At 45.9% G+C, this 71678-nt stretch overlaps 1 protein-coding gene across 1 annotated transcript; it reads right to left on the minus strand.

Moving 5' to 3' along the window:
* Window positions 1-2531: 2531 nt before the first annotated feature.
* On the minus strand, window positions 2532-28679 carry Pax8 (paired box 8). The gene is made up of 12 exons (XM_035447077.1): window positions 28641-28679; window positions 26665-26707; window positions 26336-26561; window positions 24710-24907; window positions 23356-23444; window positions 22868-22993; window positions 22446-22621; window positions 18185-18305; window positions 17498-17704; window positions 10005-10106; window positions 4032-4118; window positions 2532-2608 (listed from the first exon to the last, which is right to left on the minus strand). Exons 1-12 carry the CDS (start codon window positions 28677-28679, stop codon window positions 2532-2534), a joined length of 1491 nt encoding a protein of 496 aa, XP_035302968.1.
* Between the last annotated feature and the right edge of the window lie 42999 nt (window positions 28680-71678).

The following is a 71678-nucleotide window of genomic DNA, read 5'->3' on the forward strand; positions in this document are numbered from 1 at the left end:
GTACACCCTTTCTTCTTCTTCGTGTCCTCTCATATGCTGCAACCAGACTTCTCCCACAACCACCCCAGCATTGAGACACTGTGAATAGTCCCTCTCACACAGTCTATAAATGAGTATGTTTTCTGACCCCAAAGGGGACTCTAGTTTGTCTTTGGATAGAATATCCAATATCTGAATAGGTCCTGGAGAGGACTTACTGATGTTGGGTCATACCACATCATCTCCCAACATCTGTTCCTGTGGTTACTAACTGAGCTCAGAAAAGGGAAGTTAAGTTTTGCATCAGACATTTGTCAGATCCCTCTATCATGAGAGTGATTGCTGGGGGTACATGGTATCTCGGAAGGAGTTTTGTTTATAAATTCAAGGATCACTGTGGGGGCTCATAGAACACCATGAATTTCCGAGTGATTCTCAGTTATGGGTGGCTGTAGGGTACTCATGAATCTGATGGTTCAGAGATATGAACAGCCTCCGTTGAGAGAGGCCAGATTCCTGCTGCCAAGCCTACAGACAGAGGAAATCCCTGTTATTGAAAACAGAGCCTCAGTCCAGACAGCCTGTGAGCAGTCAAGGACAGGGTTTTTTCATGGGAAGCGAATGACCAATTGAGCTGGCTTGTCCCACCCCTGCTCCCTGAATGTTCCTGGCACCCCCTTTGGAGTATACTAGAAGAGGTAACAATCTTAACTCTCTCCTTCTGTCCCCCAAACCAAGGAGCCCCTGGAAGGGATGATGAATCCTCCCTTCCACCAAACTCTATCCTGCTATCTTCCCAGGCACCCTGCCCTCATTCCATTTGGGTCCAGCACAGAGGGAGGGTTCATATAGATGCCACATAACTCCCCTCCCAAATGGGGGAACAAACGTGTGAAGAGCAAAACAAAATAGAGCCTTGGTAGCAACCCCTCTGCCATTCCTTCCTTGTACCCAGAACTGTTTGGTATTCCTGAAGAGGGCCCTGTAGTATTGGTTGTATTTAGTGGTAGTGCTGGGTTGAGGATAAGAATACCTAGTTGAATCCACGGCTTCCCCCTTTTGGCCACATCATCCCATGTCTTTCCAAGCTGAGTTTCTCATATGTAAAAGCAGGCTAATCTGAACTTGTCTTCCTCAGTGCCCCCAACACTGTGCCTGGCACAAAAGAGAAGTTTGTCTTCTTGCTTGCTTCCTTCAGCATCATGATGCTTGAAGCTGCTGTTTATGTGGGACCCAGGCTATACTTATTTCTGTATCTTCAACTCACCCCTGACACTCTGCATTTCAGTTAATACCAACAGCAACTGCTTATGGGGAGTGTATGACTGGCATGGCACTGTGTCACAGGCTTACTTTATGCTGGCATCTGCTTAGTAGATCAACTCAAAATTTGGAATAATAGATTTACCCAGAACTGGACGTCTACTAAGGCAAAGAGAGATGCCAAGCCAAGACATTTAAAATGTCCCTTCTAATCTACATCTTCAAAGTGAGTTTGCCAATCACTTGGTTCTGTGCTTAGAGGACATCCATCCCCAAGGTGCCCCAAAACCTGAGACCAAGAGCAATGGTTTATTGAGTCATGTGGTAATGGTGGGTTGTCTTTAAAAAAAGAAAAGAGTATCAAGGAGAAAAGCCCAACATAGTAGGGAAACAATTCACTCAGAGGCCAAAGTCTGGGGGATGGAAAGAGGGAAGCTTGACCCAAACAGAGCTTCATTTACGGTATTTACAGTGAGGTGGTGTTGGGGGGAAGGAGCTGAGGAGCCAGAGAGGGAATCTTGTTGCTGGCCTCAGGGTCTCTTCGGTGGCTGCGTGGGCTAGAACTGCGGAAAGCACACTTGAATTGGCAGGGCTATTGAGAAGAGGACATGGTAGTCCCAGACGTCATGTCTTGCTCTGTGTAGAGCCTCGATGCACTTCCCAGAGGACAGGTTCACTGTTGCCAAAGGGTGACCCACTGGTTGAGAGGCTAGGGGGTACTTGTAGGCTCACATCAACAGGAAAGGGAAGGTCAGCTGACATCCCCAGAAAGTTGCTGGTTGACTTGCCCAGCAGGTGGTAGAGGCTGAAGATGGTAACTCCTAGGATGGCTGTTAGGTAGAGCATTGGCCCTTGGCTATGACTAATGGGCTAGAAGGACTTGCTTAAAGTCCATAATTGCTGGAGTTGTGTTGATGTATTGATGTTGGTCCTTGTACACCCGCAGGCAGGTCTTATTCTAAGTTCTTTGTGAACCCTTTTTCTCTCGTTTGGTGGGTACCAGCCTGGGTACATCTCTCCTCTAGTTCCATCTCTTTTGAAATGGGATGCGTCTTGCTTCCTGGAACTCCTGTCCCCCACAAAAGGAATCTTGGAGGACAGTTTGGCTTTCTCCAAGGTCATCCTGACTTTCATGGTTCATTACATTGACCACACAGGGAGTGAGCCTCGATGCTGAAATTGTGGTTATTTTTCATGTAATAAATAAAGATTCCTTTGTGTGACTCTCTGGGGCCTGTCTCAGGCCAAGTCCTCCTGTTGCCAGGTTGTTCCCACTGTCCCCATGACAACTACAGATGGTCAAAGGCCGTAGCAGAGGTGGGCGGTGCACTTGGCCTTGTTGTAGAACTGTAATAATATGGGGAACCTGGACACATTAAAACAACAACATTATTGCTGGTCAGAGAGGAAGCTGTACCATGGTGTTCCTCCACAACTGCTGACCTTTAAGACAGCACACGTTAATCATTTATCCCTCCCCCCCTGCCCCGCCCATCTGACCATCAAAGATTAACTCCTCTCCAGCCTTTCCTCCTTCTCCATCCTCACCTTTTGAGTTTCTAGCCAGAAAAAATGATGGCTTCTTGCCCCCTACCCCTCATGACTGCTTTGACCTTCAACAGTCTTGCTTCAAGGAGTAGGCAATAGAGAATAGTTATATGTGGCACTTCAAAAACTGAGTACAGTGGGGGTCTCTGGGATGCTCTCTAACCTTGCCTAAAGAATGACAGGTCAGACCATCTTCTTCTGAACACCCAAAAGAATTGTCTCTTGGCTGGTCCAAGAGATTCTGGACTTGAGGGACTCCTACCCAGCTCACCTGGAAGGCCCTCTTGGTCCCACCTGCCTCATCGTCTTTGCCCTTTCTGACTAAACTGAACAAGAGGTAGCTTGGAGTTGAACACATCTATCAGACTTGGAGTTGAACACATCTGTAACAGAGTACAGTTAAGTCCCCTATGGGTCATTTTGGGACTCTAAGATATGACAATAAAAGAAAGGATTTTAGGGGATGGATGGTCCAGCCAGTTTTCCAAGGTGTCTATGAAACTAGACATCTTCAAGATCACTGTTTCTCTCTGACTCAGATTTGCCCAAACAACTGATAGGGCTACCACTTAAGAAGGCTTTCGAAGAATTCCATAAGTTCTTTGTGGACTTATTGTCCTCATAATCTTCCCCAAACAGTTCAGGGACCCAGAGCAAGACAGGGGTGAAAAAGCAGTCTCAAAGCTCATCGAAATTCACTTTCCAGATATCAACCCTGAATACTGTTCACTTCTCAGGCCAAATACAAGGAACTGGATAGAACAATGCTTTGGTGGTGACTCATAACTATTTCCAACCTATTTAGATGACTAATGAGCAAGGTGGCATCTTGGCCTCAACTCCTAAGAAGGAGTTGGCAGTGTACAGGGAACTCTTGAATAGTGCCCCCTGGCAGAACCATAAGCAGGTAGGCCAGAAACTCTAGGGCTTTGCTTGACTGTAACTTCCCTTGTCTACCCTTGCCCTTCAAGGCTTGATTCCTGGATTTTACACAAAACAAAATTTAACAGGCACGGCTGTGGAAAGAGAAATATGGAAACTGTAGAATGTGTGGCCTTTTGTTCTCTTCCCTAAACCCACCTGATACTGAGATCTGCTGCTGCTATCTTCTGTGACAAACAGCTACCATCTCTCTAGACATTCCCTCTAACCTGGGGCCTCCCAGCTCTTTGGTCTGGCTTCATTCCCCACCACAACCCTTCCCTGCCCCTCAGGGATTCTGGACAACCCCAGGAACTTACTCAGCAGGCTGGAGTTGGGGAAGCGCCAGGCCTCGCTGTAGGAGGAGTAGGGGGTGTGGCTGTAGGCATTGCCAGAATATTCACTTCCTGTTGGAGCACACAGGTAAGACCTTTGAGGTTCATGACACCAGCATGGGGACTAGTATGGGGAAGACAGGTCTGTAGGGCTGGGCAGACTGAGTCCATAAATGAATGACACTGGACAGAGCAGGTAAAACCAGGACAGGGACAGTAGAGCTCAGGATGTTCTCCAGTGTGGGTCATTTGGGGCAGTTCCTTGATACACGGAAGCCCTCTGAGAGCCCTGGGAGGCAGATCCCCATTTTCCAGATAAAGAAAGTGAGACTCTCTATGACTTGCAGAAACTCACACATGTTGAAAATTCGGTGCAGTGTGGAAACGGCCAAACTCTAGGAGCCAGATTCAAATTTTACTCTTTCAGCTACCAGGACTCTACAGAAGGGACTCTCCAGAGGGGGCTGGTGGTCAGAGAGGGAACCAATGCTCAGACAAAGTCATGCCCTTGCTTTAAGCAAACTTGGTATATGCATTTACACAAGGTGTGTGAGATTACCTCTTCCTGTCAGCTGATCCTTAGCTTTCCCAAAATAATTATGTTTGTCAAAGAACTTACTAAAGAATTCCCTTTCACAACAGCAACAAAGTGGAGCTGACTACCACACCTGCCACTGATGTGTAATTTAAAAGTTACATGGTATTTCTGTAACTCATGCCCTTCTCATCTCTCCTGACCATCCTATGAAGTTTTCTCCTGGACTACCAATTTATACAATGAGAAACCAGAGTGGAACCTGAGGAAGTAGTTTGTCTACTTGCACTGTTGACCAATGATGGACCATGAATTTGACCTTAGAACTCTTGATCATAGACTCCAGATAATTCCTTCAAGTATTTACTTCATTTACAAATCCAGCCAGATTCTAGCCAACTTAGTATTCAAAATATGTTTACACAGTCTTTTGGAATCTCATCTGTGATTGTGAGCTAGGTGCAGTCTGTGACTTCTTGTCTCCACCCCAGACCTTGGAATGAAGGTTTGAAACTCCTCAGCTCTGGAACTGGCTGGTCTGAAGTCAGGTCTCTACCTTCCACGTTTGGGCTTGGATATGTCACTTTCTCTCTCCCTGATCCTAGTGTCCTTGCCTACCATGAGGGGCCAACTCTTGTCCCTATCTCATGGGATTTGGGTGAAGATTAAACGAGATGGTCTAAGAATCATGTTCTTGGTAAAAGCAGTGTCAATAAATGTTGACTTCTTTCTATTTTCTCCTGAAACAGGGGCAAAAAAAAAAAAAAAAAAAAGGTTCATGGCTGGGTGCTCTTCCAGAAGATCCAAGTTCAATTCCCAGCATCCACATGGCAGTTCATAACTGCCTGTAACTCCAGTTTCAGGGTATCTGGCACCTTCACACAGACATACATGCAGGCAAAATACGAATGCACATGAAATAAATAAATTATTTTTAAATGTTCAGTGGATACGTGGATCAGTTGCACAGTCAATCTTAAAGGCTGGCTGGGGCCTTATTGAGGAGTTGTCATTTGTATGAGTAGAAGCCAGAAAAGAGCCTGAGGTAGGGGAAGGTTTCAGAACTCTTTTTGTGTCTAGTGTTTCCATACCAGGCAACAAGGACTTTCTTTGGGTTAAGGACAGACCCAAACACAGATCTGGAAGAAAATACATGTCCAAGAAAAAGGCAAGGGGGGGGGGAGCTGATGGAGAAGAAAACTACGAAATTAGCTAACCCAACCATTTACTTATGAATGAAGAAACTTCTATGCAGAAGGTCTCAAGGCTTTTCCCCAAGGTGACAATGCTAAATAAGAGCCTTAACTGAAGCCTGGCTGCCATGTTCCTCTGACAGTGCTTGATCCTTCAGCCTATAGTGGGACCTAAGCCTGTTTACCACTAGTGTATTCCAGTTTCCCTGGTTTCAGCATTCCCTTGGAGGAGGCCAATTCCATTCTGGCTGTCCAGCAAGGGCCCCCATCCTATGCCCTTACTCTGGCCTCCCAGTGCTGAACACTGCGATCTCTAAAGGTCAAGGAAAAGAGTTGAGAAACACGTTGTGTTTGTCCTCTCATTTTATCACTCATTCGTGCATTCACTCACTGGGCATTCATTCATTTAATATATACTCTGCATGCCTCTTTACCTCCGTCATTGGGAAGCTGGGATAGAGGCTGCATCTGCCTTCATAGTACCTTGGAGTGTGGCATTTCTGCTACTAGATCTGTCAACCTGCATACCGTCACAGATAATGAAATGCCACTGTGCCTAGGAAAGGCTAGTTCCCTTTGTTCTTATATAGCATGCCACTAGCCTCTTTCTCTGCCTCGGGGTCTCTGCCTTCATCCTCACATTCTACTCCAATCAGGCCAATGCTGATCCAGGCAAAGTGCCTTAAGTCAAAGCTGATAATTCTAATGACCATTTCAAAAGCAGCAACTCCCCCAGCCTCTTAGTCCCTCACTTCCTTTGGAATCTGCATTACTCAGTCACCCACATTGCTTTGCAACTTGCCTACCTTTTCTACTTACTCTCTTCCTGTCCCTTCTTTGTAAGGATTCCACATAATGTGGAAGAACCAACCCCAGCTTCATTTTAGAGCCTTCTGAGACATCAAGCTTTAGCTAATCATTTCAACTCTATTACGACCTCTGAACCCTTGATTTCCCCCGCACCGCTTCCTCTCCTGCTTTGTTACTTACCATCATCATCTATGACACTCCCCAAGCCCAGTGGAGAGACATCTATCCCACGTTTGTTGCCGCTATGTCTCATCTACTTGCTGTCGGGTTTTGTTCTATTTATCACCAAAACATACTGAGTGTCTCTCTTATCCTTTCCTAGCTAAATATCTGTTGTTCATCTCTTCCACAAACTAGAGCAATTATCCCCTAATTTGTCTTTGTGTCTACAATCTATTTCCTCAAGTATCTGAGCAGTGTTCTAAAACATGGCCCCGCTGCCACCCATTCCTCCCCACTCTGTGGTGCTTTCTCCAGATGCTCACGACCCTTTAATATGCTTTTGGTATACTGTCATGTTCAATTAGCTTTTCCTGCCTCGGGGCCTTTGCGCTTGGTCTTCTTTGGGGCTAGGGATGGTCAGCCTCAGTTTATTCCTTGGCTGACCACTTTGAAAGTCTTTTCAGAAAGGCCTTCCTCTCTATTCAATCTAAAGTGGTTATCTGCTCTCCCTGTGGCTCTTCGTTGCATCATCACATTTTATTGCCTTTACAAAGTTATCTCCATGTGATATTATGTTTATCCATTCATTGGCTTGCTCACTGCTTGTTCTTGTCCATTGTCACAGATAGAGGGGCATGTTTTGTGCATTTCTGCAGGCCCAGTAGATCTTCTCTAGTATTTATTAACTGAAAAAGTGCTATGTGGATAATAGAAGCATCAGTAATGAGAGAATGGATGCCAGGAGGGTGGCTGGGAAGGGAGTTAGGTAAAAGTATGGACACATGGAAGAAGGAAAACATTGGATGCATGGATGGAAAGGCTGATGGGTAGAAAGAGCAAGGATTGATATGTGTATAGATGGATGGATAAGAATAAGCAGATAGATGGGTGAAAAGAGAAAAACGAGGGATGGGAGAAAGCATGGATAGATGGCAGGATGAATCTAACTATCTAATCTGTTGGTTCTGTTTTACAACTGGTGTGAAAGCCATTAACTATTTGTAGGGTCAGGCTGTAGCTTGCATCTTTATTTATGGCATGATGGAATGCAGTGTGGGAAAATGGAAAGAGGCACAAATGTTAAATCAATAGGCATGTGTTTGAACAACACTTTGTATCACCCCTGAGCACATCATTTGGCTCTTGTAGACCTTGGTTTCCCTAGCTATGAAACTTGGATTTATTGTAAGGATAAAAGAGAAATAAGTTACACAAATAAATGACCATGTATGCAGAAATGTATAATAAATTACCACTTATTCCTTTGCAAAACTGATTGAAGAATGGAGCAGACATGCCTTATTTGAAGCCTTACATGTGCCTTAGATGTCTGCAGTAGATGCTTCATGCATTAAGAGACTTTAATGGAAAGAATCGTCAGTCAGTCTACTGAGAGACCAAAGGCAATGGTAAGAGATGGATCTGGTGTTATTTCTCTACAAAAGACATTCCTTCAGAAGTCATTTGCACAAGAGTGCTCTTAGGAACCAGGTGATTCATTTTAATGACATTGCATTTCCTGGAAACTAATGTGGACACAGCTTACTAGAAATCCATCCATTGCATACAGTGAGACCCTTCCCTTTCACAATTCACTTGCAATCTATGCGATGGGTGTGGTGAATGCACATGTACGTGTACGTGTATGTGTGTGACTCACACAAGCAGTGTACATGGATGCTTGTGCCTGAGAGTATTTCTTCACAACACCCACTCTAGGAGAGGTCTTCCTAGAAGCAGCTCTTCCTCAGTCTTCCAGCTACCTTCCACATCATACTCTGGTCCCAGGAACCCCTTGCCCTGGACCTGCCCCCAAGAATCATTCACAGTTAAGAGAGAAAGAGAGAAAGAGAGAGAGAGAGAGAGAGAGAGAGAGAGAGAGTCTTGCTTCATGTTACTTCCTTCTCCTCTAAGCAGGCAGCAGGGAAAGTGGATGGCTTGGAAAAAGGAGGTGCAGGGAGCAGACTGGAGCCTAGGATTTTGATTGAGAGTCCCCATTATCCACACTCTTAAAAAAATAACCGAATCTTTTCCTTTTTTATCTTGACCAATCTCATTTCACGCTCCACAAGAGGGAGGGAGGGAGGGAGAGAGGGAGTCCGGGGCCAGGAGGGAGAGAGGAGTCAGAATTCTGTATTTTCAACGCTGCATTAACCACATCGCCACGGTAACCGGCAGCAACAAGTGCCAGCTCAGCAGGTTCCCAGGGAGCAAAGCCTCCTCTCCTTGCTCCCTCCCCTCTCTCTGCCTAAGAGAACTCAACCCACCTGCCTGTGCACAGGGTGCCCAGAGTGGGTGGCTGGCTGGCAAAGATTAACCCCTGCCAGGAGGAAGCAGGTTTGGTGGAATATGGGTCCAAGTCTTTAGTGTCAGAGCCAGGAAGGTTGGTAGAGGGTTGGTATGGGGTGTCGGGGGAGGGGTGGAGAGTGTCACACATGGCCCTGAGTTCAGAGCCCTTGCCCAAAGCTTCAGGCCCTTATACCTCTATGGGCAGTGGAAATGGCTCCATTCTAACCATTCATCCATCCCTGGGGCTTTCCCACATGGCTCCTAAAAGACTGAAAGAGTATTGTCCAGACCCCGAAATCCTGGGTCATTGGATCATAACTGGCAGACGGACACCAAATGGACTGACTGTCAAGTAAAATTCCAGGACATTCCAAATGAGTGTGAAGGACTCTTAGCTCATACTCTAGTATCCTTAGAGTCAGTAGAATCTGAGCCCTACTCAGTGTTGAGTGAGTGTGGAATGCAAAGGAAGATGTAATTTCACTCATTTCATCATCATCATCATGTTCATTTTTCACCATTATCTTCACCATTGTTATCATCATCATTGTCATCATCATCATTCAAATTAAGATTTTATTGAAGAGGTAAATTGAGATCCATCTGATTTGATTTAAATCATGGGAGACCAGAGGTTAACTCATGTTTGTCTCACAGTGTTTGTTGTATGCTCTTCCATATTTAAAAGTGGACGAGGAGGAAGTAGGGGAGCGTGGACATAGGTCTGTCTATGTGGAGGCCTTGGGAGAAGACTGCTAAGCTGAAAGAAGTCAAGGAGCCAAGACGACACTGGGGATTTTCCCTAGGTGTTTATATGAAGGTAACCCTTAAGGTACCCCTTTGGCCTATCCTTCATTGTCCTTTGGGAAGCCTATGAGTGGAACACAGACTATCTCTGTCACCTATTGTCTCCCTATTTTTTCAACACTTCTCTTTTGCAATGTGTATGCCCAGTCCCTTAACCCTTACCTGCCACCATGCCTGCGATAGCAGAAGAGGCATAGCTGCCCTGTCCACTGGTGGGGATATGGGGTGGGTATCCAGGCAGCGTGGGCCCCACCATCTCTCGCCCTAGTAAAAGACACCAAAGAGTCATTAGTCAGTGTACAGGTGGCTCCTATGCTCACCATCCCACCCTGCTGAGGCTCAGTGTGTCTCTCCTTAGCCAATACTGCTGGAGCCGCACACATTTTCCAAACCTACTTTCGGTCTCCTATGAGCCCACATTCTTCTTTTCTCTAGAGGGTAGAGGCTCACCAAGCAAGGGGCTCTTGCAATTGCAGTACTACTTTGTTCCCCATTCCCTAGGAGCTTTACTTTCACAAAGATTACTTTATTCCTCCACAAAAATGTCAAGGCATTGGGTGCCAGGGTGGTGTCTCCTTAGTCCTTATCTTCCTGCCAGCATAGCAGTTGGCACCAGTGGACTAAATAGATAGATGAGAGGCCACTACTCAATGCATCATTTTCACCTGAATTTCAAAAGAATGACAAAACCAGGCCTTGTGACATAAAGGTAGATGGATGATCCATCACTGTCCTTTGGGAAATATGTGGCAGACATTGCTAATCAACCATAGAGGAAGCTCCTATTGGTTGGCCTGGACTTCCAGGTGGATACAATTAATCAGAACAGCAAGGGACATGAAACATATTGACTATTCCTGACATAAAAGGAAACATCACTGAGAGACTGTTGACTGTCCACATGATCCTAAGTGGCATTCTTATCAATTGTACTTAAAATGGCATCTTTGGGATGTTTCATCCCTGATCTAGCTCTGCTTATCTGTGATTTGTGTCAGGACTACATCCTAGAGACACCAGGGCCATCTCCCTGCATCTGTCTTTCCTTCACACTGGGAAATGAAAGCTTCCCTTCTGGGAGACCTCACCTGGCCTTTGATGTTCTCATCTATGCCTGCCCAACAACCAGAGCCCTTCCACTGCTCCCCTCCTCGTTATTCCTGTTCTGTGTGCCAGATCAGAATCTGAACATCCTGGTTTTCCCAGGTCTGTTCGTGTGATGACCACTGACTCAGAATGTCTAGTAACAATGGCCAGTCTACTCTTAAAATGCTCCAATGTGAGTAATGAATTATTTGGGCAAACTAGTTCTTGGTGATGCCTGTAGAATTCCATCTGAGTGATGTTGACATTATTGTTGTGCAGCTGTCCTACACATTAAAGGGTATTGGGCAGAATCCCTGGCCTCTACCCACCAGATTCCAGTACACCAGTGAGACAAAGTATCTCCAGACATTGCTGTATGTCCCCAGTGCGGAGGAAGCAAGGGATAAAATCACTCCTGGTAGAGAGACCATTCAGCCCAAATGCTTTCTACCACCTTCCTGAGGGGCTGCCTGGGAGCCCCTGTCAACCAGCTCACCAGACCTACCTTCTCCATGTCACAGATTGTCCCCTCTTCCCATATGTCCTCCCAGATCCTTCATACCTAAACTTCTTGAAAGGGTACCTGGTTAATGATGATAAATGGGAAGGTACATACCACGAAGCCCTGTGAATTGTCAGCCCCACAGTGACTAACTCTTTCTTATCCATGAGGACAATTCTTTCATCCATCGAGTACTTATTGAGAAAGTTTTAAGGGCTAGGCACTTGGGGACGAGAGAGAGAGAGAGAGAGAGAGAGAGAGAGAGAGAGAGAGAGAGAGAGAGAGAGAGAGCAGGCACCAAAGAGCAAAGCTTGGCACTAAGTTGAAATGGCTAAGATGGGCTTTAGGTTCAGCCCATCAAACAATACCTGTACTTACAAGATCTGCCCCTTTTCCAGAGAGAAGGGGCTAGGAATCAGAGGGCTAGAGGTACTCATCCTGTTTATATTGCCTCCTATTTGCCCTGAGACCAGCCACTCTGACCCTAAGTCTGTTTCCTCATATGCAAAATGGGGGTGGGGTGGACATGAGTGGCCTTATACAAACTAGTCCTACAACTCTGGCATTATCAGTATAATTCAACCTGTTGCCTCATGTTCTAGGTAGACACTGTTTAGTGCAATGGACACATTCTAGAAATGCCCATATCAGTGAAGTTCTTGCAGAAAAACATCCTGTCAAAAATAAGCTGTTAGTATTTGTTATTGAAAACGGCATTAAGATTTTTAGACGCCGGAACACATGTTTCAAACCAACCATCTTTACTGAGTATCTAGCTGTGACTGGCATTGAACTAAACAGGTGGTTTCTGTTCACCTTACATAAGGTCATCAGAAGAACAAAGGATGGGCTGGAAACACTAGGAAAGAAAGGGAAATGTGACAATGAGGAATAAACACAAGATTTACCCAAAATAAACTTTGAGTTTCAAGTGAAGGAGTCAACAATATGACACCATTGACACCATTACCAGGGGGCAATGATCGGGAAAGGGTGATGTGATGGAAGGGGAGCAGGGTGATGGGCATCTGGGTGACATATTGGAAAGAGATCTGGGCTGACTTAGACTTTGTACATTTGCTTTCTTCTTTCTTACCTACTAGATGGAAGGAGAAAGCAAGAAAGGGGGGAAGGAAGAGAGAGAGAAGAGGGAGGGAGAAGGAAGGAAGGCAGGAGGGAGGGAGGAGAGAGAGAGAGAGAGAGAGAGAGAGAGAGAGAGAGAGAGAGAGGTATTTTGAAACTGAGACTGAATACTAGATCCAGGCAAGACTATGAACAAATTACTTAATTTCTCCAGGCCAAAATCCTCCTATTTGCCATACAAGGATGTAATTCAGAGAAGAGCTTGTGACTTGGGTTCACTTTATTTCCTGGTTGGTGGGACCTCTTGGCACACTGTGGAGGATTTTGAGGCAGGGCCCATATCTTCCATGAATTAAGATTAGTTTTGGCTCTCTGGCCATCTATTTGCTAATGCTAGTCTGCTGTTGCCTGAGCCTTTCTGGTGCTGGCAGCCTGTAGTCCCAGGCCTCCTGTCCTCCTGGTCATTTGCAATCCATGAACAGCTTTTTCATCTAGGCTGTCTGGTGCAGAGTTCCTGGGCACATACCTCAGGCCACAGTTTAACCCACTGATCTCTATCAGTGATCTCTATCAGTGGGGCCCCACCCCATGAATTATTTTGCTCTTGCAAAATAATTCACTGGTCTCTGTCCCTCTATTCAGGGATTTTAATCTTCATTTCTCCTCAGTTACCTAATTTTCTCTCAGCAAGAAAGATTTCTGAATCAATGGCCCAAACAGATCACTGACAACTTCCCCTCATAAAACCTGGCCCTCCTGGAAAGACAATTTTTTTTCTAGAACACCACCCTACCCAAACTGTGCCTTCATAGACTGTCTTAACAGTTCCACAAAACTCTCTGCTTTAATTTCTTTTATTTAGAGAAGACGTATGTGTTCATGTATTTTATGTATATGGATGTTTCATCTGTATTTACATCCTCACACCAGAAACAGGAATAGTATCCCGTGGGTCTACAGTTATAGAAAGTTGTGAGCCACCATGTGGGTGTTGGGAATTGAACTCAGAGCCTCTGGAAGAGCAGCCAGTGCTCTTAACCGCTGAGCCATTTCTCCAGGCACTCTGCTTTAATTTCTTAAAGAACAAGATTTTGTAGTGTGGGAGTATAGCTCAGAGGCAGAGCACTTGTGTGACTTGAATTTAATGCCCAGTATTGGAAAAACAAAAAACAAAAAAAATGAAAATAAAGTCTTTCAGAGAGTCAAGAATCTTGAACCACGCCAGGTGTGGTGACACACGTCTTTAATCCCAACACTCACAGGCAAGCAAGATCTCTGTGAGTTCCAAGCCAGCCTGGTCTATAGTGAGTTCCAGGACTGCCAGAGTTACATAGTGAGACCCTGTCTCAAAACAAGAAACAAAACAACAACAGAGAATCTTGAACAATCTAAGAAACAAAACAACAGAAGCCACCAGCTGGAGATGGACACACCCTCTGGTCAGACATACCCTCCTCCCCATTCTGTTTTGAAGGCTCTTCATAATCAATATATCCTTACTGTCTTGCTCCACCTCTACATTCCAACAGACTTCCAATGGGGCCTCTTGTAAAAGTGTTGACATCAACACAGGTTGTCTGGCTACAAAGTGGGGTTCTCTAGGAAAATTCTGGCCCCCCAGAATTCTTGGTAAATATTCTAATTAGAGGTAGAGAGCAGGAACAGAAAGCCATTAGCTAGAGGAAGGAATCCAGAGGGTAGAGGTGATTTTAGACTATTTCATTTGACCCCTTTGATGTCTGCCCTCTGTGTAACCCCTTTTCAATGCCTTATCTTGTTCTCAGAGCAAGGAGAATTTATGGCAACCCAGAAATCTCCTTGGCAGGACTAAATATAATTTGTACAAAAGAATGGAGGAGGACACTGGGCTCCTTGATGATAAAAACCTAACTGCAGCTTTCCCATCAGCTGAGCCACAGTCAGCCTTAGAACAGCAAGGACAAGGATGTCCTTGATGTCATTGAGGTGGCCAGTGGGTTGGAATCCAACAAGCGGCTGGGTGGGTGGGTGAGGGTGGTGTTCTAAAGGCAGCGACTAACAGGAACTGTAGGTAAATCTCATTATTTCCCAAGTCCTAATCTTTCCGATTTCTTGGCCGACCAGAAAAAGGCTGAGGCTCAGAGAAAAGTCATCCTGGAGACAACACTCACAGAACCCTTGCTCAGGGAGAAAATGTTGAGTTTCAACAGGTAGCAGGGGTTTCTTAGGCAGGGTCACACAGAGGAGGGGACTAGGAAGATCCAAGCAGGACTGAGCAGGGCAGATTTCAGTACTCCTGACTCTCCCTCCCTTCCACCCTGCTTTCCTGCAGAATATCCTGGGAATGATTTGCTCTCTGCCTCCTCCTCCTCTTCCACCTCTTCCTCCTCCTCCACCTCCTCTCAGATTTAGCTCTTTCTCTGGTTGGTAGGTTATAGTTCCTCAGCTCTTAAATTCATTCCATTTCTAACATTCCTCCATCCTGCTATGTTCCCTCGACCCCATGAGGGCTCAGCCAAGAGATGGGTATTTAGGTACAGGCCTCAAGTGGGAAGTCTCTGCAGTCTGAATTCAGCTTAAACACTAGCACATCTGCCTTGTCCCTAAGCTAAAGATCTGGGCTCAGCTCTCTAAACTCCAAGTCTTTACTTGCTTCTTGCTCTTGGATCCCTAGATACCAGATCCCGAAAGCCTGGTCACTCTGTGTTCTTAGGGCCTTTGTCTCTATATCAGATTTTAACATTGTAGCCAGACATTCAGGAGTGATCAGATCCAGTCCTGGTTATAGGGGTCACCTGGTCGAGGGTTTGCTAAACTACATATTTGGTTACCTACTGCCTGGGTGACCACCTGGTATCTGTTGTCAGCTGCTTTAGCCCACGGACTGGATGACCTCTCAGTCCTGCAGCTGACTTGCAGAGTGGGCACATCCACTAAATTACAGACAATATAAGCGGGAAGTATTGGCCCCAATCATATATACTGAAAAGGAAACTTGCAACTTTCAAAGGCGATAGGATGGGAGAAAGTGTGGGGCTTCAGGGCGAGGGAGTTTGCCCTAGGCTGTTCTAACTATAAGCTAAAACACTGCCAATGTCGCAGGGCAGTGGTGGCACACAGCTTTAATCCCAGCACTCAGGAAGCAGAGGCAGGTGAATCTCTGAGTTTGAGACCAGCTTGGTCTACACAATGAGTTCAAGAACAGCCAGGGCTACACAGAGAAACCCTGCCTCAGAAAAAAAGAAAAGGAAGAAAGGAAAGAAAAGAAAAGAAAAAAGACATCATAGCCTATATCTGTGATGATCTGTCTAAACTTCTGGCTACTGCCTGTCTTCTCTCTCAGCAAAGGCTCTGCAGCTCATACAATAAAGGAAGAACAGCCCTGGATCACATGCCCTTCACCCTCAGCCTTATCCCTTACCTGCTTCCGGGCCTCTCACTCCCATGAGCCAGACAAGTGTGCCCTGCTATGCAGCCTCTGTGCACCCACAGCAGACACAGGCCATTTCTTTCTAACTCCCAATCTGAGTTCTTTGGCTGACATAATTTCACTCAGCTCACAGGTTTGTGCCTTTTAATCACTTTGCTCAAAACAAATGAGCCATCTCTGCTGACTTCACCCTCTTGAAATTTCAAACTCCAAGTCAACACTTTTTTCCTTTCTTTGGACTCTTAACCACTGCCTCTCCGCCCTCACACTGCCCATCTCCACCACCAGGGCACATGGATGCACAGCGAAGAGAAAAAATAGCAGTTGTCAGATAGACAGAAAATGCTGTCACTTATAAGAAAGCATGCCTGGGCTGAGGTCACAGGACCTTTAGATCCTCTGAGCCAATGGGAGCCAAAGTCACACTACTGTGGCATCTCAAGCCTGTGGACCTCTGGAGGCAGCACTCCTACTTCAGACAGAGCTACTCTGTTCTGGTTGGGGCACCTGGCTTTGGCAAAGGATTTCATTTTAAGTTGCCAGAGAGGTCTAGAATACTGGAAAACTGCTGGTCCAGATGGCCTAGACTGTCCAATTCTGGGCTGTCTCTGTACCAAGTCTCCCCATCTCCCTTACCTCTGCTTTAACCTCTCAAGGTGAAAGGGCCGGAGAGCAGGATATGGGGAAGCATACCCTCTGTCGTTTACTGTGCAGACTGTGTGGAGACAGTGCTCATCACATAGAAGATGCTCAGCTGGAAACTAGCTGGCTTCCTTTCTGGGTTCTAAGACCTCCCAGGGCCCCCGTTTTAATAGTCAATCAGGTATCTGAAGACTTTAAGGCATCTCTGCCTGTGCCCAAACCCAACTTTGATTCTTTCAGACATTGCTCAAGTCCTAACTGGTTGGGATAATGTCCTGTTTGGAAGATGCAGTTGGGATTAGACACATGGGCCACTAGCCCTTGCCATGTTTCCACCTGGAGACTGTAGTTGGGCTGTTTCCTTTTCAGTATATGTTGGTTTGCTCCAATGTCCCTAACCTACTTCAGGCTGTAAGCCAGAGCAAGGACCTCAACGCCCCCAGCTGGGAAGCTGTGCAGTCACCAAGGTTAAGGCAATGAGAGATACTCTGATGCCCTTTAATGGTGCTGCCGTGCCCAGGGTGGTGAACATGGCCACCAATGGTCACTCAACATTCCTTTTCAGGAAGTTGATCCAGAAATAGGCTCAAGATCCTTTTCCTGTCCACATTTTGTCTTTGTTTCTTTTTTAACCTATTAAAAAAAAAGGCTCACATTTTACAGCACCTAGGTCCTTTGTATGGGTCCCTATTTTCTCATTGGCTTTTGAAGAGATGTATCCCACTTGCTGGAACCCCCGAAATGGCTGTTTTTGATTCCTGACTTCTCCCACAGGAAGAGACCCATGTGCTAAATAAAATAGACACTAGGGTGGTGGTGGGCTAGATTTGAGCTAAAGATGGGAGTAGTGTAAGACCAGAGGACTTTGGGATGGCCTTGGTGACCTCCCTCCCACCCCACGACACTACAGAGCCCGGGACCTCCCTGTCGTACCTGAGAGGAGGGCCTGGCCCGTGAACTGCCCGTACACCGAGGCAGCATGGGGAAAGGCATTGAAGGGTGGGACCGAGGCACCTGCTGGGCCCCCAGAGCCGACTTGCTGCAGATCCAAAAAGGCGGAGCTAGATAAAGAGGAAGGGGTGGAGCTAGAACTGGAGAGCTCTGGGGTTTCCTGCTTTATGGCGAAGGGTGAATGAGGATCTGCCGGAGGGAGGGAGACAACAAGGAGAGAGGGGTGTGAGATGACGGGGCGGGAACATGCACAAACCAAGCCATGAGATGGGGTTAAGGGTATGGGGATAGGCAGGCCTGGCTGCTGTAGGAGGAGTCTAGGATGGGGAGCCGGGGTGTTCCTCAGATGAAATGAGATGGGGGAGCTGGAGGCTCTACCTCCCTGCTGTGCCTTCTGCCAGTGTAAATGGATGGGGAGACTGAAGTATGTGTGTGCTCAGCCTCTCCCTGCAAGAGGGAGTAAGGAGATTCAGGGGGCACCAAAGACTGAAGGCACCACCCCTTTGCTCCACTTTGAGGCCCAGTCAGCATAGCCCACTTCTCCTTTCCAGGCCAGCACTCCAAACACCTTCCTCCTGCCAGCCAGACACTTCTGCCTTCCCCTGCCCCAAGCCCATCCTGACCCTCACAGTAGGGTCCAGATGTCTCAGGAGCCTCTGGGCATCCTACCTGCCACCACCGGGTAGGTCTGGTGAGTCGAGAGGTTGCGTCCCAGGGGTGTATTGGAAGGTGTCAGGGTGGCCTTCCCATCATCCAGGGCACTGTTGAGTAAGGGCAGTGGGTACAGCCCCTGGAGAACAAAGAGAAGTCAGCAGAGGAGAGCAAGGCCCCTCCCTGAGCAAGCCTGTCTTCCTACTGACCCTACTGTCTGTCTCTGGACTGGGTAGCATGGGTGTCCCCAGGAAAAGCTCCTTGCTCATTGTGCCTTCCTTCTTGCTCACTTTTAGCTCAATGTGGCATGTTTGATGGGGCCATGTTCTCCCACTCAAAGACCTGGAAACCTCTGAGGACCTAGCTTAGGGTTCCCCCTTCCAAGCTTCAAACTTCAAGGCCTGTCAGTGGCATAGAAGCCCCAGTATGTGATGGGAAGTGGCCATCAGAGAATTGTGTCCTGACTGGGTGCTGCTCTCCTTCCTATTTCTTCATATGGTTTGGGCCTGTAACATAGGACATTGCCTAGGGCTGGAGCAGGGAGCAGGTGGGGCTGCTCAGAATTTTTCTCTCTAATAATTGATTCCGACTTAGATAGGAAATGCAAGTGCATAGCTGAGGAAACTCACCCCTTCTCCTGGGGGGGGAGTAAAGCAAGCATTTGGGCTCCGGTGATTATACTATCAGCTACTGCCCCTGACTGATAGCAACCATTACTTCTTACACTTGCTCACATTCGGTCTTTGCTGCTATCATTCTTATTGAGCAACCCAGTGATGCGAACCAATAAGACTTTGTCAGATTTACACTACATGTGCAAGTGCAAATATTTGGTTTCACCTTAAAAGATCCATAGGATTCATTTTGTTCTGAGAATTCCACCAAGTACTTGGGGTCATCTTCAGTAAAGGCTTATTTCAATTCCTACTTGTATTCCCTGGTATGAGTATGGTTATGGCCTAAGGCACCCGTTGAGTAAATAATTTGACAGGCTAAAGACAAGAGCATAGCCCACCCTCCCCTTGGCTCCCAGCTATTCCTCCCAGGGAAAGACAGCTCACATCCACTCCACAGGTCCGCATTTCACAAAAGCACTGTATGAGCTATTGTACGAACCAAGGAGCTTTCCATGGTTATATAACAGTCCTACTGAAGACAATTGTTTTCAGTGATTTCCATTGAGCTCAGTTCTCCAAGGAGTCACAGTGCTTTCTGGTTGCATGCAGGGCACTTTTGGAAGCTGCAGTCAATTCTGGAGGCCACCAGGGCACCATCAGCATGTAGCAGCAATTACTGACTAAATAGCACTCTCTGGTTCCCTTCTTCTGAGGGGGCCTACTTAGAGGCAGGGTGGAGTTGCTCAGAGCTAGCTGATTCTAATGAAACTGAACAAAATACCTAATTTCTAGAGAGTGTAAGAAAAGTTTGAAATGTCTTGTGAATGTGTTGATTTGACAGCAAAATACTTACTCAAAATCAAGTTTCTGTTCCAAATCCAGGCCAAAGAGAAAAGGAAAGCTATGTAGTTGGAGATTGGCTGGTGTTGCATTTAAACATGCCATGATGACTGGATTTTATTTTTCTGGGCTTGAACTTGAATTGGGGGCAGGAGAACATAATGATTCAGAACTGAAATGACTTAGTTTTGATTCTGCAGCAATCTGCAGGGAATTGTGGTCTGTTTGAATTCTCTGAGTCTTGATTTTTTTTCTCCCTGCCTTTGAGGATAGGGGTCCTAGAATCTGCTGCACAAGACTGACTAAACATTATTTGTGATTTTAAATAAAATGTTACTGGGCACAGAATACTCAGCAAGCACAGAATGTTCAGCAAAAAGTGATGAAAGACATATTTTTACTACTATATGAACAGGCAGTAACTGCTACATTCTTGGCCTATCTTTATAACATTCTCTATAATTCTATTGATTCACATGGGGTGTGGGCTTCAGATATAGAGGAAGAGCTACACAGGTTTCTAACAACACCTGGGGGTGACACTGCAATGAGAAATGAGGTCACTTTCGCCCTTGTTGGTTTTCCAGACAAGAAGTATATGTCTTTGTCCCATGCTAAGGCCTTTTTGTCTCCCAAAGACACAAAGCTTTATATGCCCAGAAAAAGGAGCAGGTTCCTTTGGGACAGTACAGACACAATAAGCAGAAGAGCAAGGTTCAGGCTGGGTGTTCTCCATAAACCAGCCTGATGAGTGAATGAATGCAGGAACAGCTGAGGGACACTGGGTTGGGCTTCACTTTACTCCTCTAGGCTGCAGAGTTAGAGAAGCTTAATGATTTTCAAATGCTCTTGTTTTATTAGTCTTTACATAAGAACACTCTGGCACACACCTTTAATCCCAGCACTCGGGAAGCAGAGGCAGGTGGATTTCTGTGAGTTTGAGGCTAGCCTGGTATACAAAGCCAGTTTCAGCCAAGGCTACACAGAAAAACCCTGTCTCAAAAACAAAAAACAAAAAACAAAACAAAACAACAACAAAAACAAAAACAAAAAAAAAACAAAGAACCAAACCAAGGGGCAGGAGAAGAACATCCGTGGAATTTCCATGTCAAAAATGAGTAAGGGTAGATCAATGCATGTGAATGAAACTAGGGTTGGCAGCCCTAAACTCTGCAATCATCTTCTTCCCTAAGTCTTCCCATGCTCCAGGCCCTGAGTAATCCTCATACAAATTGAAAAGCTAGGCTGAGTGTCCACCAAGTTTCCTGTAGTTCTAAGAGTCTCCCATCCTAAGATCTTCCATGCAAAGCCACCAGCATAGCATAAGGGCTCACTCTAACCAAGCAAGGTGCTTTGGAGGACTTATAGATGAATCCGGGAAATGGCTCTAGGACCTAGTGGATACAAAGGGTCTCCTTGGTAGGGCTACATTATTCTACAAGGGTAGCTAGTATATGCACATTGCACCACCCATAGAACGAGCTTCCTGCAGGCGCAACACTTGCCTCCTGGAGCCATGCTCTGATTATCAGATGTGCACCCAGGCCCTCTCCCTGGATCTGCTGATAGCCAACTTTGTCTACACCATTCACAGCTGTCATAGCCAAGGCTGATAAAAATCACTGACGCATATTGCCTACCCAGCTGTGGGGGTTGGCACAGGGCCAGCAGCCCAGCCATTCATTGGCAATGTTTCAACTGCTTGTTAGCATCATCATTGTCTCCCTCAGGTCTTAAAGGTGTACTTATGGCTTGTGATAGGCCATACCCCAAAGAGTTTCCTGAGCCATTTAACTAGATGGGATGAAGAGAGACAGACATTGGAACCATTGACATATTAAATGTATCTCAAATGGTTGTTAGCATTATGGGGTTTTTGTTGGCCTCGATGTGGGAATATTCATATCTCTGTCTGCTTTTTACAGAAGCCATTCCATTATAACCCATTTCTCCATTGCCTAAGATATGCAGGGGCAAGTTCCCTGTAGCTTGTACCTTATCATTCTTGGTTTCCCAATTGATTCATTGGTTCATTTGTTTGATATACCTTTGTTGAGAAGTCATTAAAATCCTGGGCTTGGGATGCTCCTCAAAGGTAGAGGAATTGCACAGTATGTGTGAAAGCCTGGGTTTGATCTCCATCACCACAAAAGTAATAATAATTAATAATAATAATGTTAGGCTCTAGAGATGGGGGCAGGGATGCCTCAAAAGGCTGTCCTGTTTTTAAGAAGTCTGTTGCCTTTAGGTTATTAGGATGAACTGTGAAGTCAATAGAAGCCATGTGTGAGACAAGAAGGCTGACAGGGTCCAGGGGGGTGAATCATAGGTGAGGGGCAGGGACAAATTCACAGAGAGGGTGATTGAGCTGAGTCATTGCAGCCAGCTGGTATTTTTCCGGGTAGAGCATGAGAAGAAAGGCATTCTACAAGGAGGGCACATGGTGTACCAGGGCAGAGAGGTGGGGATGAGGTCGGTGCACTTGAGCACATGAGTCACACAGAATCCTAGGCTATGGAGGTGGGGCTAGGTGTGGGATTGAGGTCATCGTAAGAAGGGTGTGAGCCTTAACTCCAATTGTGGGTTTGATTCTATTGTTGGAGAAAGCCACGTATGGCAAAAGGATGGCCCTGCATGCAAGAACTAGGTTCAGAGTTCAGATTTGGGTTGTGAGAAGAGGGCAGCAGCATCAAGACATCTTGTGATCAAGGCAGGTGCACAATTGGACGTTGCATCACGTGTGCGCCCTGAGCCCAGAGGAGCAATTTGGAGTTGCTTTGTTGGCTAGAGTTCATTCTTTGCTCTGCACCCCGCCTTCTTACCTGCTCGCCTTTGGTGTGGCTGGGGGAGGCATAGGCCTCCGAGTAGTGCTGCCGCTCAAACGGGCAGTCAAGCGGCTCCAGGTGGTGCTGGCTGAAGGCGTCTGTCCGAAGGTGCTTTCGGGGACCACTGCTGCTGCTCTGTGAGTCGATGCTCAGCCGACAGCTGTCCTGGTCACCTAGTGCCCCCAGGCAGGCAGGGAGAAAGCTTTCAGGGGACCCATCTTCCAAGCCATCTGACCAAGTGGCCAAAGCAGAGGAGCAGATAGGCTGAGGAGGTAGGGAAAGGGTCAGCAAGAGGAAGGACCCATGCTCATGTGAATAGGGGGTTTCAAAAGAACCCGACCCAGTCCTGGGCCAAAGGGAAACTTGAACAAAGTGGTCTCCTGTGCCTCGTGCCACCCACGGGTCCCCTGAGAACTCACTGTCATCCATTTTTCTCTTGTTGTCACTGCCAGGCTGAGCAATTCCCAGGAGCCCGTTGATAGAGTAGGTAGAGCCCAAGGAATCCGACTGGGGTGACTCTGGGGGTGTTACAGCTGAGCTGGGGACTGTAAAGGAATAAGAAGGTCAGAAATGGGAGACCTTAGTCTCACAGCCCCTATTGCCACCATGAGTTCAAAGCAGTAGGCCATGCTGTGGACAGAAGCCCTGGAGAGCTAGAGTCCTTCACTCCAAGGGCGTGCTGGTGGGAGGGATTCCTAGAATGGCATTTGTCTGAAGTGTCCATTTCCCCATGTTCCTGGGAGTCTCCCATCAGTGTGGAAGTAGACCCTGTCTTGGGGTAATAATTCAGTCCATAGACACACATATGAGCACTCATATGTTCTTGTGTGTCTGTATGCATCTGTGTCTACATGGGTGTGGGTCTACATTCAAAGTCAAGGGAACAGCCAAATCCCTGAGCACTCACTTAGTGTGTGTCCTGGGCTCAGAGACTTGGTGGCCACACAGCTGTCCATGGGAAGGTTGAATGGTTGCTGCACTTTGGTTCTGATGATTCTGTGAGCAAGCAGAAGGACTGTTAGAGAGAGGATGATGTAGGAGCTATGGCTGTCACCTTTATGACAACCCACTTAGATGTCTTACATGTGTCTCCAACTCAATGAGTAGACCATTGAGCTATGACCTCACCTCATTCATCTGTTTCTCCATGTCCTATACCAAGTCTAGACACATGGGTCTCTCAAGGCAGAAATACAGATGCAGCTCAACAGGCTTCTGTAGATTTGACCTTGATAGCCTCCCCAGAATTGATACAGTTTTGTATCTCACTGTTAACATCTAAACATGTGCCACCATCTGCTCTGTTCCTCTAGAGTCCTGAAGTGACCCCCCACACCCATAGTCTATCTAATTGTCTCTCTCCTTTTCAGCTAGAGTGAACTTTTTCAAGTACAAATAGGCTTCCTGATTAAAACACAGTAGTGGCTGCCCACTGCACAAGCATTCATGGCAGCAATCTGTTACAGTGACCACAAGCTTCTTGGGGACAGTTTCTTCTGGCATCTTATGCGCAGTGTACTTCAGGTTCTTCTTGTCTCTTGACTGATTTTCTTACATCTCCTGTCCAAGCTCTCGGTAGCCACAGGCTTTTGTACATAGTTGCAGAGTTCATCTGGTAATCCTTCCCACCTAGTAAATTCCTGCTCACTGCTTTTCTTAATTAGGGAAAGGCATTCACAATTTCCCTAAAACAAGTTGCCATAGGCTAGCCCACATGTCATTGGGCTCCTAGCCTCAGCAGGACAAGTAGCTGCATTTTTGCAATGTCTTTGTGGGTACTCTGTGTCTGTGCTCCCCATTAGATTGTAAACTCCAGAAGGAAAGGGATTTTCTGTGTTCTGGGAACTAACACAGAATAAATGAATGAACGTTGTGGGAATGAATGAGTGAGTAAATGAAGGGTGGAGACAGTGAACAAATGATTGGAAACGTGGACAAGTGACCAAGTACTCCAGTGGGGGCCAGAAAGTGATCTACTCAGGAAGTTTTTTTCACAGATTGAAAGAGTATAAAATGTTTAAGAAAGAAAACAAGATACAGGACAACGTAGTGTGTGGACAGAGGGAGGCTCTGTAGCAGGAACAAGAGAAGGCTAAGGAGGCGGGGTGGACATGACCTGGCCTGGGAGCCCCTGCCTGATTCTTCCAAGTAAAGCCTCTTCCCAAACCCCTACTCTACCCAGGCCAGGCTCTTCATGTTTCTTACAGGAATCTTCCAGAACTCTGGGGTCTAGGAGGGCTCCGGAAGCTGCTGTCTCTCACCTGTTGATGGAGCTGACACTGGGTACAGTGTCGTTGTCACAAACGCCTTCTGCCAGGAGCCGGTCCCGGATCTCCCAAGCAAACATGGTAGGGTTCTGCCGCTTGTAGTCCCCTATCTTCTCCACCACCTTGGGGGTGGCCACCTTGGGCTTGGAGCCCCCTATCACTCCAGGCCGGATGCTGCCAGTCTCGTAGTACCTACTCCAATAGAGAACCCCCCCCAAATTACCCGATAAGCAGGTGGGGCCTTTGAACAGGGATCTGGCCAGAGCCTCTGACCCCTCTGAGTCTCCTGAGGTGAAGTACAGGAGTGAGACATGCCCAACCTAACTCTGGATTTCTCTCCAGCAATCCACTCCTCTTGTTTGGGTAGATTCATGCTGCTCCCAAAGCAAGACTCCCTCTGCAAAGACTTCCTCCTGGGTTCTCTCTCTTCTCCCTTGTAAGAAAGTACACTAGGGACTCAGTGTACACAGTGGTTCTTTTCTCTCATCCACATTCTCTTGGCATGATTGACTCTACTCCTTTGCTCTCCTGGCTTCACTCAGGGAAGCCAGCTGGAGTCACTGACCCCTCTGCTGCCTTGCTGGGTCACTTTTACCTTGTCCAAGTCTGAGCCATCCCTCTCACCCTTTGCCCTCTGGTTTTCTACCAGGTTCCATGGTTCAAATTGAAGCTGCTTCTCCCAAGCTCTGAAGTCTAGCCTCACTTTGAATCCCTGGCCTGATTCAGTCCCTGAAGATGAGCCTCCTCCCCCTCCAGACCTATCCACCCCACAATTAGCTGGCTGACAGATTCATAGCTTGATCAAGATGCCCCCTGGCCTCCTTCGGTCTTCTGTGGTCTCTTCTGCCAAAGAATAAAATGGTCTTTAAAAACGCCATTGTCATGGCCACTCAGAGCTTGTCTCCTCTCTGGGATTCCACAATCATCTGACTAATGCTGTCTCCCTGGCCCTAAGAAAAGGCCTCTTTCCTCTAATAGCTTCAGGCAGAGAGCCAGGGCTCTCCCTGGCCCATCAGCCCAGCCCGTTTACTTCCATGAGGCAGAGTTTCCCTTGAATCTATATAGGGTCTATGTGCAGCCGGCTGGCGAGTAAGGTGGACAGGACATGCAACTTTGGAATTCCCAACTTCTCTACTTAAAGGACATTTCTGACAGAAGTGTCAAAAGCTTTGGTGTTCCTTGTCCTTCTGAACCCGTGCCCTGTGGTTCTCAGCCCTGACTGAAAGAATTAGAACCTGTGAGTGGGGTGGGGGCTACTGATGTACATCCATTTGAGTCCATTCCCTCCTTATTTATTGGGGGAATTTAGAGTTTCCTGGCACAGCCAGGGCTGTGAGCCACCACCCTGGGCCTTACAGACCAGTGCTCTCAGTCCTCCCTATTAATGAGTTTCATGCTTCCCGGCCATCTTACAAAAGCCACGGGGTTAGCTGAGAGGCTGACTCAGTAGGGCTGGGCTGTGAATTTCATGAAACACTCTCATTGCTTCTCTAACAGATACTCTGAAAGTTGTGGATTGAAAAACACAAGATTACACACTACGCGGGCCTGCAGCTGTGAGGTTGACCACAGAAAGTGAGGCTTACAAGGAAGGTGGTGTGTGGTGAATTTCGTGCTTACCTGCCAAGGATCTTGCTGACACAGCCATGGCTGACACGTAGCTGGCGAGAGATATCACAGGGCCTTACGCCCTGGTGGGCCAGGTCCACAATACGTTGACGGACAACTTCCGGCAGGGGCCTGCCGTTCACAAAAGCCCCTCCTAGCTGATTCAGCCCTCCATGGCCTAAAAAGACAGGATTGTCAGGGACAATTGTCAGAACCAGGTGGTAAGTGTTGGGTGAGACTTAGTCCTGAGTAGGAGTACTGTGTGTGACCGTGTCTAGGCACTCCATGGTAGTTCCTTCAGCTCTCTCTCTACGTGTGCCCCAGCTTTCTCAGAAACATACCTCCTGGGAAGGCTGGCACAATGGTATAAGCGCCTCCCCACATCTGTCACGTGAGGGTTCAAAAGGAGCACATCCCTATCAGGTGACCCTTTACATCTATTCCATCTCTTTCAGGAGCCCAGCCCTTTGTGCCAAGTATGGTCAATGACTGCCTTCCCCCATTTTCCCCCATTCGCAGACATGAAAGGAGTAGAGGATTCAGGCATTTCTTAAGTTGATACACTCAGCTCACTGAGTGACATGGAGGGAAATATCTCCCTTCCCCCTGAAGTTCCTTTTCTTTTCAATAAAACGAAGGCAAAAGATGAAATATGGTCTTTCCCTTTGTCTTGCTCCTCTTAAACTATAGAACCTTCTTTTCTTCCCCCCTTTTCTTTATCTTTCTTTCTTTCTTTCCTTTTTTGATTTTTCGAGACAGGATTTCTCTGTGTATCCCTGGCTGTACTGGAACTCACTCCGTGTACCAGGCTGGTCTCGAACTGACAGAGATCCACCTGCATCTGCCTCCGGAGTGCTGGGATTGAAGGTGTGCGCCAGCTTGCCCAGCTACTGAACCATATTTTACACAAACACGAAAGAGGCAAAGGAGAGGGTCTCTGGTTGAGGTAGGTCAGAAGGGACTAGTCTGTAGCTGTCTCACCTAAGCAACCCCAAGTTTTCTTCTCTCTGACAAATCAGAGAACTGAAACCAGAAAGCTGAGGACACTGTGTCAGGCCATCATGGGGGGCACTAGAGTACATGGCAAGCCAAGCCTTAGCTACTTCCCTGGACTTCTACCTTCTGGACTGATTCTATACTTCATTCTAGCCATACATATCTAGTCGGACCCGTATCTAGTACCACTGTGCCAGGCCTAGTGTATGACAGGTGCTTTAGCAGGTTTTGAAGCCCCAAGGTGAATCAAGCCATCTGCATACTTTGACCACCTCACAGGGTTTATTACAGTAGGAGCCTAGACCAGCTAATTAACATCCCTCATGATCTTCTCTGGATTCTCATGCTTAGAGAGGTAATTATTGAATCCGTAGACCCAACCCTGGTCAAAGAAGCATAGAAGGGTTCTTAGGAAAGTTCAAGCTGAGAAGAAAGGAGACCCAGTTTGAAAAGGTTTTGAGGTTAAGGGGTAGGTGTCTGTTAGATTTGCAATACTTCCAACTCTACAAACCACGGTGGGTTAATTTCATAACTGAGATGTCCAAATTCCAAAAAGAAGGCCATAAAGAGCATTTCAGTGGCTTAACTCAAATGACTCAGCTTATGTGAAGAGCAACCAGGATCCAAAGCTTAGAAATCCAATCATTGCTGCCTCTGTCTGGGCCTTGATTGATGGCTGGAGCTGACGATGACTCTGCAATCTTATGATGACAGTGTCATTGCTTAGGCTTGACTAGCATCCTTCCACACCAAGGACTGGATCTGGGATCTAGCTTAGGGTGGGGAGGTATAAGAACTCTAGAAGTTTATGTAGAGCAGAAAGGATTGAGCCCAAATGCCTGGGACCCCATGAAGCTTACTGCATGGCATCCAGTATTGTACAGGGGGTCATAAAGAGTCATCCAGTGAGAAGGGAAAGTTGATACCAGGCCAGTGTGACCAGTTAACAATATGTATGGGCAAGGGTGGGAAGGTGTACCTTTGCTGGGCACACTGTGCCCATAATCACCCACTGACTTAGCACATTCAGAACCACCTCCCAGTTTCTCCTCAGGGGCCCAAGATGTCTTCAACAGGACAGACAATTTCCCTTAAAACAAACAAACAAACAAGGTCAAAAGCCTCCGTCCTGGGCATTAAATCAGGAGGCAAAAACGCACTGGCTATGCACCAAGCATAAGGGACATGGCGGTCTATCTTCCAGGCACAGCTTCTGCCTGCCTGTTCTAGGTCACCTGTCCTAATGAATACTTTTCCATGAGTTGAATGGTGTCTTGGGAACTTTCAGTCCAGCCCAGGTGATGGACAATGTGGCTCTTACCTGCTCTTGAACTTGTTCCTCTGACCCCTCACTGGCCATGCTGCCCTTTGTGGAGAAATTTCCCCTTACCCCCTCATTGTCCGCCTTTTGACTCATTGGGGTCTAGACACTGAACACCAGGGCCCATCAGAAAGCTATCCAAATGTACAAGACTTTAGACAGGCCTACTTTGCCTCTGTTTTCCAGAATTTTTACTGCACGAGGCATAGATCTTTGTGCTAGAGTCTATCTGGAAGCCAGATTTCATATATATATGAATGAAATGGGGTATCATATAGGGGTGTCAGAAATTGAGCATTTTGCCTGAAAATAAAACAGAAAGGGCAATCTACTCATGTGAGTCTCCAATAGACATAGTACAAACTATGGTCCTAAATTATCCTAAGGACTGACACAGACTCCTTAGAAACCCAGATGCTTAGGACCGTACTGAAGCTTATTGCACAGCAGCCAGTCACATCTCTGGTCCCTGAACTGTGAGTTTGCTAGGGCAGTATTTTATTGCGGAAGAGCTTGAGTCGGATTGCTGCCTTGATTCTATGTGTTTTAGTCAAATTGTTTGAGTAGGTTTGGTTGTTTGTAAGCATAGGCATGAAACATGGCTTGGAAGCATTTCACATTGTATCTACTGGTGACAGTAGCAACTGCAATGGGAAGATGGGATGGCAGCGGAAAAGCATTTCTTTAGCTGAAAGTCTTGATATAAATACAAAGGTTTTCATTATAACATTAACATAATTGGGTGTTACCACTCTGGCTTGGCCCTAACACTTGGATAGTAGTTCTCAAACTGAAATATACACTAGAGTCACATGTAGGGTATATTAAATAAAAATCTATTGAGTACAGTATTTCATTTTTAAATCAGTTGGTCTAGGGTAGAACCAAGAATTTATGTGTCAGAGGTCCACAACTGTTCATTGTGAAGAGAATATGTTACTGCGGAGGGTTCAGCCCTATATGGGATATATAGATCACATCCTCCCCTCAAGGCTCAAAGATCTATGCAAAACAGGGGGTGGGGTGGAAGGATTTTAAGAGCCAGGGGTGGTGGAAGACTTCAAGTTAATGGTGTTATCTGGACACAACAGAGCAGGTACACGTACGAATTCCAGGGATTGTGACAGCATGCACTAGACCTGCACAAGTTCAGGCCAGACAAAAGCCCAGCATGGAGAAGGGGAAGAACAGGAACTCCTAACCCTGGCTGAGGACCTATTGGTATTTGATTGCTGATAGGAAACAGAGTCAGTTCTTCAATGGTGTGACATCCCAGGAATAGCTGATCAAATTAAACTGAACTCAATGGATTGGTGCACACAAATCACACACACACACACACACACACACACACACACACACACACACACACACACACGATGGGGGTTGGGTGGATAAGGAGTTGAGAGGTGATCTGGGAAGAGTTGGGGGAATTGAATGAATACAATCAAGATAAATTGTAGGAAATTCTCAAAGCATTAATGGAAGCTTTTAAAAAACTGTGTTTCTAAGATGCTTCCAGATTGTGTAAATGCTTAGCACACTGTAGGACCACTGGTTTAGGCTGGGCATTGGACAATGGCTGACAAAACAAGCAAACAAGATCATATTCTCTCTTCCTCCAATCTTTCTCCAAGAATTGTAATCATTATGTGTATTTAATGACTTTCATTTCAATTCAACACAGATTAACAAAATGCTAATGGTGATTCAAGTACAGGGCCCTGTGTGTGTAATTGAACAAGACATCAATGTTTAAACCATTTCAGGGGACACAACCAGATTAATTAGGAATCTCCGTGTTAAGGCAGAAGTCCCTCGGAGGAGCACACAGGCAGTCAGAGAGGAGTCAAAGGAATGACTAGAAAAAAACGAGACAAAACAAATAAAATGACCATAGAAAGAAAGAAAAGGCTCATTGCATAAAGTCCTGGTGCTTTCACCAAGTTGAATGCCATTTGCCGCCTCTATAGATCATGCATGAAAGAAAGATTGGGAAGGGCTGCATATGAAGGTGGCCTCTATGTGTTGAGGTTTTGAACTGAGTTCTGTAATGGAAGGGCCTTTGTATTTTCTGTGTCCGGTGTGGGGGAGTGGACCTCTCTAGGTGATTCACCACCAAATGCCCAGAGGTGGGTGCAGGCTTCCTTCCTGCCCTCACTGAGGGGCTGATGCCCATTGTACTAACCTCCTTCCCATGCTGCTTTGTACTTTATGGGCAGGTGGGCCTTAAGGCCGGAAACCAGTGGTTAAGTAGGAGCTCACTGGTTGGTCCAGAGGTAAGGCTGGGTGGGGAAAGTGTAAACCAGGAGGAGGTTTGAAGCTTCATAAGCAAAGGCCTTTTGTATGTCCAGAGGACTGTGGGTGGGGAGAGGTGGATGTGTAGGAGGAAGCCTGGCTGAATGTAAGAAAGTTCTTGAGTATGTAAGAAAGTTCAGATAGGAAAATGCAAGCTTCCTTGATCAGAGGAGTTAGCTTGGCTTACAGGGATTGGCAGGGCTGTAAAACTTTAGGTAAAGCTTACTATCTAGAAGCATCCTTTGAGGGAAAGTGACCATTTCAGGAGGTCCAAGGACACCTTTCAGTGATTTCTTCTCTACTTAGTAAGGACAGAAGAATGAATGAGAGATCTCACTAAAAACTCGAATTGCATGAAACGGTATCAAACACTTAAGAGGAGAGCACACCTCTCCTGCACCCACCCCCCACAGTCTGCACCATTACCCATCACATCACTGACTTCTAACCAACTTTATCTATTTCATCTCCTTATGAATCCTCAAGGGTAGAAGTCAAGTCTTTGTTTACATAGCACCTGACTCAAGTCCCTTTTGTGGGACCCTCAAATTGCATTCCACTGTACTTTTTTTTTCTTTTATTTCATCTTCTTGATTCCTTAAAACTCAGCCCCTAAATAACAATAGCTCAATGAGCTATGAAAAACTGATTTTACTGTCTGGGATTTTTTTTTTTTTTTTTGCTTTAACTCCAAAAAGAGTCAAGGTGGGCAGATGTTTGACATTTGGCAAGGCTGTATTAAGAGATGTAGAGGCTTTCTTGGGGTACCCTTCAAACCATGCTACTTCCCTTCCATGAAGAATAAGCCTTGCTGATTCGAGTGAGTCTCTGATGTTCTCAGTCTAGTGTTGCCCTTCCCCAGGACACTGGCTTTCAGGTCTACAATGGCAACAACACCCCCAGCTTCTCCCTCTTAGCTTTATACCTTTATGGAATAAAAATCCAAGGACTTTGTCTAAAGCTGTGCTTAAGGAAAGTGTTCTAGGACCATGGGATACCATTGTCCCAAGCGGGTAAAGCAGATCTCTTCAGTCCATAAGGTTATGCACACATTAGATCCTTGGGCTTAGAGAAAATGAGCTGTCATGCTGGGAAGCAGCATCAAGCATGCACTCTGCCCCCCTCACCCAGACCTTTAGTGTCTGTCCCTGTGCCTGCCCCTTGTCCCTCTCAGGGAAGCTAGAGAAGAGGGATAGAGGCTAGATAAGGTTACTGTTTACCTTTTTCATTCGTTCTCATAGACCTCTCACGTTTCAAATGGTCTTGACTCTATAATTTATTGTTCTACTTACAAACCACTCACTGACTACTAGGTTCATACTCTGTATCTACAAATAAAATGAAATCAATCTATTCTCTCTCTCTCTCTCTCTCTCTCTCTCTCTCTCTCTCTCTCTCTCTCTCTCTCTCTCTCTCTCTCTCTCCTCTACCTGAAAATTCTTTCCTTGGTTACAAAACTCTTTCTTCCTGTTCTTTTCAACCCAAATGCCTTAAGAAGTAATCCTACTTGCCTTTCCTGTCTCTCCCATTTCCTCCCTTTCCTTTTCAGGAATCAGCTGTCTCTCAAGCCTCACACTTGGCATATGCTCAAACACTTAGCAATGTGTAGGCAGAGGGTGCCAGACTCTGTCTCTTCAAGAGGCTTCCATAACTGTCTCCTGGTTCCTTTACATGAGCAGCCTAGGCCTTTCCCTTCTTCGTTTTCTGTTTCCATAATGACTCTCAAATGTGCTTGCTGTTCTCAGGCTACACAGCTTCACTGGGCAGCCCATTGTTACCATTTTACCTACTACTTATCTTTTCATAGCCTTGTGAAGACAAAGGAGTCGCCCCTCCCTCCCCCTTTACATTCCTAAAAGAAATCTCTCAAGTAATAAATAATCACCACCACCTCCGCCCACCCCCAGGCTGCCTTGGCTGATAACAACTGCCCTGTGACTACACAGAGGCTGCCCCATCACGTATGGTTTTCTATCACACTCTCCATCACTGGTCTTCCACTACTGTCAGTGCATAGATTGCCTTTGGGTCTTTGCACATGCTATTTTCTCCACTTAGAACTTCTGTCTTCCCCTTTTATCTAATTAATCCTATTACCCTGTAGTTGAACGTGGAGTCACTGGTCATGAGGAGCTTCATTTTTGTTTACAGACAAGGTTGAGCCTCTGTTTGGATGTTTTCCTAGCATTCTTTACATTTATTACATAGTGTTCATCAAAATGCAGCATCAAGTATGATTTTTTTTTGGAGAAATTTGTTTGAAAATGACGAGGAAAACTTCACAGTCAGGTGAAAATTTGAATGAGGAGAAGGGTGTGTGGGATGATCCAAATATCTTTGCATAATTATATAAATGAAAAATTATCTTCCCCTGTTACCGGACTGAAAGCCACATAAGGTCAAAAGTATTTCTGTTTTGTTTATTGTTAAATTATGCAACATGTTAAATATATCCCATAGGAACTAGCCAACTGCTTTTAGCATGTTCCATTCTCCTATACAGAATACTCATCAGACCACATCAGTTCTATGTCTAAATATTTATACCAATATCTTCTAGCAAAGTGGATGCAGAATTAAAGAATAGCAAAGGGGGAACAAGAGATGAAATCATTCCAATGAGATCAAGAAAACAATCCCCATAGGTGACATATAATCCGGACGGGTAGGAGTGGTTACCTGGACTCACTGGTCTCCCTCCAACCTTCACCATGCAACTCTTAGTGATGCAGCTGGAAATCAGCACATCCAAACCCACATCTGGATGCGCCACTCCCGTGTTTAGGAGTGTTTAAAGAAAACGCATGCCATCCGTTCCTTCATATTATAGCCATGCTTCTAAATTTGGCAGACAAGACCCACCATGAGCTTTCTTTTCTCTCTTAGTGCATTTCCCACCTGTCTCGGCCTTAAAATTCATGTCCTAGTACACATAATTGTTTACCATTTTTGTCACAGTACCTAAGTCCTGCCCTGAGTACTCATTCATGCCATCCCCCATGTCTGGGGTGCCATTACCTTATTTTCTTCTGATCGATTTCATTTATATCTCAAGAGTTACCCTCCTACAGGAAGTCCGCCATGTCTTTTCTTGCCAGCTTCCTCTAGTCCTTTCTGTTCAAGGAGCCAGGGCCAAGCTCTACTAATACATTGAGCAAATGGTAAGTGCTCAGCTACTGACTGTGCCCTGCACATGTATCTCTTGAAGGGTGGTTGTTTATGTTTATTATTATTGTTATTGTTATTATTATTATTATTATTATTATTATTCAGTAATGCTTGGCACACAGTGATACCAAAGCACACTTATTTAATTCATTATTGGAATGAAGGAAAAAAATGGAAGAAGAAAAAGAAAAAGTGAAGGAAAGCAGGGATGAAAAAAAAGGGGGGGTGAAGAAGATAGACCCATAAGAGGTTTAGAGAAAACTGCATATTCTTTGCCGTCACCAGAATTCTGTTTCCCATAGACTTGTTAGATATAAATATTTGAAGAAAGAGCTCCACATGTCACAGTATGGGAAAAAGCAAGGTTTTGATGGCATCAGAAGGAGCTAGGAGTGAATGCAGTGGCCTTTCTGCTGGCTCTGACAGCAAACCTCTGATGCTCACACTAACTGTATGAGCCCTTCTGGGGTTCAGACTTCTGTGAGGAACCAACTTTATGACAGAATGTGGCTGCATGTTCTGGAGGAGCTTGAGGAGAAATAAGTGCTATTGTTACAGTTTTGCACAAGTGTGAGTCTCAAATTCCTCGTTAAGAAGCTTTCTCTTTTTAACTCTGGTTGCAAAGGTTCCATGAAGAATGGTGGGGTGACCACACAGCTCAGACCTTGTGAGGCTTTTACAGTTAAGGAGAAGATCAGAGAGTCACGGCTCAAGCCAAGGAGACAGTAGATTAGTAGTCGAAGCTACTTTTCCTGGGAACTCAGATACCTGCCTGAGAAGAAATTTTTGATTCTTGACTGTGTGGAAAGTGCTACTTTGTGTCTGTTGTAGTTTAGTCAGTAAAAAAAGAAAAGAAACGGCCAGGCATGGTATTACACTAGGAGCTCACCTCTACCTTCAAGGACAATGACAAGGACAATCCAACCCTAGGACCTGGTTTCCCCAGATTTCTTCTAGTAGCATCATTCAGAGTATGATCAGAAAGCAGAACCAGTTCCTAGGAACTTCAGCAGAAGGGTTTTTAACAAAATTCCCTGGGTGTCAATGGATATAGGAGCACAAAGGAGGAAATGAAGGGTGTGAGTGAAAACAGGTGCCAGGACATCTCACAGAAAATGACCTTCGGGTTACATGCATAAGGAATATAAGAAACATAAGTGAATGCCACAATGACATGACGAGACTTGTGTGTGTGTGTGTGTGTGTGTGTGTGTGTGTGTGTGTGTGTGTGTGTTCCCAAATCTAGAAAGGTCTGAAATCTGAAATACTTCTGGTCCGAACATCTTGAGTAACAGATACACCATCATAGGAGGCAGCCACTGCCTCTAGGCTGCAGGAAGCAAAGGTAAATCTGATGTCAGAAAATAGGTACTTGAAGTAAGCTCCATGGGATCTGGGGCTTGGAGCTGCAATATGATAGATGGTTTTGCCCAGATGTTGCTGAAGACGTGTGATTGGCTAGAGGAGATTTGGAATCTAGATCAACTGCTGCTGCTGAGGTGATGCTACCAACAACCACTTGGGACAAGAAGGAGGTCCTCCAGTGCTCTGCTACCTACCAGTTGGTCCATTTAGCAGTCTGTCATGGACACACCAACTGATGAGCAGCTTTCCAGCATGTGCTTTGCCAATGATTCCTGAATGAGGTTCATATATTCATTGATTTCCATTCTCTGAAGCTGTGTGGGACGGAGACCAGAGTACCTGTCCTTCACCTCTAAATTATGACCTTGGCATGAGTTTCATTTTCTTCCGCTTAGGTATGCTGTTTGGACCTGGGCTCAGTAAACCATCCACAAAGGTTTGCCATTCCAGGGTCTGTTTTAATATCCATGTTTTGGAAGGTATGGTTTCATAGATGGTTCTTTCTGCAATGGTTTCAATTTACTTTTTCACATCTCAGCAAGTAGCAAATTCCCCTACCAGATTTGCCCCTCTTGCCTGGGTTGTTTTCTGTTCTCATTATTTCAGAGTCCTTTGTGATGAGAAAAGCTTGGTTCTGGATGCCTTGGGGGTCAAGAATAATGCCAGCCCTCCTTTTCCTCCTGAAGTGCATGACTGGGTGGTTACTCATTGACTCCTGGGCATTCTTTTGGATGCCTGCCTCTGATCTGCCCGCTCTGCTCCTCCACGAGCTTTAAGGCAGCTGGGAGAAGCAACGGCAATCCTGGGTCTCCTACGGTCTAAAGCTCAGCCAAATGGAAGAGTATCTCCCAGTAGGATTAGAAGGCTTCCCCTGGAAGGCCGGGGAAGATGCCCCTTGCTTGGATCGGCCTAGAGGGTGGGGGTGCTGAGATGGTTTAGTACTATTATTTCACCTCTAGTACTCCGGAATGGAGAGGGTGTTATACTGGTGCAGAAGGAGAGACACAAGGATGGATGAAGAGTATTCCTTCCAATTAGGCTATCGACGAAAAAAGCCAAACTTGACTTGCATTTACCAATATCATCCCTAAAAAAGGAGGAAAGAGAAGGAAGAAGGGAGGCAGGTTGTGTTCTGTATCCAGCCCCTTTCCTGGGTTAGCTAATGCTTAGGAATAACAGCTACACTGAGAAACACGCTCCTTCCTGAGCCAAGCAGAACTATGTAAGTGCTTATTTTCATTTAATTTGCAAATAGCCCTTGAGGTAGAAGCACATTGCCTCCATTTTACATAGGACAGGGTGAGGAGCAGAGATGGTACATAATTTGCCAGAGGCTACACGTTACAATCAGACCAGAACTGGCCCGCAAGCTGGAGGGTCTCCATGTGATGCCCAAGCAAATACTCCGCACTGCCTGGCTCCTGCCACCCTTGGCAGCAAGGTGGCCATTCCATGTATAGTCAGACCCTCCCTAGGAGTTAACAGGCCTTCAATGCCATCTACCAAGTGTGTGTGCTTTCCAAACCCACTGGGAAAAAAAATCAAATAGTGACAATGTAGACACCAATCCTCTGACATATGGAACCCACTATTTGATTTTTTTTTTCCAGTGAGAGGAAAAAAAATCCAATTTCTTTCTGTCCCTTACTCTTCCGTATTGGTTTATTTTCCTCTGCTCTGTGTATGTCTGTCTCTGTCTCTTTTCTTCTGCCTTTCCAGCTGTAGGTTTCCCCCTGTCCTCAGTCTCTTCCAGTTCCTTTACTTTGTTTGTACCCAATGTTAATCGCCCCTCTGACCTACTGTCACTAACCCCTTCCTATCAAAGACAGCAGGCCCCTTCTAGCCACCTGTCCCTGTGCTCCTTCACCTCTCTCTCGCTCCCTCCCCTGACTCTTTTGGCCACCCCCTTTCCCTGCATAATCTCCACTGCCTGCTTGACTGCACAGGTTCTTTATCCCATCTTCCCCTCAAAGGCATTCACAGCTACACTGTTATTCTTGTATTAGCACTGAACCCATTAAAGCTAATTTGTTTGCCCTAATCTCCATTTATTTTTCCCTAGTTGATATTAGATTTCCCTTTCTATTGCTCCAGAATGATTTTCTCTTTGTCTTCCTAATGGTCTACCACCACTACCCCCCTTCCTCTATTAATCTGGTTGGCTTCACTGTGGTTTCAAGGCCTTTTTTCTCTCTGCCTCCCCCAGCCCTTAGATTAACCCTGTCACCTCCTCTCAAAAAGGGCCCCCAGTGTTTGTATTTTCAAGGATGAGGCTGTTGTAAATGTCAATAAGCCTCTAAGCTTCCTAGGGAACTACTGATGATCTTGAGAGCAGGTCTTTCCTAAGATCAGGCTGTGGTTTCCTGAACACAGGGGCCAGTGCTGGAGATACCTGGGTTACAGGACTGTGTTGAGCCTGATAGTTACTATGCTCTAGTTTTCCCTAGGTTGGATGAACTTTGAGGCTCTCCCAAAGATTTCTGAAAGCAACTTGCTTATGCCCTATATGTTTTATTAGTCGGCTAAGTGGTAGATGGACAGCTTTCTCCCTATGGCTGAGGTTCTGCAGCATCTTCTCCACTCTCCTAAAGACATGAAGGCCTCTGTGACCACAACTCTGAGCATAGCTGATCTACACCCTGCACTCTGGCTTCCATATACCCAAGGAGAGAGGTCTACCAGGAGTAAGGTTCAGAAGTGTTCTCTCCTTGCTGTCCTTGCCTGTGGATCACACTCTTCAGGCTTTCTACCTGGATACTGAGAGTCTCGAGGCAGCTGCAGCAGCTCCTCTGATTATGTAGGCTCCTTTCTGGGGAACAGAGTCCCCCTCTTCCATTACTACTCACTAGACTCCCCTGGAAAGTCAGGTACTTTCCACTTGGACAGTTCAAAGAGGAGGTTTTGCCATAATGTCCCTAATCCTGGATCTTTAAAAATATCTTCTGATGCTTGCTCAGAGTTCATATCCACTCTGTAGACTATAAATAACTTATGAACCAAAATCATTAATTAGTTGATTAAACATGAATTTGCAACCAGGAATCTCCCAGAGTCCTGGTTGGTGTGCTAGAGGTCTTTCTTCTGGCTCTTCCCCCTGAGCTTCCTGAGGCCTGTGGGTTCCTGGTAACAAGGCCCGGGGAGTGGTAGACATCTCCGAACTCTGCAGAGCTCTGCAATTCAGAGAAGGTGAAGACACCTGTTCACTTTGACTTCCTCCTTCCTCACAAGTCACCCCAGACTCCCCTGGGTTCAGAGGCTAGTGGCTACTATGTTGTTGGCTTTTTGTTTTTGTTTTTTTAAGAAAATGGGTTGATATTAAAACAGTTTTCAATTAGTTAAATTTCAATTCAATGAGTGCTCGCTCTTAGATAGTTACTGGGAGACCTGTAACATGTATCGAGATGGCTTCTGAATAGATGATGAGCTTGAGAAACATACACATGAATAACTCTTATTATGTTACCAAACCTGAAGGCTTTTTGATCCATTCACTATGGACCACTTGTACCGTCACCTTCCTTCCACAAACAGTCTTGCAACATACTCACAGGGAATGTGTGTACACTAGGGGGAGGGGGGTCAGTGTGTGCAGTGTGTGCATCTATGTGTGGGGCTAGTACGTGGTAAACTAGTTATGTTATCATGTACTGCTAGGACACTAAGTTCTCTAGCTCTGCTACAAGGCTATATGCTTGAGTTTAATGAACACACATTTAAAAATCACTTTCAGATGGGTAAGGAGGAAAATAGAGAGGTGTTAGAAGAACCTCTAGTGGGGACAAAAAGAACATGATCATGGAGAGGGAGATGACAACAGGATGTGGGGGGCCAGCGTGGAGAAGGAGAGGGAGGAAGAAAGAAACACAGCTGTAGTTGGGGAAACTACAGTGACTAAAAGGCCAGATAAATGAGGAGCCTTAAACATAATTCAGTCATGAAGTAGAAAAAAATGTGCTTTCCCCCTTTTAACCAAACCATCTCTCAATTTCTCTCCAGCTCTGGGTTTCTTTGCCTTTGAGATCTTAACTAAGATAAGATGTGATTGACAAGCTTAGAGAGGAGCAAAAGGTAGGCTTTGGCTAGAATTAGGATCAGACACAATTAGAAAGACTGTTTGTGTAAGTGGGGAGAGGTGTCGCAGAGTGGGATGAGAGAGGGAGAAAGATTGGAGTTGGGTCCCTCAAGGCAGGACAGCATGTCTGGCCACACTGAGTTGTACAGGAAGGAACGCATGAAGAAATCTTCAACAAAATTTCCCATCTGTGCTTTCCATAACTGGCTTAGTTAGGGTTTCCTATTGCTGTGAAGAGACACCATGACCACAGCAACCATTATAAAGGAAAACATTGAAGGGGCTCACTTACAGTTTCAAGGTTCAGAATGTTACAATGGTGGGAGCATGGCAGCCTGAAGACAGACATGGTGCTGGAGCTGAGAGTACTACATCTTGACTCAGAGGCAACAGGAAGTCGACTGACTGTCACATTGAGGGAAACATGAGCAAAAGAGACCCCAAAGCTCGACCCCCCACAGTGACACACTTCCTCCAATAAGGTCATACCTCCTAACAGTGCCACTCCCTTTGGGGGCCATTTTCTTTCAAACCACTACAATAACCATGACAGTCACTAACCTAGACCCTGACACCATAGCAAAGGGGATTGTTTGCTCTAAGGCCACACTCAAGACTGCTGAAGAAAGTGGAGGGGACAGAGATGAACAGATACAACCTACAGGGGATGGTTCCAGAGGAGGAAACCCAGAATGCTGAGAATTAAAAAAAGCATGGAGTTGCCTGCAGGACCTGTGGCCACATGAATCTGAGCCTGGGTGTGTGCAGAGCATGTGATCCCAGAGGCCTAACACTCCAGGGCTGCCCTTGGGCTCAGGGGCTAAAGTCAGAAGCCTCCCAAAGAGGAAGAAAAAGCTAAGGCTGAGCTCCCTACAGAGCACACCAGCAGGGTGGCCCTGAGGCTGATGGAAGAAATGAGAACAGTGCACAGAGGATCACAAATGCGTCTATGTAGCCTCTGTGGTGAGGGAGTAGGCTGCTGTGACCGACAGTCTGCAGGAGGGACAAGTACCATGCAAATGCAGGCCACTCTGAGAATGTGCCTGACAGCAAAGAAGAGATGACCTAATGTCCAGACATCCTTCCTTGCAGAATCAGGACAGAATTTGTTTCTTGACTTGCTCATTTTCTGCCCATGGAGGCCCCTTTGGGGATCTGGGTGCTGTCATAGTAGAAGAGATAGCATAGATTGGGTGGAGTATATTCTGAACCAAGGAGTACCCTGAAAAAGCATGTGTTCTCTCATCAGCTTGTTTACTTGTCCTTTTTGTCTTTTTAAGTTCAAATTCATACTTGAGGCTCTTATATGGGGTTCTGTCCTGGGCATCATGGGGAAATACCCCTTCACTGTAGAGCAGCAGAAATGATTTTGGACAACAAGTGTTGACACCCCCTACTCTGTCAGTCTCAAACCTGGATTTCTGTGCTTGGTGTCACAAGGACTCAAATGAGCTACAGGTAAAGTCAAGGTTAGTCTGACACATGGTACTTATATTGTGATGAGCTGAACTGTGTCCTGCCCATCAAATTCATATGTTGAGGTCCTAACCCTCAATGTTTCATAAAGAAATTTTATTTGGAAACAGGATCTTTGCAGATAATGAGGTTAAGATGAGGTCATTAGGATGGGCACCATCTGTCATTATCATGCCATACACAATAGTACAAGTTAGGACACAGGAATAGGCAGATGGGGGTGGGGGAACCATGTGAAGATTGAAAGTATGCTGCCATGAGCCAAGGGAACCAGAGATTGCCAGCAGACTGGCAGCTAGGAAGGAAGAAGGAAGTAACTTTGGTAACATCCTGACTTGAAGCTACTGGTCTCCAGAACTGTGTGCTAAGAAATTATGATGTTTATGCCATCTTGTTGGTGCATTTTGTCACCATGGCCCTAGCAAACTAATACACAAACCAGTAGGCTTTTGTTTTGTTTTGTTCATTTTTGTTTTGTCTGTATATGTGTATGTGTAGGGGTGTGTAGGTGTGTGTGTCGCTATGTGACCCAGACTGGCCTTGAACTCTCAGTCCTCTTGTCTCAGCATCCAGAGTGCTGGAATTATAGATGTGTTTTGCCTAAATGTATGTCTGTGCATCTTGTGGTACACCTGGTGACTGCAGTTACCAGAAGAGGGTGTCATATCCCTTGGAAGTGGAGTTACAGAAGGTTGTGAGCCACCATGCAAGTGCTGGGAACTGAGCCTGTGCCCTCTAGGAGCTTAGTTCTCCTCACTGCTGAGTCATCTGTCCAGCCTCCTCAATGGGGCCTTAACTGTGAAATGAACACAGCAGGTGGGAAGTCCCCTATGAGATACTCTTCTGATGAGTTTGGCTGTCATCTAACTTCCCTCTAAAGTGTCCTCTAGTACAACAAATTCAAGCAAGACTCTGGGGAAAACCCCTGTAAACATCATACTCGCATCTCTGGCATCACTGTCTCCCACCCAAGCCAGACTCTGGCCTTTATTCTTGATCCTTCTATCCTGTGGTAGGCTTTTTCCTTTTTTTCCACAGAAGAGCATCAGTGAATTGGCACAGCAAAGTCCAAACATACATCTCTTCTCTTTTCCTATGCTAGACAGGGTCCCTGCTAGGGTAATGTAGAAGATGCCAAACTCATGGAGTAGCCTCAAATTGTACTGGCTATTATATAACCAACCAATTCCTGAAGCACTAACCCACTCCCCTGAGACAAGTGTGGAAGTGCACCCATGAGCTAAGTATGGTTCTTAGGCTTCATCTCCAGTGGTCCCATCACTTGGGATTATATTAGCTATGTTTTCATTGCTGTGGGGAAAAAGAAAGAAGGGTTTATTTTTGGCTGAGAGTTAGAAGATGTAAGTCCATCATGGTGGAGACAGCAGGAATATGAGGTTTCTGGTCATACTGAGTCCACAGTCAGGAAACAGAGGTGGGTACTTGTGCTCAACTTGCTTTCTTCTTTTTGTATGGTCCTGAACCCCAACCTATGGGATGGTGCCACCCACAGTTGGGGTGGCTCTTCCTTCTTCAGTTAAATCTTCCTGGAAACACCCACATGGTTTCAGAGGTGTATTTTCATGGTGACTCTAAATCAGCTGAGTTGACAATGAAAATTTACCATTACAGAGACTAAGTCTCTAATACACGAATCTTTGTGGTCAAAGCAACATACACACTGTAGCAGTGATCTATTGAAATAATCGCTGTTTGTGTAAAGCATAGAGCTGGGTATTGGGGCTGGAAGAAAAGAGGTTAAGAAAAGGGAGGAAGGAAAAGAGGGGGAAAGAAAAGGAGAAGAGAAAGGGGGAAATGAGGAGGAGGGATGGGAGGAAGGAAGGGGAAGGAGGAAGAAGAGGTAACTTCTTTGACTTGGCAATTCTTGTTAAGCATTTGACTATACGTCTAATACCAGGGGTTGACTGTAGTTTCAGTCTTAACCTACAATAATCTAGAAATCCTCTATCCTCACAGGAATGCTTTCTTTAATCTAACCAGGCACTCTGCCAAGCCGCCTACACCCACCATGCAGTCTCTTGGGTCAGAACTGCCCATGTCTGCTCATGTTTGCAACTTCTAGTGGTTTTCCAAGTCAACCAGCATTTGACCTCCCTAGGGCTGGAGAGGTGTGCCATGGAGTAGCCCCAGCCTTGGTGGCTACAGCAGGTTCTCCAGAGATCTACATTTCTTGTTTCCTCAGTCTCCTGGTTGTCATTTATTATAAAGAAATTGAAAAGTAATTACATCATATCACATGGAAAGAATCAGGTATGCTTCGCATTGGAAAACCTTCAGTCAGTTACTAAAACAGCAAACATGTTATTGGAGAATTAAGTGAAAGTTACCCACACAGATATTCAAGGGGCCCTCACTCCATATAGGATTCTATACAATGTGCTGAGCAATTGAAAGGTTTGAAAGGGCTTTTACTTTTATCTAGCTCAGAGACAGGATACCACAATCAAAAAGCTAGAGTTGGTAATGATTGCTGAAGGCTGGAGAGGTCAACAGAGCAGATGGAGTGGGCAGTCAAACAGGACAGTCACTAAAGATTGAGGATATTGCCCGGTGGTTGTGTGGCATACACCTTTAATCCCAGCACTCAGGAGGCAGAGACCAGCCTAGTCTACAGAGTGAGTTCCAAGACAACCATGGCTGTCACACAGAGAAACCCTGTCTCTAATCCCCCGCCCCCCAAAAGATTGAGGGTATCTGAAAGTCTCATTGAAAGGGTGGGACTTGAGTAAAGTTTATTCAAAGTTGTGGGAAGAGAAATGGCAACCAGGGGGCTGGCACCAAATGGGCAAAGGTTCAGATGTGGGAATGTACGTGTGTGTGTGTGTGTGTGTGTGTGTGTGTGTGTGTGTGTGTAACAAGGATGAGTTTGCTGAAGTACAGGTTTGCATAGAGAAATACTGAGAAATACAGCAGGCAAGGTGGAAGAGAGTGTCTCAGCTCCTACACTAGAAGTTGACAAAAAAAAAAAAAAACCTGTTAATAATTGGATTAAAAGGGAACACAAGCAAGGTTCCAAGAAAATTTTGGAAAATCACCAGGCTAAGTTTTTCTGGAATGGTGCCAGGAGAGGAGAGAAACCAAAACATTTTGATAATGTGAATAATCTAGCTATCAAAACGTACTGCCACAGCTGTTCCCTTAATGAAAACATCACAAAGTCTAACAGACTCCGGCAAGAGAGGAAAAAAGTACGTGAGAAGTGCCAAACACAGAAATGTGAAGTCAACCAGGCAAGGATGGAAGTTTTATGAAGAGGCGGGTCGAATGCTCTGTAAGCAGACTTTGGGGTGACAGACTAGAATGAATATGCCAGTCTGGCTTTGTTAAATTCCCCACAGCTGCTCTGTGCCCATCCATCGGTCATCTTCCCATCGCCAGGTCCTTCACAAGGATATACATCCCAGAATTCCCCACCTCTGCTTGTACAACTTCACCTCTGGCCCTCTCTCCCCTACACACACACACACACACACACACACACACACACACACACACACACACACACACACACAAGTCACAGTTTAGAGTCTGTGTGGACTGAAGTTTTCCCTTTCCCCACTTTGCCTTTCTATCTCTGGAATGTCAGAATGATGGCAGAGGTGTCCAGTCTTGAGAATACTGCCTGCGGCAGCCCTCAAACTCTCTGTCTTCAATGCTTCATCTTCAGTGACCAAGAGACTGGATTTTTGACAGAATGAGTCCTGCTGTTATTGCTGCTGTCCCCTTTGGTAGCTTTTTCCTATGCCAGCAAGGGCCACTAAGCCTAACTCCTTGCCTACTTCACTCAAGGACTTAGTAGGTACTTATTTATTTAATTGAATGGCTTAATGCTAACTCTGCTTAAAATAATTTAGAATCAAAACCTGGGGTTTACATGGCCTAGGAACATATGATCAGGCAAGGGCGAATGGAGAAGATTTGGGCAATGGAATTAAATGTCAATGGGCCATACAGATGAGTTTGCAGAGAGTGCTCTGGCAGCCAAGGTAGCAACACAGAGGGAATAAGGCATCAGAGTCAGAGAGCAAGTAGATATATAGATGTTTCTATAGGAGCTGGAACCAACCTGAGACTTGGCATGCCGACAGAGCAGCTACAAGGCAGAGAAATGGGTCAGTGAGCTGTTCCCTTAGGAGAATAGAGGTCTGAGACTAGGAGACTTCCTGGAGAGTGGACCTAGATGTGTGTGAGCTCCAGAAGGAGACAAAAGAAACCACAATATCCATGGGTTTCTGGGAGGGACTCTTCAGGGATGACAAGACCTTCAGAGGAAATCTCAAGGAGAGGCATTCTGGCCCCGGGTCTTGTGACAATTAGTTTTAATTGTCAAAGTGACACAATCAAGAATCACCTGGGAAGACAGCATCAGCAAGGGATTGTCTAGATTAGTTCAGCCTGTGGATTTGTCTGTGTGAAAGGGTTCAGGTATCTTGATTACATTAATTGATGGGAGCACCTACCAAACATGATTGGAACCATTCCCTGGATTCTGGGTTGTGTGCGTGGGGGCTGAATACAAGCAGGCATGCATTAATCCATTGCTCTTTGCTCTGGACTGTGGGTGTAAGGTGACTGACAGCTTCAAGGGCCTGCCACCTTAACCTTCCTGCAATGGAACTGTGAGCCAAACAAACCTTTTCCTCCTTAAGTGACTGTTGTCAGGATATTTTATCACAGCAACAGGAAACGAAACTAGGTGTTTACCAGGGAGGCTGAGGCAAAGAGACCACAGAAGCTGGCACAGGTGAGCAGGTACATGACTGCAAAGCTGAGTGATGCTCCAGTAGCCACCTTACTCTGTTTCAAAGCTGCTCCAATAGCCACCTTACTCTGTTTCAAAGCTGCTCCAATAGCCACCTTACTCTGTTCCTTAAGTGAACAACATATATGAACTAGATCATGTACCTAGAAAGAAGGGGCATCATTAGGAAAAATCAGAGCGAGCCCCAGAGGTGTTCTCTGATGAAGAGAGGCAGGTAGATCTCATTATTTCGTGTAATTGGAGAGGCATAACCTCTGTGTGGACATCAGACAATACCCTTCACACTAATAGCAGCTATTCTGACATGCATTAGGTCAGGACCGTCCGACTGTTCCGCAACAAACGCCTCGAAGCAGTGAGCTTGACAGGACTGCTGAATCGTATCCTAGATCCTGGGTCCCAAAGAACAGACAGAAGCTCATAAGTAGAAAAACTTACACCTTCAACTTGAAGCTGTTCTGTCTACAAATGCACTGTTCCCTGCTAGCACGTTAGGCTTTGTTGTATGGTTGTGCACCTCTGCTCACCTACAAGAAAATGTTCTTTGAGAATTACAGACTTACAAAAGTGGTAACTATATTCCAGTCAACCATATTGCTTGCAGTAATCATAAACACTGCTCCGTGGGTGTTTTCAGCAATCTTGGTCTCACATGTTCCTGAGATTTGCTGACTTTCCCTGCTCCCTTTCAAGTTTTGTCCAATAGACACCTGTGTAAGCTTGGGTGTAGCCACTCCAGGATTCTAAACCAGAGCAGAAAGTTAGAGATGCTGGTCTCTTCCGAGCAAGGGATGCTGCCTGGACAATGTGCGCTCAATACTTCATACTCAGGCTACAAAAGGCTGGATTCTGCAAATAATAAGTCCTTCAGAAATTGCCACTAGTGACTTTATCCAGATCAGGGAAGATCCACCAAGAACTCCAGGGAGCTAGTGCTGTTAGAGGAGGCTACTAGCAAATGGTCACCTGTCCCTCAGCCTCAACTGACAAAAATAATACTGAACCCGAGAGTGTCTACTGAACCTCCATGACCACCCATGTTCTTTAACTTTGTAAGGGACTGGGGTCAGGGAATTAGGACATGGCTGGATAAACCATAGTCCTCTATTCCTCTATATCTATTATGATCTGAAGTCATAAGCTACAAAACCAAGGTTGTATGGGTCATTTCCCCGTGCATAAATGAACCCACGGTATGGAGCAGAGATCCTGGGTAGCTTGCATTCTACCTTCCCACTCCATCTAATATCATCTCCTGGCCAACTGCAGATTCAGCCAGGACACATCAATCACACCTGCAATTGCATAGCTGTGTCTCTAGAGGTCTCTGAGAACAGAGGGACTTCTCTGTCCCATGTATCACCTGTGTTCCTTGGGCAGTTTCTTAGCATTGTACAGTCTTATTCCCGGTGTACTTATGTGTGTAAGAAGGTAGTAGTACATGTCTGTGTATGTAAACTTACATCGATCTGCCAGCATATGTGGTATGTATATGAGTATGTGTATCCGAGATGGAGGACTAAACTGAAAATGTCCAGGTGTCCAGACTATAAGATTTAAATAGCCACTCACTCATTCTCAGAACTGTGCCCTTGTATGAGCTCACAAGAAAGTGGCTTGTGCATCTTTATACCTCTCTCTAGTTCCAGGTCTGGTTGTATGTGTATATCCATGTATTAGGTATGAGTATCAGGTGTGTATATGTGTGTATGTGTGTGTGTGCACGCATTACTATGTATGTACATTAATGTGTGTGTGCATTAATATGTGTGTTAGCATGTGTGTTAATACATGTGCATCTAGGTGTCTATGTGTCTCAGCAGCACTCACTGGACTTCGGTCTGTGAGGGAGGCCTTTTCTGCCCATTTTCTAAATCCTGCTCATTCAGAACAGACCATAGACAACACACTCTCATTTTAGAGCCTCTACTCCATCCTAACCACACTTTAGGATGTACCACAAGGTCACTTGAGAGAGCTCTGGTTTTTGAGAAGAGATTCCCAATCTGCCACAAGGACTGTAGGACCTGAATTCAGGCATGCAAACCCTCTGTCTCCTGTTACTACAATGTCATGACAGAGCCCATCTGTGAGTCCCCTTGACCTTAACACTTCTGGGGCTAGTTGGACTATTTGGTGTAATTAAATCCTATGCAGTTCTTGTAGTGTGTGTGTGTGTGTGTGTGTGTGTGTGTGTGTGTGTGTGTGTGTGTGTGTGTATGGCTGGACAACCTTCAAATAGCTCAAGCCTAGAATGTAAGAGCCACAAAGATAAATAGTCCATATTCAGAGTAGACTACAAACAGCCATAAAAACTGGGATTTCTGAGCGAACTGGAGGAGAAGGAATCAGAAAGTTTTGCAGGAGGTGGTGGGTCTGCTGAAGACAGCTCAGATACGGGCAGCAGCTGGGTCCCAATTGATTGACAGGATAAAGAGCTCCCAAGCTCGCACAGTATACGCAGTTGGAAAGAGCTTTAAAGCTGGGCATGTGTGACCCTAAAGGCCAGTCTCTTATCACACCCTTTTATCCTTTGCCAAAGGAAACTTAGGTTCTCTGGGCTCAATATGGGTGCTGTCTATCTGTGTGGGGCAGATCGACAAACACAGAAAAATAGTCTGCAAACAGTCAGAGGTTTGCAGATGTCAGTGATGGGTGGCAACAGATGTCCATCGTAAGATGGGTCTGTGAATATGGAGAAGTCACCTACAATCGGCACCTTCATTTTGAGGCTTCTCAAGCACAGAGTTGGTGTTTGAGTGAAAGAACAATCGTGTCTACACTGCATGATACAAAAACAACTTCTAGAAGGATGGACTCAAAGTGCAGCCTGGACAGGAGCAGAATGTGCTGTGGAAGCTCAGGTATTCCCAGGCAAAGGACTCCTTACAGCTGGCAGAGTCTAGCATTTTAGCTCCGCAGAAGTGAGCATCTGTCCATGATCCCGGCACCTACAATTCTGTCTCATTTTGAGATGTCCAGCCATATGGAGATGAAACTCCAGTGTAGACTTCCCTGGAGCTTGCTGGTCCTACCCAGGCTCTCAAGCTAGCTTTCTGGATGAGAGTGCTTCAGGGATCCACCAGACTATAGATGACCACAGGAGGTTTATCCCAGCAGTGATGATGTGGTTGCTCTCTGGTGGCTGCTCAAGATAAATGACCTGAGCTTCCTGGTGCTCCCGACTGACCTGTTTGTCAGTGTATGTCCTTGTCCTGCCCCTGAGTTATTTTGTCTGCTTATACCCCCTCCTGGTTCTATGGATCTTTTCCCTTTAAAGGGATTCACAAGAATCCATTTACCTGCCCTGAGCAGGTACCTCTCATGTCTTCATGATGAAAGCCCAACCATTCACCTTCTTTGCCCTGGTCACAAATGTCCCATTGCTGGCATGGTGCCCTGAACATGGTAGGTGGCACTCCATGTAGGCTAGTTAAGCTGAAATACACTGCTGGCTCTCAGATTCCAGCTGCTTCCTAGATTGACTCTAGTGCTGTTTCTTGCCCACACCCCTCCTCCTCACTCCCATCTCCGAGTCAGAGTCCGATGCCCCTCATAAGATGGCTCTGTGAGCATGGAGAAGTCACCCACAATCGCCACCTCCATTTTGTGGCTTCTCAAGAACAGAGTCAGTGTTCAAGTGAAACAAGGCAAGCTGAAGTCTGCAACTAGTGCTCCCTTACGAAGACTTAAATGTCAACCATCAGGCTCAAACTGGCTTATTATTATGCAAAGCAGCAAAATAGAAGATAGAGGTAGATAGAGAAAGGGAGGGAGAAGAAAAGGGAAGAAATCAGAAAATTGGTGATTTTTTATTTCTAAAAACTAAGTGGTACGGGTCTGTACTAAAAACAAGTTTCTAAGGCAAGTGTTTGTATGTCCTGTCTTAGCTGCATACACAGCATAATTGCTAAGGCACTGGGGCTCTTGGGAAGATTCCATTAAGACCCTAGCACAGTGTTTCTCAACCTTCCTAATTCTTCAGTCCTTTAATACAGTCCCTCATGTTGTGGTGACCCTCAACCATAAAATTGTTGTTGCTACTTCATAACTGTAATTTTGCTACTGTTAGGATTTGTAATGTACATATTTTTGGAGATAGAGGTTTGCCAAATGGGATCATGACTCACGGGTTGAGAACCCCTGCCCTAGAATGTTCTGGATTCCAACCTAAAATCCACAGATAGTTCTCTCTATTGAAAGCTCAGAGCTCCTGTGACTAAGCTTTCTTGTAAACGAAACAAGAAATAGTTTTCTGGCTATGACAGTTGACAGTGGCTGAGGGGATCTTAGTGGACATTTCCCAAGTAACCTTTCTATTTTACCTCAGCACCCCTGTGGTATGGGCCTACTGTTTTGTCTACATGGAATAGGGAAAGATCGCTCCTAAATCTACAAAAGAACAAAATTTCAGCTCTGGGTTTCAAGTTCTCCATTTGAAGTCTTGGAAGACCTGCTACAACAGTGTGATATCTGGAAATGTGTCCTGGACACCCAGTTCCCCGGAGGCCATGATGATAAGGAACTTTTACTATGGTTAGTGATGTAGCACTTTTTTTTTTTTTTTTTTTTAGAGTGCTTGCCTGGCATACTGGAATCTGGGGTTTTATCCCCACCACCTTATAATCCAGCCATTGTGGCTCATAAGTAACCCTAACATTCAGAAGATAGAGGAAAGGGCATCAGAAATTCATGCTATCCTCCAATACCTGGGTTACTTAAGTCTCTTTATTTATTTATTTATTTATTTATTTTTACTTCTGGTTTTTTGTAACCCTGGTTGTCCTGGAACTCACCCTGTAGACCATGCTGGCCTTGAACTCACAGAGATACACTTGCCTTTGCCTCCTGAGTGCTGGAATTAAAGTCATGAGACATCACCACCTAGTTCTTAAAAACTTTTTTTTTTAAGTGGAAAAAAAAGAAAGAAAGAAAAAGAAAGAAATCTTGAGTAACTACTATGTGCCATGGTGAGGATACTAATTTCTTTTGAATATATTCAATATATATTTATGTTGATATATTGAATATATATTCATTTGGACATTAGTTTTACATAGAATGCTTCCTTGAAACCCTGAAATATGCTCCAATTTCATACAGATAAAGTAATTGAGGCCAAAAAGACAACAGATTTGTCTAAGGTCACAAAGAAAGAAAACAGGAAGGCCCCAGGTCAAGAACAAAGTCTCCAGGGCTTATTAGCCCCCTCCTGCTGCCTGCAGAACAGGGTCTTCCATGTGGGAGGCTGGAACAGGACGCTGGCTTCACAGTCATTTCAGATGTTCCTCACCCTCTTGATACCTCACAGTCAATGTGCTTATCCCAGGGATAATAGTTCTACTATCCTCCTCAGATATTGGATACACCAGAGAATAAAAATTACAATACAAACAGAGGGTTTTGTGTGTGTGCAAACACACAGTTCACAGGATGACAGCAGATTAAGCCATTTCCCTCTTAGATGCGTCATTCAGCCAGACCGGTCTGTTGCCCTGTTCTGACAGTGACATTATGTCCCAGTAGACTAATTAGCACTAACTGCCAGGTCACTCCAAGGCCACTTAGGAAAACAAGTGAAAAAGACAAAACCAATGACCATTGTGGCTGAAGACAGAAAGAAGAAGAGAGAGGGAAAGAAAGACAGAGGGAGAGAAGGAGGGAGGGAAGAAGGAAGGGAGGGAGAGGAGAAGGGGGGAGGGAGGGAAAGAGAAGGGGTAGGGGCTAAAGATGGGGGGTATGCCCTTTCTTTCAGTTTCTCTGCTTAAATCAAACCATCACAAAAATTGTAACCAGCTCAGCAGCTAAATGAAGACGTTAAAACAAACCCCATTTTCAGCTATGTTTAAAAGGAACATCTATAGAGGCTACAAAGGAGCAGGAGCCTTGGCTTTGAGAGAGAGAGAGAGAGAGACAGAGAGACAGAGAGACAGAGAGACAGAGAGACAGAGAGACAGAGAGACAGAGAGAGAGAGAGGAAGCTGCAAGGTAACATAACTAGACTTGGAGAAAGCACCCCAGTTCCCGGGATCCCAGCTACATGGCCATGAGATTGGATGCCCAGTACTGGCCCCTGGCAAAGTAGGAAGAAGGCTTTCCTGGTTACATGGAAACTATCTCTATCACAGATGCTCCCTCACTGCTCCTGAAGTGAACCCAGGCACTCAGACTAAACGCAGTTTTGAGCTGCTGCAGGAGGGAATGAAATTCCCTTTGGGCTTTAAATTTCCTACAGTGCCCAAGGGCAGCACTTCTTCATGCACACAGAGAGATACTGTAATGCTTTTGGAGGAATGTGTTAAAAGAAGGGTCCCTCCTTTTGCTTTGGCTAATAGCTGGCTCCTCCTCCCAACAGCAACTTTCAAGAGGTGCAGGGAGAGCTAAAAAACTTCCCTCACCTCACAGATGGAAAGACAGACATGCTGCAGACAAACACATTTTAGTTCATTGCTAGAGACTGGGGGACATGGAAGAGGAAAACAGCCAACAGACTGAAGCCTCTAACAGTCCCTGCTGGTTTAGGCTCTGCAGCCCCTTACCTACTGTTTTGACTGAGTTTCTATCAAGTTTGCAAGTGTGGACCATCCATCTACTGCTACCAAGTTTTGATGAGCTGGATTTTGGGGGGAAAGGGAATGGATTGAGATCTGCACCTTTGTCCATGAGTGCCCTTCACTTCTATAGAAATACGCATGCAATACCTTCCAGGCAAAGTCATGAAATTAAATGAGATGACGGATGTGCCTGCTCTCAGTACAGTGCCACACCTGTAACAGTCCTCAGAGATGAAAATCTCAGCTTCCTGGCACTAAGCTCCAGGGTAAGCTCGGCTTTTGGGGACTGATTCTCCTTCTTTGGCCATAAAAGCAGCACTGCTTGAAGAGGAGGGGTTGCAAAGAAGGCTGTGCAGAACCTGGACATACCTGGCATCTTATATAGCACTTGGGACTATGGAATGGGATCCTTAGGAATAAATGCAGAAAAGGGACCTAAGAGTTCATGAGGGGCACCTGAACTTCCCTACCCTTATCTTGGACAAAGATGCAGCTTTTACCCAGACCCCATTCCTAGGAAAAGATCTTCAGTAGAGGCAAAGCTAGCACTCAGTGACATGAATGAAAGTTTTACCCAAAAACTTTGCCACGAAGAGTTTTGTTTTTTTTTTAATTTTTTCTGGCCCCTGTAAAATAAACATTTGATCAGCAGGTCCCCATGAGGCCATGGGAGTGGTCGGGAGGTGGGTGGTGGTTGCATATCAAGTAGGCCTGCTAGCCTGACTCTGGCCATGAGCAAACAATCTTCTCTCCTCACAGATGCCTGGCAAAGCAGTGTTAGTGCAAATTAAAAAAAAAAAAAAAGTTTGAAGCCTCTTCCACCTGTTTGACTTCAGATTTTCAATTCCAGGTTCACTGTGGTGGTCTAGGGGGAACTGGGCTTTCAGCTTTCAGAAGCCCAGAGCCCCCTGATGGTTATTCTTTGTAATTTACCTCAAAGAGACCAATCTACCATTGCCTCAGTCTTTGAACAAAAGCCTTCTGACTCCCTTCTCCCAAAGAACCTGGGCTAAGTAAGGCATTGCCACCTGAATCCAGAAAGAAACATGAATGTTTTGGGTTGTGCTCTCTTAAAGTGCATTTTTGGACCCTGAAGTTTCACCTCTGAAGGAAGTGGGAGCTCAGGAGGGGAAGGAGGAGGAATGCCTCAGCTTATACCAAGTATCAACTCGCAGGCAAAATAATAATTCACTCTTTAATGGGAACTCATTCTGTGCTCCCGCCTTTTAATTCTCTCTCTCTCTCTCTCTCTCTCTCTCTCTCTCTCTCTCTCTCTCTCTCTCTCTCTCTCTCACACACACACACACACACACACACACCACTCTCTCTCTCTCTCTCTCTCTCTCTCTCTCTCTCACACACACACACACACACTCTCTCTCTTCTCTCTCTCTCTCTCTCTCTCTCTCTCACACACACACACTCTCTCTCTCTCTCTCTCTCCTCTCTCTCTCTCTCTCTCTCTCTCTCTCTCTCTCTCTCTCACGGATCTTTTATCTTTTGGCTCTCATTCTCAGACTCTCAGAGCTCAAAGCTCCGCAGCTCAGCTGAGAACTCTGGCACTTCTTGGATTGATAAAGTGGCTTTAAAATGCTTAGAACTGAATGAAGACAAATCAACTGTGGCGAGAGAAAGTAAACACATCCATGCACCAGTCAACTCTGGCAAACGCCTCGCTGACATTACGAACTATAGTTCCTGCCTGTGCTGTGGGGATGCTCTAGCAGTCTGGGTAAGGACCGAAACCACAAAGCAACCTTCTCTGCCTGGGTTAGTTGTGCCCCAGAGGAGGCAGGAGCCAACTACACCAGTGTGTGCCTCCTTGTCTTCATGTTTAGTAATGTATCAATAAAAGAGAGAGGACAGTTTCATTCTTTCTGCTCTAGAAGGCTTCCCCTTACTGCAAACTCTTCATGTGCAGGTGAAACTTGCCTGTGAAAGAACCAGAATTTTTCACACACACAGAAAGAGAGAATTTGATAAGGGCATAATTTGATCTGAACATTTGAGCAACTTTTCCTGCAGGGAATCTATAATTTCTACACTACCCTTGTGTGTGTGTGTGTGTGTGTGTGTGTGTGTGTGTGTGTGTTTGTGTGTGTCTGTGTTTGTGTGCATGTGGTGTATGCGCATGTGTGCGCACACAGACACACACACACACACATACACGAACGCATTGTTTTTTATGAAAGCCAATTAATAAATGCTAATTCATTCAGGCATATCTCCACTAAATTACTGTTTCATTTAATTGCAGGGGAATTTTCCATTACTAAACTCTCCCTTGCTGATTTTTTTGCATTATTTATATATTTTTCCAGTTTCACTAATAGTGAGGTTGGTATGTGATATTATCTGCTGTTTGTACGTCTTAAATTTCATTTTCATTTGAAATGTTTCCTCATTCTTGCAGCTCCACATAATCTTGGAGAAACAGAATTAAAAGCAGACAAGATTTTATTTTTCACATAAATGACTGAAAAAGACACTGGCTGAAATTAACCTGACATAAGTGTATTTTGCATGATTATATTTCTCTCTTCCTGAGATGCACAACTGTGTGTGTGTGTGTGTGTGTGTGTGTGTGTGTGTGTGTGTGTGTATGCGCGCGCGCGCGCGCGCGCTGGAGGGGGAGGGGAGAGAGGGTAGGAGAAAGAGGTTAATTCAGGAATATCTTCGTATATCAATAAGTTACAAATCTGCCTATGAGAAGCATGCATATGGGGACAGAGACGGGACTTTCAGTACAAATAAAAACAACATCTAAATCTTTGTGTATGCTCCTAGAACACAATGTACTTTTTTTTTTTTTTGGTTTCTCTTCATAAATTTTAAAATCAAAACTTTGGTAGCTAAATGCCCAGTATCCTAACCAGTTGGCTGCCCAAGAGTTTGCCTCTTTTTAAACATAGAAAAGAGGGAGCTTGGGGTGATGTTTAGAGATGGCTCAGGGACTGAGGTAGAGAGTGTATGTATGTTCCAAAGAATGAGTTCTGAAATCGGGATTTCAATTTTTTTTTTTTTAATCAAAGATGCTAGTCACCTGCACTGGGCCACCTTCTTCCCAAAGTAAATGGTGTACTTTTGTCACTTCCAGCCATCTCCTTCCCCCCTCCAATCCCCTCCCTCTTTTCATTTTCTTTTCTTTCTCTTTATTCTTTTCTGTCTTTTTCTCTCTCTCTCAGTACAATGTGCTGGAGGTCAATGATTAAACTGTTTACTCCAAGGTTTAGGTATGAGACAGCATGTCATCCGCCATAAGTAAAGTTTCACCTTTACACCCAGCTCCATCAATAATTACAGAGAGCAAAGATGACTGTTAGTAAATCATACTCACAATTAGCTCTTAACAAAAACTGATTTTATCTGTTCCAAGCATTCCTAGTTTCCTTGATTTTACAAAAAAAAAAAAAAAAAAAAAAAAGCAAAAACTACAAAGCAGAGGAAGCCTGATCCAAAATGAAGTAGCTTCCTACACAAAGGGCTAATAAGTATCTCTTGGAAAATGTATGCCCATAATAGTTGCCCTTATTGCAACTGGAGATTTGAGGCTGTCATAGAATGTTCTGTTTGTTATATTAATATCTCCTTTGAACCAAAATGATTCTTAATAATTAAAATTCCATGGTATCGATTTTTTTTTCCTTTGTGTCCTTTGTCCTGTTCAGGAAAAAAAAATTGGCAAAGTCTTTTTAGGTATAGGTTGATAAAATTAATTAACTTTCCTTTTACTCCAAAAAGGTCTCAAATAAACGCTTCCAATAGACATCAAAAAAGTGTCAATTAGAAATAATTACTTCTTATCAATCAGTGGGGCAATTAAAGTGACAACGCTTGAAAAGATACTTATCTTAAAACTAATTCACAAGGCAACTAAATTATCTCCTAATTAACTTGCAGAGGGTGGGAAGCTAGACCATCCTGAAACAAAGATGAATTGAAGAACCCCAATACCCTCTTTATGTTTCTAGACACCGGTTCACCTTTCAAGAAAACCTTTTTTTTTTTTTTTTTTTTTTTTTTTTTTTTTTTTTTTTTTTTCCTCCCCAAGCCAGTCAAGGAACCTGGAAAGAAACAGACGCTTTCCAATTGAATCTTTTCCACCCTTTCCCAGGAGCCACCCGGCTTTAGGTGTTTAAAGGCAACTTAGATGCATTTTTTTTCCTGGATCTTCTCATCTGCCACTAGGATGATATGTTTTCAGGACGGACAGAGGGGACAGTTTCTCCACAAGTTTTTTGAATATTACTTTTAATGACAATCTGCTTGCTTTTTAACCAAACTCTCTTCTCCATGAAAACAGAATTATTTACATTTTAATATTTAAGTGCCGCCGATCATTTCTCACGCATCTTTCAAAATATCTTTTTTTTTTTTTCGCTTCTGCTTTTAGAGAATTGTGTCCCCCGGTACAACAAAAAATCCTGCGGATTTACGGAGCGCTCAGCCCAATGCTGACCTACAGATGTCAAAATAATTCACTCACAGCAGGAACTATCTTTTAGAATAAAGCTGTAGAGATGCTAAGACCTTTCTTCGAGACTAGATTAGCCTGGGATGAGTGGAGGGTGAAGGGTGAGCCGCCTCAGCCTGAGCGCCAGTGAGAAGGAAACTTTAGTTGGGTAGCTAGGATGGCTGGACCAGGGGAACCTAGCATGGCCTGGCTCTGGGAAAAATAAAAAAATAAAAAAACCCGAGAGACTCTTGAGCTCTGGAGTCTGATCCACAGAAATTTATATCCGCAGACTCCACAGCCGCAGGCAGAAATTGAGGTGCCATCAGATTTGTGGACCAGCCGCTAAACCCGAAGGAAGAATGGGCTTTTCAAAAAACAAAAAAACAAAAAACAAAAACTAGAAGGGCCAGCTAGGAATTCCTCTCTAAACTCTCTAAATAAGGGACACGATGTCAAATAACTGATCAGAAAAACAGAGCAACTCTGGCTTAGCTTTGCCTACACGGAGGTCAGAAGAGAAATACGGGACAGATTTGAAGTATTGGGGTTCCTTTAGGTATTTTTTTAATCCTTTTTAAAAATCGTAGTATATGGGTGGAGAAAGTCTCTCTTCCCCTCCTTATTTCTTCCTTTGTTTGGAGGAGGGGGGAAAAGGGGGGCTCTTTCGGCTTTCTCCGTCAGAAAACTACCTGGTGGGGCGAGAGACGGACGGGAAACACTCTCACCTAAGGGCGATCTACATCTGAGCTGATAGGAAAAGTGCCTTTCTTTCAGCAACTAGGGCGGTCGTTGAATAAAGTAAAGGCAAATCGTGCCTTTGTCTTTCTTCTTTTATTTTCACTTATTCTAAGGACTGTTTTTAGAATGAAAATAAGCCAATCCGGAAAAATCCTGAAACTCTGATTTCTTAAAGCAGCTTTTAAGAGTCTCGCTCATCCTCGTGAATTCGAGGTCTGTGAAATGCCACTCTTGTCACCATCGGAAAGGTCAGGAGGAGGTCGAAGGTAGTAAACCCGAAAATCCAAAAGCCTAGCCAGAGAGGTTAGCCGCTAACAGACCTGAGACCCCGCTAGGCCTGGAAAACTACCAAGCTCCCGGAGCAGAGGCGGTGTCCACTATAGTTCGCTACTTTGACTGAAGACTAAGGGGCTAATATCTTGCCCCGGCCTGGCCTTAGAAAGTGGTACCGGGGCTCGCTGCATCTCCAGGAGCAGCGGGATCAGGGGTGCCAGGCAGCTTCACTGGCGGCTCCAGGGAAGTGCGGGGAGCTCCACGCAGCAGTCCCTGAAGCTGCCCCAGGTCGGCCAGGGCAGCTGAGATCGCTCGGGCCTCACTTTGGGAGCCGGGCAGGGGTGGGGAGTGAGCATCCGGCTGTCTCCTCCTCTGCCTTGCCCCGAAAGGGGTTAGGAAACCTTTCTGTGCTCTAGGGGTTTGGCGGTGTCTCTTCCAGTGCGATCTGGGCCCTCCCGGCAGAGACTGCGCCTCACGTTCTGACCCTGGCAGCTAAATAAAGATCTCAGTCGCGCAGCGCGCGGGATCCGACCCTCCTTATTATAACAAATGTCCCGTTTGCTGAGCGCGACTTCATATTCGCGGAGAATTCATCTGAAATATTGATTTCCTCTCACTTGGCCGGCCCAAATCGATCGCGATGCGCCCTGGCCCCATAAATCGCTTTCCTCGCACCCGACCTGGCTCCATTCATCACTGCGGGCCGAGTCGCGCCTCCGCCAGCTGTCCTCACTGGCGGTGCGACTGGGTGGCGGTCGTCCACCACGCTCGCCAGCCTGGACCCTAGGGGTCCTTCCCTGAGTACACCCTGGCCCCGGCCCCAAGCGGGCGGATCAGGCACAGCTGCAGGGATCTTAAGAGCTTTTGAAGGCCCTGGGTTGGGGCTCAGGTGGGGAGGAAAATTGGGATCTTTTGGCGGCGGGCGTAGTCTGCGCCAGTGGAAGCCCTGAGCGTGGGTCCCCTGCCTGGCTCAAGCCAGGTAGGAAGGCATCCAGAAGCACCATAGTGCGCCACCATTCCCAGACCCCCAGTCCCCAGACTCCCTTTTCCGTGGGATGAGACATGGGGGTGGGGGAGGCGGGAGTGGGCTCCCAGTGCCCTAGGAGAGTCTTGGGAAGAACTGCGTGCACCCAAAGACCAAGGATTAGGGGTCGCGGCAAATCTAGACTCTGCTTGGCCTAAGGCCTGAGAGCGTGAAGGATGTCCACCCTGTCTGTGGCTGTGTAAGATGGTTGGGGGGTGCAAAGGACAACCCTTGCGACCCCACAGATAACCCCTCACTGCTTCCTGTGGTTCTCAGAAACCAAGGGCGGGGAAGAACAGCTTGGGCAGAGGGAGACCCAAGAACTGGAGACCAGTAAGGCAGTCCCCAATGGGGAGCCAGGCCCGAATCGCCCCCAGCTGTGTCCCCACACAGGTGGGTCCCGCCAGCCTGGAGCATGAGCTCTCTCGCCCTACCCGCCCAAGCGCACACACCGACGCACGGCGGCGCCAGGGCTGGGGGTCCTGGCCCCTCCGTGGTCCTTACCGGATCTGATCGAGTTGTGAGGCATCGCCGGGGAGTCGCTCGCAGCCTGCAGAACACTCGCGGCTTTCTTACGCAGATCCTGGCGGCGCCAGCTGCCACGCTGCTACCCTGCATAAACCCAGGGCAAAGGGCATGAGACTTGAGGCCCCAACCTCACACCCCCTCCCCAAGCCAGGTCTTTTGATTCTCATTGAGTACCAAGAGTAGGGAATGTTTTTGGGTGAAGTGAGGCCAACCTTAGCCTGGCCTAGCGAATGTGCTTGTTGGGAGGATTTATGGTGAGGAGTGTACCCAGGAAGCCCCAAACTCCAGTCAGGTACCCTATCCCTCTATTGCCCCTGCCCCATCGCACTTAACTTGAGAGGGAAAAGGCTGCTAGCCTTCTTGGGACCCTCTCCTTTCTCACAGGCCAGCTGTTCCCAACCAGTTCTCTTCTAGCCCCTAGGCAACATACCTGGCCGGCTGGCCTCAGGCCCTCTCTGCCTGGGTCTGCCCCTGAGGGTGCCCAGGGCCCAGGCGTCTCTTCTTCCTTCTGAAGTTTGCTCCCATCCACCTGGCATCGCCAACCAGTTTTATCCCGCCGAGGCCCTGGGAGATGTGTCTGGCGAGGCTCTCAGGCCGCGGATTGGCTGGCTGGGTGCAGGGGGGTGAGGGAAGGGGAGGATTTTGCAAGGGGGACATGGCTGAGTGGACTCAGGAGTTAGAAACATTCGCTGGAGCTTCTGTTTCCAGCGGAGGGAAGAGAGGGCGGCTGAGTCCTAACTCAGCAGGCCAGGAAATACTGGGGGAGTGGAAGATGAAAGCCTCCGGGCCTAGGGATGTGGTTCTTTGGGAGCTCTTGGGGTCACTGACCACCAGAATGAGCTCAAGGTCGCTCTGTGACACCCTCCAACCCTCCTCTGCCCCTGCTCATGGGGAAGGGCCCTTTTTCTTTCTGGGTGAGAACTTCCGTATGTGGGCATGGGTCTTCGAGTAGAAGCCCACTCATGCAAGATGGCCTTACTTGCTGATGTGGCCCTCTCTAGAGCAGATGCCTGATCAACATTAAGCCACTTTCTCTGGGCCATAGAGACTTATCCACTGCTATGTTAAGGAAAATGGTTACTACTAAGGCCATAGGCACTTTTCTGTCTTCTCCACCATGCACAGCCACCAGCTGTCTCATTCTTTGGAGTTGGAAACTTGGGAGAAGAGTTTAAAGGAAGTCATCCGAGCTTAGAGTTCACCTTATCCTGTGCCTTGGAAAGGGAAGGTTTGAGCTGACCTGTGGCAATGATACAGGAGCCGATGGCTTCTGCCAGGTAGAAGGGACCATTTGGGAAGGAGTAAGATGCCCTTAGTGGTGGCAATGAGTGCCACTTCCATCTTCATAGTTATTCTCTTTGATACTGAATCACTATTCAAGGGGACATTGTGAGCATGTGGGAGCAAATGGCCTGGAGAACCTACAGGCCAGTGAGTCATGCCCCCCTCTACCCACCAGCAATCTTAGACTAGATCTCTGGATTCAGGATTACAGCTGAGAGGACAGCCCTGTGGGGCAGGAGGGACTGTTCTGCCTTGAGGGGTAGAATAAAGTGCTGGAATGAGGAGGAAGCCAGGACAGGGGGAGAGGACACTGGGGTGTTCAGGCAGATGTGTCCATGCACCTATGTATGAAGACTCACTACTTTCTCAATTAAAAAAAAAGTTATTTCACAACCCACCTATTCTTTCTCACGTCTCAAGTTTGGAGAAATCTAGTCATTCTGTGAAGAAAGAGAATGTAAATGATCGTTAAAGGGCTCTAAATGACAGCATCCTGTGCAGCATCGTCTGTTTAAATGCTCCTTTAAATGCATCTTTAAATGCTCCTGGGTTGTTATTTAAGGCTGCTCTGTAGTTTCGGAAGACACAGGTAATCTGACATGACCATACACACTGGGTATGGCACCTCAGGACCCCATGGGCTATTTTGCAGTTCTGCTCCTGCTCTTCCACTGGGAGAAGCTGTGGGGTGAACAGGCCACAGCAGAGATCAGATCTGCCCCCTCTCCACAGGAGGCAGTACTCCAGGCTGTCTGAGAAGCCTTGCCCACACAGTTTGGAAAAACCTCAGAAGTTCCACCCAAGCCAAAGGTCTACCATTAACACTAACAAATCTATTCTGGCCAATACTCTTTATACTGACCAATAAGATAGTCGTCTTTTCTTCCATGTTTAGGCCAACAGCAAGTTATTGCAATAATCTAATATGAGAATGTTATGTGCACCTGCACTTAGCTACTTATCAAGGAAAAACAGGCCCGCATGCCTCAAGGGCACCCCTGCTTCAGGCTGCAGGTGACATAGATGGCCAGGAGGACACTAAGCAGGGTTGATCTTCTAGAACCAACCAGGAGTAAGAACACCATGCCTTGCCTTCTAATTACTAATTTCCTGCAACCTAGACAGAAGAAATGTCATTAGGCAGTACCCAGGTACCTGGACAAAGCTTCTCTGGTCTCAGTTTCCTCTTTTGGAAAATAAAAATGTTGGAAGACGTGTATTTACTAAAACTTTTTCTTCAAGCTTTTAGATCCCAACCCTCTCTTTGACTTTAGTTAGGGATTTTAAAACTCATTTATATCTTGACTTTTAGTTCAGTAGGAAATTACATAATTTAAATTACAAATTTAAAATACCAATACCCCCACCCACCCATTGTTTTTCAGTTTTCAGTACATACAAAGCTTTTCCCCCAGGGCTGTCAACCAGCAATCTATAGTTTAAACCCATTTCCAAGTTTCTGTTTGGGGTTATGGTGTTTTGGTTTTTTGAGACAGTGTTTCTCTGTGTAGCCCTGGCTGTCCTGGAACTCTCTCTGTAGATTAGATTGGCCTCAAACTCAGAGATCCACCTGTCTCTCTGCCTTCTGGGATTAAAGTTATGTTCCACGACCACCCAGCTTTTTTCCCCTTTCTTTCTCTCTCTCTTCTTCAGTTACAATTCTTATAGTCTGTGTTTTTCCAAGAAAAGTTAATTTGTTGCCAGTGTTAAAATGCAATCAAGAATAATGCTGGTCGACTTCTAAAAATCTGAGAAATCTGGCCACATATTTCAGTGTTTGTGGAAATAAATATTCCTTTAGGCTTACCCTCCCATCCATTCCTGGTGACGGTGACAATCCTATGCAACAGACGGTAACTTTTTGAGTTTACATAATATTCTGGGACTTTAATGAAATATTGGTCTGGTGAGCTTTCAAAAGATGGTCTTTTGACAGCATGACCCTGGTAGGAATAGAATGAACTTTCTGGGTGCCCCTGGATGTGAGGTTTCAGGACTAACCTGGGGCTTCCCTGGCAAACCAGGTCGAGTTCATCATACCAGCTGATTAGAGCTGGGTGGTTTGGGTCTTTTGTAAGCCCAGGTTTCAGCTGACTACTGGATGAGTATGAGTGTTTGGTTACACAGGTAGAATCCTGGTGCCTGCTGGTTTAGGTGACCAACCTTGCACTTTCTCCAGCACACTCTTAACAGTACCCCAAGTACCACAGCAGAGGAGACCCAGAACTTCATCTTCCCCTTTGACATGCAGGCACGGAAGTTTCCCTGTGCAGTCCTCCTGGAGGACAGGCATGGCATAAGGCTCTCTCCACTCTACTTCTACAGCCTATCTCCCCCTACTTAATGACCATCCCCGGACCAAAATGCATCCTTTAGGGATAAGAGAACACTCCACTATGAGTTAGAAAGTGAGTATTTAAGACCTGATTGTGTGGAATGGGTCCATCCCTTCCTTTCGAGCCTCAGTTTCTTTTTCTATGGGATGAGAGATGCGGCAGGGTAGAGAGAAAGGGTAGGCCTACCTCAAGGATGAATAGACTTACAAATGTGAAAGCCCTTTGAAAACCAGCTAGGTACAAAAGTTAATTATTATTAGACAACAAAGGCAGAGGCAATACACCCAAGAAGGGCAGAGTTAAAACTTCTCTAGCATTTTTCATTAGACATCGGTTCCTTTAATCCTTTCCCCAAAGCAGAATTAGTTTTTCAAAAGCCTCCTGAGTGAGAACCTCAAGATAAAGGGGCCATTGAGCATGCGCTTGCTTGCACTTGCAGAGCTATGGCAAGGTGGGGGCTACTGTGAGAGGAACAGTGGATGTCCTTTGACCTAAAAAGAAGGAAGCTGAGGTCCTGGCAGACACAGAGGGCCGGTGCTATGGCCTCTTTCAGTCTGCGAACTTTGTGGGTTTGCTTTGCAAAGAGTAGACATGCACTGAGCACCTGGTGTCTTCTCACGGCTTGCTCCCCCAGGAACAAGCCCAATCCTGCCAAGGCCTCATGGGATTTCTACTCTGTCCTCACACTTTGGGGAAATGGCCAGCAGCCTGCCCTGGGGCCTCCTGGTGGCTGTGCTTAGAATCAATCATTAATTATTCTGATCCACTTCCCCGAGGCTTTCAAAACAGAAATAGAAATACAGGTCCTGGCAGGTGAGAGGAAAGGGCACTGGCTGGAAAGGCAGTTTGGAAAAAGCCACCAGTGGCATGTGTCCAGTTGGGGAAGGTTGGAGATGTGACCTGGCACACATCCCTTGGGCTTTTGCCCATTCTGTAGACCCTTGGTAGTGTTTACCTTGGCTGGTAGAGGGGGAGCCTGGTGCTCCTATGGCTGAGTAAGAAAAATCCTCACTGAGGTAGCAGAAAAAGAGAATATGACTAAAGCAGTTACACAGAGGGGAAATTCATGTTTCCCTCTCCTAATAATAGTTTTTAAAGCTACTAATAATGAGCTGGATTCTTTTTGTTTGTTTGTTTGTTCTGTTTTTTCGAGACAGGGTTTCCCTGTGTATCTTTGGAGCCTATCCTGGAACTAGCTCTTGTAAACCAGGCTGGGTCTCGAACTCACAGAGATCCACCTGTCTCTGCCTCCCAAGTGCTGGGATTAAAGGCATGCGCCACTACCGACAGGCAAGCTGGATTCTTTTTTTGATCTGTTCACCTGCAGAAGCTATCCTGACCAAGGGCATTCTGCAGGAGGATCAAATAAGCAGTAGTGACCCAGGCCTTGCCTTAGGTGCTGGCAATTCTGCTCATTCCATCCTGGTCCCTCCCTCTTCCCAGCACCTACCATTCTCCCTAGGAAAAAAGTTTCTGGAAGCCAGGGTGTGGCTAGAGTGAGGTCAGACCCCATGGTGGGAACATACCCCTGCCATGAGATGGAGAGCAAGCAGTTCAGCAAACAGGAATGCCCTCCCCTGGCCAGGACCCTGTGATCCAGCCTAGGACAGCAGGAGTCAGGGTGCAGGAATCCTTCCACCCATTCCAGGGCACCAAGTGGGCTACCTTCATGACAGCTGTTCTTGGGGACATGCCAAGGAAAAAACCCAGGGCCGGGGCTGGCTGTATTCTCTGAGGGCCTGGAATGCCAGAGGTTCTTGCTCTTAGCAGAAACAACAGACTAGGGTCAGCCCTCCCCAGTCCCTGGCAGTGCCCAGGGAACTGACAGAGGGACCATCAACCTTAAGGGTTGGGAGTTGAGTGGAGGTGTGGGAGATGACTCAAGTACAAAGAAGATTCAGTAGATCTAACCTGACTTTTGTCCCCAACCTCTCAAACTGTTCTCTGGAAAACTTCTGGCACATTCTGAGCAAAACAAGCTAAGATGCTATGTCTACTCTCCTGTGGACCTGGGTTCATTTCAACAGCCCTTCCCTCACTGTGTCTGGAGGAGCAGAGTTAGGACTTGAGACCTTGTTCTCCTCTTTCTTTTCTGATGGTTTTCCTCATGGCTTTCAGCTCTCATATTAGAGTGGATGGAGCATCATCTTGAGAGAATGCCAAGTAAGGAATCCTTGTGACAAAAGTGCCTGTCACCAGTTACAAGCTAAGTATTACTAAATGCCAGCAAGACTGAATACTCCATAGCCCGTCCATTTATTTACTACAGTACCTGGTTAGGTCAGGGTCTGGAGGCACCTGGGACACACACCTTGCTGTGAGTCGCTCAGCTGCTGAGAGGTGGAATCTTGCTCTGATCTCAGATGCAGCTAACCCCCCACCCACCATGGTTTCCTCTACCTCATGTCTATATTAGGGTGTGAATAGTAACCATGACTCCAAGGAAGCTCTTGGACTAAGGTCAAAAGTAAAGCAGAGAGTATGTGTCAGTTTCGGGGACCAGTGCCCATGGTGAGGAGGCTTGTCCTCTGTGTCCTCAGAGAGGCTGGCATGTCAAGAAATGAAAAGAATCGAAAGTTGTGGCATGCCTGCTCCCTACCTGGACACTTGCAGTATTCACAAAGCACAGATATTGCAGACAGTTGTTTAAGCATCAGTCACTTACCTCTGCCTTTTCCTAAACGTTGTTTAAAACCCTTTCTCATTTTAGGCATCTCACGACAAAGGAGAATTTCCTTTTCTTGGACCAAATGCCCTTCCTGTGAGCTTCATGCTGTATGCTACAGCCCTGGTTACTTCTATTTACTTTGCTTACATTCCCATCATGGGTTTGTCAGTCCTCCCTCCCTCTCTCCCTTTTTCCTTCCTTCCTTCCTTCCTTTCTTTCTTTCTTTCTTTCTTTCTCCCCTTTCTTTCTCTTTTTCAAGAAAAATCACTTCCTTCAGGCTCAGCCCGGAAAAAGATGGAGGAGAATGCGGGGACGAGGCATCACAAGTATGAGTGACCTGTGTTTTCCTCTGTGTTCTGGGGGGTCTGAGCAGGTACTCAACAGTGCTGAGGCCTCTGTCCTTTAACCCTCATCCCCACATTCATGGATAGAGCTTGCTCTGTCGTCTGTACTGCCAAGTTGTAGTCCTCAGCTGGGGCTGAGTGAGGAGTTGTCACATCAAGAGAATGCTAGAGCCCTGTGCCTCTGGAAAGTAAGTCTTCAACCTCAGGCACCACCTTTGCCTGTGTGTGGATCTCTCAGAGTAGTTTTGCAGTGCCCTACAGGAATTCATTGAAATGTACCCGGAAGACTATTTTCTGTGTCATTATTAAATATTATTGTTATTACTTTACAAAAATTGTTAAATGTTAAATATTTATTAATAAATTACGTTAAATTAAATAACATTACTTTATAAAATAGTGTTACTTTCTGAAATATTAAATTTTATTATTTTATAGAAAAGGTTTTGGTGTGTGTGTGTGTGCAGACATTTGTACAGGTGCCTGTGGAGGTCAGAAGAGCTTGTTGGGTTCCATCAGAGCTAGAGTTGCAGGTGTTTGTGAGCTACCTAATGTGTGGTGTATGTGTACTGTGTGGTATATGTGTAGTGTGATGTGGTATAGGACGGGTCTATAAAAGTGTGCAAGATTAGAGCAAGAACTTCTTTAGTGTGTGGGATGTGTTGTGCTTCTGTGGTATGAATATATCCTGTGTGTGTTTGTGTAGGTTATATAGATATATAAGAGGTATGCTGGGCAACTGCTATAGGGCATTTGTATGTGTGTTCATATGTTGGCGTGTGTGGGGTAGCGTGTGTGTGGTATGGTGGCATGTGTAGTTTAGGGTACACATGCTAGCATGTGGTACAGTGGGGTATCTGTGCTGTGTGTGTGTGAGGGGGTAATCTGTGTGTGACATAGGCTACAGGTAATATGGAGTAGGTGTGTATGGTATGGTGGGGATATGCAGGACAGTATATGAATTGTGTGCAATGGAGTATGTGTGCTGGTGTGCATGACACAGAGAGTGTGTGTGGTGGGGTGTGGACAGAGGTGTGCGTTTGCTGTGAATAATGTATGTGGATAGGTGTGACATACATAAAGGGATGTGTGTGGTGTAGTGGGATGTAACAGTATGAAGTGTGTGTGTGTGTGTGTGTGTGTGTGTGTGTGTGTGTGTCTGTGTGTGTGTGTGTGTGTGTCTGTGTGTGTGTGTCTGTGTGTGTGTGTCTGTGTGTGTGTGTGTGTGTCTGTGTGTGTGTCTGTGTGTGTGTCTGTGTGTCTGTGTGTGTGTGTCTGTGTGTGTGTGTCTGTCTGTGTGTGTCTGTGTGTGTGTGATACAAATAATGGGTTTGGTGTGGTGGAGTGGTGTGTGTGTGTGTGTGTGTGTGTGTGTGATACAAATAATGGGTTTGGTATGTGTGTGTGTGTGTGTGGTATGTGGTGACATCTGGGAGATATTTGGAAAGTGTAAAGGATGAGGTCATGGGTCCCAGGAGGCATGTTACAAAGTTTGGACTTTGTACTAAGAGCAGAGTGATTTTAGTGCAGAAAAAGGAGAGAATATATTTGGGTTTTAGAAAGTTCTTCCTGGGCTAAGAAGCTGGCCTATTGCTGGGCATTGGTGGCGCACGCCTTTAATCCCAGCACTCAGGAGGTAGAGGCAGGCAGATCCCTGTGAGTTCAAGGCCAGCCTGGTCTCCAGAGCGAGTGCTAGGATAGGCACCAAAGCTATACAGAGAAACCCTGTCTCGGAAAAGAAGAAGAAGAAGAAGAAGAAGAAGAAGAAGAGGAGGAGGAGGAGGAGGAGGAGGAGGAGGAGGAGGCTGGCCTATGCTGCAGCTGCTGCCACCACTGTCCCCTTCATGACTGCGGCCATCTGCTACAGCAAAGATTATTTCTACTATCCAATTCATCCGTAAGTACTCAAGACACCATGTGGACTGCAGTCTGGCAACATATAGACATTTTTCTTGGCCATTCCAAAAGAAAGCAGAGTACATTGTACCCTGAGTGTTGGAAATGTGATCAGGGAGAGAGCATGTGAAGACTGAGCTGTAGGTCTTGAAAACACCACGAAGGTTTTCTGGTAGCTTCAGAAGCTGTGCTAGACGGATGAGAGTCTGTGGCACGAGATGTCATTACAAAGGTAGGATGTACTGGTGAATAGGGAGTTTCTTCCATCCACTCACAAGTCAGATTTCTCGAGACTCGTGATCAAGCACAGATGGAAGAGGAAAATTCACAGCCAACAGCTCAGAAAGTTATCAAGACAATACCAGTTCTGGACAGCAAATTTTAAGTGGGACCAAAAATCAAAATTCAGCAAACTGCTCTTGAAAGCAAGCTGTCCTCTGATTTTTTTTTCAGGGCAAGTTCCTTGCCACAAGTCCTTTCCAGGTGTTGAAGATCAGAGGACAGCTTGCTTTCAAGCGATGATCTTCTCAAATCCTACCATGTGGGTCCTGGAGATTGAACTCAGGTCATCAGATCTAATGGTAAGCGCCTTCACTGCTGAGCCATCTTGCTTGCCCTGAGTAATTTTTTTTTCAAGTTTGCAATGGCAGTCTGTAGATGTATTTGTGTCTTTGTACCTGCCAAGTGCCATATTTCAGGAAAAATCCATGAAGTCACCATTTCAATAACCCAGTGTGATGCTAATGAAAGTAATTCAGTCCAAAACGACTTCTTGCTGGTTGTAGTATGATGGATAAGGCAGAGAGGTCCAGGTTGCACACACAGGTGGGGAATACATATTCCCATAATCCCCCTGCCCCCTCCCCATAATCTTTCAACACCTGGAAAGAACGGGGAAAACCAATGGAGATGGGGTGAGGGAAACATTGTTAAGTGGCTTTTAACTAAGTTTACCTTTGGCTATATGGTAATAGGCTGTAACCCTCTGGTGACCAGGCAAGGATTTGGTGCTAGCCCTAGGTTACCTTCCCAGGTCCTCAGCTGGGAGCAAAGCTTTGGGAGCATTTTCCACCTTAAAATGTCCAATAGCCAGGGAAGGTTTCTTATGAACACAATCAGAGCTGACATGCCAGGAGTAAGATACCAGTCAAGAACCTGAATGACCATAGAAAGAAGGAAAGGGTAGAGTGGAGCTTCTGCCTTTGATGTGCAGTACTATTAGTTACTGTTTGCTTTTCTGTGACAAAATGAACTTAAAAAGAAGGTAAGGGGTTATTCTGACTCAGAGTTCAGGTCCACCATGGTGGGGGGCCATCAGCAGACCTGGTCATATTGCATCTGCCATGAAGATGCACAGAGTGAGAAATGCATGCTTGCAAGTGCTCAACTCTCTTTCTCCTTTATACAATCCATGATCCCTTGCCAAGGGAAGGTTCCCATTCGTAATTAAGACTGTCATTTAAGCCCAGAACTCAGAAGGCAGAAGCAGACAGATCTCTATGAGTTTGAAGCCAGTCTAATTCAAACAGAGAGCTCTAGGTCATGCAGAGCTGCATATTGAGGCCCTGTCTCAAAATATAATGTGTCTTTCCTTATCAATTAATGTATCTGAATTAATCCCCACAAGCAGGCCAGAAGCACATATCCTAGGGGTTTCTAAATCCTGGTCAAGCTGACAACACAATCATCATAAAAGGCTATGTTATTCCATGGTTTGAGGGAACAGTCCATCATGATGGGGAAGGGATGGCTAGTGGGAGTGTGAGGTGGTTGGTCATGTTGTCCCTGCACTCAGTAGACAGGGGGCTGAATGCTAGGGCTTCACTCAATTTTTCACTTTTATTTATTCCAGGACCCCAGCTCATGGGATAATGCTGTTGACACTTGAGACCAGTCTTCCTGTCTCAGTTAAAACTCCCTGAAAACGCCTTGCACACACACCCACAGGTGTGTCTCAAAGGTGATTCCCGTCAAGTTGACAATCAAGGTTAACCATTACAGACAGTTAAAAAAATCATTCCTGTGAGTCAGGAAGTTGGATTTCTAGGCTGGATTCTGAGGCTCTGGGACCTGGAAAAATCACGTAGCTTGCCTGGGCCTCAGTTTCCCATCTCTACAAAGAAGAACCTTTCCCAAATCCATGCCTTGACTAAATCCCTTAGTATCTTGGCACCATGTCTCCTTATTGTCAATAAAATTGCTTAGGGAATCTTTGATCCCATTGGGTTGGCTCTTGTGGACAAGTGGGCATCAAAACACTTTGAAATTCGTACTTGAAACAATGCTTTTTAGCTGACAACTTCATGGGGCATAAGTGTTATCCATGATCACGATTAATAATTTAAAATAATTAATTAGTTAATTCATGAATGATGTGTGTGTGTGTGTGTGTGTGTGTGTGTGTGTGTGTGTCTGTCTGTCTGTCTGTCTGTCTGTCTGTCTGTGGACAAATATCAGTGAATGATTCTGCCCTTCCATCTGAGACCCAAAGCCTTTTGTCTTTTCTGCCACTGCGCTGTATATGCCAGGCTACTTACTCAGCCAGCTCCTGGCCAGTACGTCTGTCTCTGCCCCCTCCCCATCTTGAGTGCTGTAGGTTCTGAGGATCGAAATCTGGTCATTAGGCTTGTGCAATGATCACTTTAACCCCATGAACCATCTTCCACATTTAAAACATTTGCCTACTTATTATATTGCTGTATTACTATATATATTATGCAAAATTTCATGTACTATGTAATGTATATGATGCATATGTGTGTGTGTTTAGAGTATACTATAGCAGGCACGAGATTTTAATATATTCTATTGCAATTCAGTAGCTTCCTAGCTCACTTGGGAAAACTGAAACATTCTTACAACAGCTTCTGAAGTCCTACCATGTCATCGGTGTTTGCCATAGCCCACTCTTCCACCTCTGTCCTCCATTTCCTTCTACATGCTCTTTGTCTATCCTGCTCCAGCACCCTGGACTCTTGTTTTCTCCAACATTTCAGGCTTGCTCTTTCTCTATGTGTTGTTGTCCACTCCCTACTTAGTCTGATGTTCATTCCTTTACCTCTGTGAATTTTTCTCTAGGTCCCACTCTTGGTAACATCTCTGCTCCCCTATTCTTATCTCGGGCCACTGTTTTATCTCTTTCCACAATCCACATACAGTTAACATGCTTACGTATTTACTTCTTCATTTTACCGTCTGTTCCCACAAGAGCAGGAGGCCCTTGTCAGTTTTGTTTGTTTCTGAATACTCAGCCTGTGTCTGGCACAATAAACACGTGCTTGCGTGTGTGTTTCATGGAACAAATGGGAGGCACCAGGGAAATACAATGACCTCATTGTGATGTTGTGATGCTAGGCACTAGGTACACAGCAGTTAACAGGACAAACATGGGGCTGGAGTCTCAGCTGAGTAACACCTCACTGGATTTTGGCAGTTAATAGCAGAAACAGAAACTAGGTGGTCCTTCATGTTTTACCTGGGGATGCCACCTACTTTTCTGATATTCTTTCTTCCTGGAGATGAGGATCCTCTGAGCAGCATGCAGGTAGGGTAGGACATAGGACCATGAGCAGAGTCAGGGAATGGCTTTCTCTGTATTCTGGTGACAGTAGGGACAGCCAGACTCCCTCCTCCTTTTTCACTTAGTCTTGCCACTGAGGGCTCCCAACCCCTGGGCAAAGGTTATAGCATCTGCTGCCCAGGGGACATGTGACCACTGGAGCGCTGCTGGGTTGGAACAACCTGCACAATCAGGTCATTGTGCTAAACACACAGG

This window comes from Cricetulus griseus, chromosome 6 (assembly GCF_003668045.3).
Source record: "Cricetulus griseus strain 17A/GY chromosome 6, alternate assembly CriGri-PICRH-1.0, whole genome shotgun sequence".
Classification (NCBI taxonomy): Eukaryota; Metazoa; Chordata; class Mammalia; order Rodentia; family Cricetidae; genus Cricetulus; species Cricetulus griseus.

Bases quoted from the DNA above. Each gene is read 5' to 3' on its own strand.
- Pax8 (XM_035447077.1), bottom strand. From the start codon at position 28,679: ATGGCCAGTGAGGGGTCAGAGGAACAAGTTCAAGAGCAG. The intron at 26,562-26,664 runs GTATGTTTCTGA...CTCAGGACTAAG, and splicing joins TGTGCCAGCCTTCCCAGGAG to TCTCACCCAACACTTACCAC. The intron at 18,306-22,445 runs GTAAGAAGGCGG...TTTGTTCTCCAG, and splicing joins GCCACACCAAAGGCGAGCAG to GGGCTGTACCCACTGCCCTT.